The sequence below is a fragment of the Gekko japonicus genome, unplaced genomic scaffold (genome assembly GCF_001447785.1).
Source record: "Gekko japonicus isolate JY-2015 unplaced genomic scaffold, Gekko_japonicus_V1.1 scaffold365, whole genome shotgun sequence".
In the NCBI taxonomy this organism is placed as follows: Eukaryota; Metazoa; Chordata; class Lepidosauria; order Squamata; family Gekkonidae; genus Gekko; species Gekko japonicus.
In genome coordinates, this window is record NW_015162488.1 from 322,480 (window position 1) to 394,394 (window position 71,915).

Consider the following 71,915-nt stretch of genomic DNA (forward strand, 5'->3'; position numbering starts at 1 on the left):
AAATTTTGAACTTCAAGTCTGTGTCTGATGTTCTCTTTTAGTAATTTGACTAAGTGCCATGTTTTCAGTGCAATAAGTTAAAACTGTTACTTGTTTAAGCAGATTATAAATAATAAAACACACTTGGCGAAATTGTTGTCATTTAAAAGTATATCCGGCATGAAGAGATAAATCGTGTAAGATATGGTATACCCAAGAAATGCGATTACAGTAGTTCAAATGCCACAAAACTAAACACATTTACTTGAAGGTAAATAGCACTGAAATTTACATCCACGTTAATAGTGCTTAGAATGATTGTTTAAGGCAATATTCCTTTCATTTCATTGAGACTTTGGAGTAGATAGCTTGATGAATGTACTATAAATTATATACCCCAGACAGAAAGGAACTGTGAATGATAACGCAAGGAAGGAATTGTTACCACAAAGCCTAGTTTGTAGTCTTAAAAGGAGATCTGATTTACAGTATTTTCAGGGTTTGAAGATAAATTCCAGAAACAAATGGCATTGGTTTATAAAATTTCTATCAGGTATTGTGATTTTCCTTCTCTATATGATGTTACAAGTTTTCTAAATTTTTTGCATCTTGCATGTTGTAATAACATTTAAATAAATGTTTTAAAATATCTTTATTTTTGAGCAATGTGTCTGATTTCTCATTTAGATTTTATTAGTGTTCATATGGTCCAATGGTCATGGTGTGTTCAGAATACTACTTGGGCCCGAAAGTGTTCTTAGGATTGCATAGTTACATTAAGCAAGTAAAGGCTTCTGAGAATGAATTCACTTCTTACTGCATTTCTTTCCAGGTTCCCCTGTCCATCTATGGGTGCGTTCAGATGGGGCATTTATGCCGGTATAGATGCCGGTTGGAATCGGTGTACCTACGGGCGATCACACAGCAAACATCTGCCTTCCATCCCTAACCGTTACAAACAGCTTTAAACCGTTGTATTCTGCTACTAGGTCCCCAAGTGCTGGTATCCTGAGTGCACCGGTTCCAACCGCAGTATCCCTGTCTGATCGCTCTCTGCTGGTGTCTAGCCACTTCCGTTCAGAAGCCTGAGGCTTCCGCTTTTCTGCCACCGTTTTTTTTAAGTCTCCTCGATGTGCGCTTGGGCGAAGCTTCGCCCCGGCATTTGTAAAACAAAAAAGGGGGGCCTAGTGTAAGGCTTTAGATGAGTCCGGGACCCCATGGAGGCCAGTTTCGGACATCTTCGCTTCAAGGCATGCTTTCCGGGTTGGGTTCTGCGCCTGCGCAAAGCCTGCCTATGCGCATGTGCAAACTGTGTAAAAATAAAATTTAAAAACTGCTGAGCACCTAAAGTGTGGACAGGCATACTGTAGCGGGAATTCTGACAGACCACCAGAGATTCAGGAAGGAGAGTCAACAACAGTTGTTTATTATGCGCGCAGGTACAGCTAAAAGTACCTCGGGGCACTTTCAAAACAGAGCTGTACCCAGAATGCTGTACCCAGGACAGATACTTAAATAGATTTTCCATAGAATACAAAAAAAACATTTTTCCTGGTCATTTCTTAGAATTAAAATTTATCACAAAACATTGACCATGAGTGTGAAGCATTGTGTTCCTTTTCAAAACCACAAACATTCTTTGGCTGATCACATGTCAACAACAAGCAAGGTCAGTACTTCCCTAGTAACGGCCTAGCAACGTTTAATATGGTCATGCAAGCTTGTTTCCGCAAAAAGCTCTATTTCTTTCTCTTATTCTTTCTATTTGCAAAAGCAATGCGTGTTCCCTTAATGGCCTTATAATGCAAGCAAATTGCTGGTAAATGCTTTAATATCGCGATGTGCTGTGCAGTGAGGAGGTAAGCGCAATCCCGTTTCTTTCGGATCAAACTGCTCCGGTTCCAACATACACCCCACTAAAAATTCTACGGAATGAAACAGCCCTGCAGCTCCTAAAAAATTATAGATATGGTGCCTCCGTGATTTGAAAAGGTGACGATCAAAGCACTCTTGTAATATTCGTCAGTTTCTTCTCTACACCAAACGCAAGCAAGAAGCCTTTACAGCACTTTGAAAAAGCTAAACACACAAAAAACAAAACTGACTTCAAAGGAAGAATTCCTGCGTTTGTTTCTAGGGTTTTTTTCCGGGGCGTAATCGGTGACCACACGTTCTATCTAATAAGAACATAAGAGACACCAATGTTGGATCAGGCCAAAGGCCCATCCAGTCCAACACTCTGTGTCACACAGTGGCCAGAAATACCAGTGCCATCAGGAGGTCCAGCAGTGGGGCCAGGACACCAGAAGCCCTCCCACTGTTGACCCCCCCCCAAGCACCAAGAAGACAGAGCATCACTTGCCCCAGAGCCCCTAGCTATACCTTGTGGCTAATAGCCACTGATGGACCTCTGCTCCATATGCTTATCTAATTCCCTTTTGAAGCCATCCATGCTTGTAGCACCCACCACTTCCTGTGGCAGTGAATTCCAAGTGTTAATCACTCTTTGGGTGAAGAAGTACTTCCTTTTATCCATTCTAACCCGACCGCTCAGCAATTTCATGGAGTGCCCACGAGTTCTTGTATTGTGAGAAAGGGAGAAAAGTACCTCTTTCTTTACCTGCTCTTTCCCATGCATAATCTTATAAACCTCGATCATGTCACCCCTCAGTCGTCTTTTCTCCAAGCTAAAGAGCCCTAAGCGCTTTAACCTTTCCTCATAGGGAAAGTGTTCCAACCCTTTTATCATTCGAGTTGCCCTTTTCTGCACTTTTTCCAAAGCTATAATATCCTTTTTAAGGTGTGGTGCCCAGAACTGCACACAGTATTCCAAATGAGGTCTCACCATTGATTTATATAGGGGCATTATTATATTGGCTGATCTGTTTTCAGTACCCTTCCTAATAATCCCCAGCATAGCATTGGCCTTCTTTATTGCAGTCACACACTGTCTCGACATTTTCAGTGAGTTATCCACTACAACTCCAAGATCTCTCTCTTGCTCAGTCTCTGCCAGTTCAGACCCCATCAATGTGTATTTATATTTAGGATTTTTGGCTCCAATGTGCATCACCTTGCACTTGGCCACATTGAACCCCATTTGCCATGTTGACGCCCACTCGCCCATCCTTGACAGATCCCCTTGGAGTGCCTCACAATCCTCACTGGTTTTCACCACCCTGAACAACTTTGTATCATCCGCAAATTTAGCCACTTCACTGCTTACTCCCATCTCCAAATCATTAATGAACAAGTTAAAAAGCAGTGGACCAAGTACTGATCCCTGCGGTACCCCACTGCTTACCACCCTCCACTGAGAAAATTGCCCACCTACACTCACTCTCTGTTTTCTATGAACTAGCCAGTTTTTAATTACTGGAACGGCAGTGTCCATCGTCCCCTATGAGCCATTGGCCATCATGCCCTCTACCGATAAAAAGTCAAACATTACTAAACATTACTAGGAAATCCTGTTGCCAGGCAACTTCCAGTCCAGTAAAATTTGTTGATATGTCTATGTTCTTCAGCATAGAGATAAAAAAGGCTAAACTCACACGGCTTCATAGCCTTTATTGCGACTTCCGGATCAAAATCCAGCGCTAATCCTTTAATGGAGACTGAAATTTACACTAGGCAGAGAGAGAGAGAGAGAGAGAGGCATTGATATCACTGTTAGAAACACATATTACGATTCATTATGCTCATGTAACATTACTGGTTTTAAATTTTATAGGAAATTCAGACTGGGTACCGTTCAGCCGGCTTTCGAACTTTATGAAAGATTCGACCGAGGCGATCCATAGCACCACTTAGATTTAAAATAGCCTTCCCATCTCTATGATTATAGCGGAGTACTTTGGCGCATGCGCTTCTCCTATCGCCGCGTCTTCCTTTCATATCACGCATGCGCTCTTCCTTGCGGAGCCATCGAAGGGTTGGGGTGCTGAATGCCACGCCCACCCTGGATAGACATGGCGGTGGCGGGAGCCGTGAGGATGCTCTGGCGGAGGAACCTTACCCGTGGCCCGGCCGTAGATTTTCCTCATTTGTTAGGTAGGTAGGTACGGGTGACGTGAGGTGGCTCCGGGGCGGTTGTTGCCGCGTCCTTATCACCCCCCTGGTGCTGATCGTAGGTGGCCTAAGAGAAAACTGTAAGAGATTAAGGCGCCGCATTTAAAAAATAATAATATTATACTGTCATTCCAGAAGATAACAGGATGTGGAATTAAAGATTTATTTATTTATTTGCTTAATCACTGCATGTTTCTGGGAATATTTGTTATAAAGTAGACCAGCTGCCTGTTCTGTCTGTCATTGAGATTTATGGAATTTAAAATAATTCCGTTTCCTTATTAACAGCTGCAAGCAATTACAGTCTTTGTGCATTTGCTTGGGGAGCAAATTACATTACGTTCGTTAGGATTTATTTTTTATTGTTGACTAAGTATGCATAGGATTAGAGGATGGTCGTGTAAAATAATTGACCTTTGTTTGGGGCTCAATCACATGTTCTGAATCACATGGAGAAAAAAGTAGATGAGATCATGGCTATTCTACCCCTGTCCCTACCACCAAAAAAAAAATAATAATAATCCACTGTGGTAGTTTTCTTTAGAGTAAATGCTTTCTGTGTCAAAAGCTCTAAATGGGATGCTCCATTGAGCAGAAAGCAACTCAGAAGTTGGCAGCCCTGTGTGACCGTTTGAGTGCATAGAATTGATTGTGTGAGTGGGCAACAACATGATAGGCACACGAATGCAGAGTTTTCATTGGCACACAGCTTAGCCCAAGACTATGTAGGAATCCCATCTAATACTGTTCCAGAGCTGAAGTGAACTGTATGTTGGAACAACAATTAATTTTACTGCATGTTTAGCCCAGGCTAGCCTGATCTCATCAGGTCTTAGAAGCGAAGTAGGGTCAGCCCTGGTTAGTATTTGGATGGGCAACCATCAAGGAAAAGTTATGACACAGCGGCAAGGAATGGCAAACCATTTTTGAATGTCTCTTGCCTCGAAAACCCTACAGGGTTGCCATAAATCAGCTGCGACTGGATGGCACTTTGTTGTTCTTTAGTGCAACTGTATAAAAAGTGTAAAACTAGTATTTGGGCTACCTTAGAAAGTGTTACAGCTTCAAGTGCCCAGTATGGCACAGTTTGTAGAGCAGTCTTTTTTGCTTTCATGATTAATTATGAACTAAACTTGATTTAGTAAGAAATAACATTAATAAATTTGCATTCTTTGGGTGGTAAATTAATGGGAAATGCAGCCTTCCATATCCAAGTCTGTACCTCATGAGGCTGAGCATTTTTCATCTTATTTATTTTACTTTAGTGTCAGTTCAAAACTAAATTTAAAAAACCTTAGACCTTTCTTCTGTGCTGCTTGATTCTTTGAAGGATATACAAACTCATATTTATACATTCATGCTCTCAGGTAGAGTAGCATTTGTTAGATTAGATGGTATACTCAGTAGCTTACAGAATCTCACACTGATCTTCATGCTTAAGTGAAAAAGAGTTATGGTCTGAATGCTCTGATTTGTGCTTTGCTCTAGGGATTTTTTTTTAAGTTGTTCTGAAATGCTGGGTAATTGTACTTCTGGTTTTAATGGTCTGCTAGTGAAATACAGTTAATTGTGTTTCAAAATAAACATGCATGAGTAGGTGGGTTAAAAAAAGAAAATTCTGCAGGAAGTAACTTTGGTGTATTTATTTGCAAGGCTGCTTTACAAAAACTGATAGGGGTCTGAAACACTGGCTTAGCTAACCTTGTCAGATTTTATTTGGGCTCATCACCATTCCATACCCCGCCCTCAGATTTTCTGGCAATAGCTGCTGCAGGGTTTCCCAGTGTGGTGGTGCTCCTGGGCCCCATGGCACCCACCATTACTTCCTTTGGCACCTGCTGAGCTTTTCAGGAAGTCAGCAGGGTCATTGCAAGGCAGGGTATGCTATTAAGGACTCTTAGTCAAATAAAGGGTTTTCCGCCAGAGGATCGGGAGGGCAGGTAAGCACCTGCACTTTTTTTTGTCATTGTGTAATGCCATTCCCCCTTCAGGCTTTCCTTCGGGAGGTGTGAGAAGGGAGATATTCCTTTCAGCTATACCTCCTTTGGCGGTCATTTTGGGGGGACTCGCTACCCTTTCTCAAAATACTAAATGTACCCATGGGCTCAAAGCCAGAGACCCCGATCTACTGACACTTTCAAACTGCATTTTGAAGAATATATAATTTTGAATGTAATAAAAAAGAAATTAAAAAAATATATAGAAAATATCTAGGATTAGATTCTGGCTTTCCCCTGCCCCCCCCCTTTCACATATTCTAGAGAGGTAGCAGCAATAGTACATTGCAGCCAAAACAGTAGAGGCTTGTGGCCCCTTTAGGACTAACAAAGTATTTGGCATAAGCATTCATGTCTGACAAAGTGGGACCACAGTAAATTTGTCAGTCATCATGGTTTCACAAGGCTGTTTGTTTTTTCAGTTTCACATACCTACACAGGATTTATTATAGAAAGAAAACCACAGAAAGGGTCAAACAAAACAAATTTGCTGCAGTAGAACAAAGTTTGATTCCAGTGGCACCTTTAAGACCAACAGAGTTTTATTCAAGGTATGAGCTTTCATGTGCACACACTCTTCCTCAGATACAGTGAAATGGAACTTACCCACCCATACGTATAGGCAGAGGTTGAGCAGTAAATTAGCATACAACATAATGAAGATATTTATTAGAATCAGGAATAACAAGGTTGGTGTATATGGTTACCATTTAGAAGAAGAGAAGAGAGAAGAGATTGGATTTATACCCCGCCCTTCACTACCCAAAGGTGTCTCAGAGCGGCTTACAAACTCCTTTCCCTTCCCCTCCCCACAACAGACACCCTGTGAGGTAGGTGGGGCTGAGAGAGCTCTTGACAGAAACTGCTCTTTTCAAGAACAGCTCTTATCAGAACTACGGCTTGCCCAAGGTCATCCAGCCAGGTGCAAGTGGAGGAGTGGGGAATCAAACCTGGCTCTCCCAGATTAGAGTCCGCGCACTTAACCACTACGCCAAACTGGCTACACCAAAGATGTTTTAACAGATGCAAAAACCAAACAGAGATAACAGGTCCACAGGAAGTGTGCATGCACATGAAAGCTCATACCTTGAACAAAACTTTGTTGGTCCTTAAAGGTACCACTGGACTCAAACTTTGTTCTGCTGCTTCAGACCAACGTGGCTGTCCACCTGGATCAAACTTACTCCACGTAAGTTTATTCCTTGGGGATGTGGGACCTGCATAGAGTCCTGCCGCTACTGGGGCCAGGGCTTTTTTGGTGGCGGCTCCTACCTGGTGGAATGAGCTCCCAGAGGAGATCCAGGCCCTGCGGGACCTAGGGAAGTTCCGCAGGGCCTGCAAGACGGAGCTCTTCCACCAGGCATTTAAGTAGGAGCCGCCACTACTGTACCATCATCACCTGGCCCTGGAAGAAAGAACATCAGCACTACGCGGAGCAGACGACACTGAGTCGATGGAGCAGCAGCATACGTCATCTTGATAGAAGATTAATTGGAACATCTGGAGCACCTTATATCGTATTTTTGTAGAATTTTTTAAATGGTTTTAAATGTTTTAAGTGTTGGCTGGTGCCTGACTGTGAGCCGCCCTGAGCCCGCTTCGGTGGGGAGGGCGGCCTATAAATTAAATATATAAATAAATATAAATAAATAAATAGCCATGTTGGTTGAGAGGCTGTAGTGGGGAAAAGGAAGAGAGCAATCTCTCCCTTTTCCCTGTAACATCAGCAGGGCTGCAGAAATGGCAAGCTAGTGACTTCTTTTGCAGATCCATGGGGTTGGGAGCACAGCTCCTTAGCATGTGAGCTTGTATCATATATATACTGTCAGTGTGTACACACTACATGTGAGTGCAAAATGTAATAGTTACAAATAAATATGAAAAACGTAGCAGCAGTTCAAATCATGTCTGATTTGTGAAAGGATGTGTATGACATTAAAGCAGCACTGTATAGCAATTTTGGAGTTACAATGTACCCTTGAAAGGTTTCCTGGCGCTTCAGCTTTTTCCTTTTCAGAGTTGCTTACTTTATTTTATGGAGTTCCAATTATGCTAGCAATCTCAGAGTGCCTTGGGGTGCTTCACTTTGTTGTCTTATCTATAGGCTTTTGAGCTATTCCACTGAAGCATTTGAGGTAAAAAGGTTCCATTGGCATTCCCCACAGTAGAAAAATGCCTTTCACTGAGAGAATAATATTTTAATATAATGGCTAGAGTGCATTTGCTCTGTTTATATTTGCACTTTTTATCTGAGTGGTATGAGTTCAGAAAACTATTTCTCAAAATGAAAAATAGAACAGTGGTGTCAAGAACACAGACTGTTTTCTTTTACATAGCATTTTAGTTATGTATTCTGGAATGCTGAGCCCAGAGAAAATTCAGAATGGAGGGATTAAACTCTCTTATCTGAATGCTACATATGCTCAAACAAGATCTTGGTAATATCTTTCCAGTAAAATAGTTGTCCCACAAAAAATCTGACAAAATAATAAGTACCGACAAGATGAGACCAGTGTTCCCTCTAAGCTGAGTTAGTGTGAGCCAGCTCACAGTTTCTTAGTCTCCGGCTCACACATTTTTGCCTTAGCTCAGGAAGGAGAGCTCCAGAGCAGACTAATGTATGCAGGAGCCAAATCACTGGCTCACAACTTTAATGCCAGTAGCTCACAAAGGAGAATTTTTGATCACAAGACTCCACAGCTTACGGGGAACATTGTATGCGACCCAGGAAGGTGTAGTGGTTAGAGTATTAGACTAGGATCTGGGAATCCCAGGTTTAAGAACATAAGAACATAAGAGATGCCAATGTTGGATCAGGCCAAAGGCCCATCCAGTCCAACACTCTGTATCACACAGTGGCCAGAAATACCAGTGCCATCAGGAGGTCCACCAGTGGGGCCAGGACATTAGAAGCCCTCCCACTGTTGACCCCCCCCCAAGCACCAAGATGACAGAGCATCACTTGCCCCAGAGTCCCTATCTATACCTTGTGGCTAATAGCCACTGATGGACCTCTGCTCCATATGCTTATCTAATTCCCTTTTGAAGCCGTCCATGCTTGTAGCCACCGCCACTTCCTGTGGCAGTGAATTCCAAGTGTTAATCACTCTTTGGGTGAAGAAGTACTTCCTCTTATCCGTTCTAACCCGACCGCTCAGCAATTTCATGGAGTGCCCACGAGTTCTTGTATTGTGAGAAAGAGAGAAAAGTACCTCTTTCTCTACCTGCTCTTTCCCATGCATAATCTTATAAACCTCAATCATGTCACCCCTCAGTCGTTGTTTCACCAAGCTAAAGAGCCCTAAGCACCTTAACATTTCCTCATAGGGAAAGTGTTCCAACCCTTTTATCATTCGAGTTGCCCTTTTCTGCACTTTTCCAAAGCTATAATATCCTTTTTAAGGTGTGGTGACCAGAATCGCACACAATATTCCAAATGAGGTCGCACCATTGATTTATATAGGGGCGTTATGATATTGGCTGATCTGTTTTCAATACCCTTCCTAATAATCCCCAGCATAGCATTGGGCTTCTTTATTGCAGTTACACACTGTCTCGACATTTTCAGTGAGTTATCTACTACAACTCCAAGATCTCTCTCTTGATCAGTCTCTGCCAGTTCAGACCCCATCAACGTATATTTATTGTGTATTATTATTGTTTAAATCCCATCTGTGCCATTGAAGGCTGCTGGATGACCTTGGGCCAGGCCAACCTGCTTCTCAGGGTTGTTAGAATAAAATGGTGGAGAGTGCAGTGTTGTAAGCTGTTTTGGGTTGCCATCTGGGACACCAGTGGAATCTAAATGAACTTAATTAAAAAGGAGTAAAGCATCTTTCCCCAATAGTTGCTTCTGTATAATTTGGCAAAGGGACTAAGCAAGCAAATCAGCAAATATACTTCCATCACCAGAGTTGCAGAACTTATCAAATTAACTTATTATACCACCACCCAGGGCTAATAAACCCAAGTATTATTGTGAAACTGAGACAAGTAGTTGGGATATTAAACAAGCTAGCTTTTCCAAAGGATATGTTTTCTCTTTAGGTTGCAGACAGAAATCAACAGTGAGTTTCCTTAGCCGGCCCGATCGTCCAAAACTGGCTTATAATAAGCTGAAAGGCAAGAATCCTGGAGTTGTCTTCCTCTCAGGTCTTTATTCAAATATGAATGGTCGGAAGGCACTTGCACTCGAAGACTTCTGCAAGTCTATTGGTCATGCTTTTGTAAGGTATGTCTTGAGAGTCCAATAGTGCCTATGACATTACTGTTGTAAATTACTGGTTTTTCCTATTATTGGTCAGATCTGGTGATACTCAGTCCTACAAGTGATAGGGAACAAGACTGGATAAATTTGGTCCAAATGGGGAGCCACCTCCAAGAGTCTCAGTAACACAAAATTGGTTGATTCTCTTGAGCTGTTTTGAAATGAAATACACTCCAAAACCTCATGGATGACAGTAAGGAGACACTTGTTACACTTCTGTGTTGTATAAGAAGGATCACTCTCCATAATCTGCCCTCCATTCATTGCTGAAAAGTGTACTCCATTCATTCATCAGTAGATCGTCTTTTGCTGACGCCAAAGCCAAGAGACTGTTGATTCTATTTGTTAAAGATACATATGTTATCAACAGTGCAGGATAACTCAGAACCTACAGTTTTATTTATTTTTTTTATTATTAGATTTATAGCCCGCCCTCCTCGCAAGCGGGCTCTGGGCGGCTCACAGATAGGGCATATATGCCAATAGTTAAAACAGTTAAAAACAAGATAAAACAATCAATTAATTACAACAATACAAAGTGCTCAAGATGTTTCAGGTAAGTCTTCAGTAACAAGATAGCTTCCTGGAGATAGCAGTCCTAGTTCAGTGGTATCAGATCCACACAGCACTGTAGTTCATTTAACACAGGGCCATCTCACCCCCCGCTGTTACCCAACTCGGTGGTGGTAGTGGTAGAAGTAGTGGAAGTAGTAGTGGCTCTTACTCGAAAGCCTGGCGGAAGAGCTCTGCACAAGGTCCCACAGGGCCTGGATCTTCTCCGGGAGATCCTTCCACCAGGTAGGAGCCACCACCAAAAAAGCCCTGGCCCTGGTAGCAGCATATCTGGCATTTTTGGGGCCTTGAATTACCAGCAGATGTTGCGTCCCCGACCGTAGTGCCCTTGGGGGAACATGAGGAAAGGCGGTCCCTTAGGTATGTCGGACCCTGGCCATATAGGGCTTTAAAGGTAAGAACCAGCACTTTGAAGCAAATCTGGTACGTTATTGGCAGCCAGTGCAGCACTTTCAGCACAGGCCAGATGTGTTCCTGCCTAGGGAGACCCATCAAAAGCCTGGCTGCAGCATTCTGCACTAGCTGCAGCTTCCGGATTTGCAACAAAGGCAGCCCCTATGTAGAGAGCATTACAGTAGTCTAACCTCGAGGTGACCGTCGCATGGATCACTGTGGCCAGGTCATCACGGTCGAGGAAGGGAACCAACTGCCGGGCCAGCCAAAGATGGTAGAAGGCTGACTTGGCAGTGGCTGCCACCTGGGCCTCTATAGTTAACGAGGAGTCCAGGAGCACTCCCAAACTCCTAACCTCTGACGCTGGCACCAACGGCGCCCCATCGAAGGCCGGGAGAGGGAGCCCCAACCCCGAACCGGCCCAACTCAGGCCCAGGACCTCCGTCTTCACTGGCTTTAGTTTCAGCCGACTCAGTCTGAGCCAACCAGCCACAGCTTGCAACGCTTGGTGAAGATCTTCTGAGCTGGAGTTCGACTGGCTGCCAAGCATCAGATAGAGCTGGGTGTCATCAGCATACTGATGGCACCCAAGCCCATACCTCCAGACAATCTGGGCAGCGGGGCGCATATAGATGTTAAACAGCATCGGGACAGCACCGCCCCCTGAGGCACCCCACATTCTAGAGGATGTTTCCAGGACTGCTATACCCCTATTGCCACCCTTTGTCCCCGACCTTGGAGAAAAGAGGCAAGCCATTGAAGAGCGAGCCCCTGAATCCCCATGTCGGCGAGGCGGCGGGTCAGCAACTGGTGGTCAACCGTGTCAAACGTGGTGAACAGATCTAACAACAACAGTGCCACCACACCGCCTCGATCCAGATGCCTTCTGAGGTCGTCAGCAAGAGCGACCAGCACTGTCTATGTCCCATGTCCCGGGCGGAAACCGGACTGGAAAGGATCTAGGATAGAAGCATCATCCAGAAAGCCCTGTAACTGTAACGCCACCGCCCTCTCGATAAGTTTGCCCAAATAGGGCAAATTGGACACCAGCCGATAGTTGGCCAATTCGGCCGGGTCCAGAGATGGTTTTTTCAAGCGAGGGCGGACCATCACTTCCTTGAGTGCCCCCGGGAACCGCCCCTCATGACAGGCCATGAATATATAATGATTTAACAATCATGCACATGCATTTGTGGTAATTGGGGATTAGAAACAAGACATAATCCTCTAGCAGAGTCTGAAGAAAGTGCTAAATGTTGAAAAAGGACAAGTTGCACCAAAGAATTATAAGATGCCTCCTACATGACAAAAATAGGGACTATCCCTGATAAATAGGAACAAATGGTAGGTACAGTCTTTACTCAAATGCAAGACTAGGATTTTTCCAAGTATTCCATAAAAAGGGGGGGTCATTCTAAATCTGCATTCAAATTACAGTTATGTCCACTAATAAACTGTTTTTGCATAGCATTTTTAGGGGTGGTCATCTTAACATTCAGGGTCGTCTTCCTATCGAGTAAATATGACATTCCATTGGGGTTTGTTGTTTGTTCTGTATAGCCAGAGAGACTGTCTAATTGGGAAAGGAGAGCATGAGGGAAATAAGAGGTTTTTAGGTGAGAGAAGAAAAGAAAGCTTGTTTTTAATTGCACAGCTCCTCCTGACCTCAGCACTCAGAACTCTGAGTATATGCACCCTTGTATGAACCAAAACTGTAGTAGAGCAAGGCAATTCTGGTAAGGTATAGGCTAGTTTGGAGCCTGGTGCCACTTTCTTCTCTATTCATGCCTGTACTGGGAGTTGAGCAAAGGCTGCCTCCTTCCTCAGCTATTGTCAGGCACCCACCTGGCCAGCCATACCTTCTACCTGGAGCCCAGCCAGGTGCCACCTGCTCTTGGTCAGAGGCCAAAGGAAAAAGCAGCTGAGCACCATGACAGCATGGCTACTATCCGAAACAACATTATGGGTTGGGCTTTGTTCCTGTGTGCCTTCCTGTGGCTGTGACATTAGAAGCAATGTTTAGTTGCCCGGGCAGTTGGACCCCTTGAAGAAGTCTCACTTTTGTGGGGTATGAGAGGGGGAGTGCATCTTGCTTCTCATCAAGCTGGTATACCTTCCTAACTTCAGATGTCATTGGCTGTCCATGGAGAGGTGTAACATTTGATCAGGGAAAATGGAATGTGCGTAGATTCAGATTGCTCGGCTTTTCCGCCCCTTCACATAAAACACAGGACTGTGCAGTCTGCTTTTATGCACTTCGTATTTGCTGTACTAAATTGGTATGCTGTTCCAAGAATTGTTGCTGGCACTGAAGGTAGGGCATAGAAAAAAGAGATGTGCTGTCTCTGTCATCTTTTTACCTACCAAACATAAGATCTTGTTATATTGCCCTTTTAATTGTTAGTTTTGTTTGGGGATCCTTGGAACTTGAAGAAATATAATATGTATATTCACATAGACTAATATTTTGACTTGACTTCATAGGTTTGATTACACTGGTTGTGGAAGTTCAGAAGGCAATGTCAAAGAATCTACAGTGGGGAAGTGGCGGAAGGATGTTCTTTCGGTACTGGATGAACTCACAGATGGACCACAGGTTGTGAAGATTATTTTTAAACCCAGCATACAGTTTTCACAATACTTTATTGTGGCTCAAAATGGTTGGATATTTATTTATATACTTTATAATTTTATATATTTTCTAGCTGAAACTCAAGGTGGATTGCAAAATTTAGCAGGAATAGTATAAACTTGTTGTTGTTGTTCAGTCGCACAGTCGAGTCCGACTCTTTGCGACCCCATGGACCAGCTCCCGCCCGGCCTTCCGGTCTTCCGCCGTCCTCTGAAGTGTGCTCAATTTCATGTTCATTGCATCGATGACACTGTCTAACCATTTGATCTTTTTGCAGTCCAAGGGACTCTCAAGAGTCTTCTCCAGCACCATAGTTCAAAAGAATCTATTCTTCGGCGCTTGGCCTTCCTTATAGTCCAACTCTCGCAGCCATACATGACTACTGGGAATACCATTGCTTTGACCATGTGGACTTTTGTTGGCAGGGTGATGTCTCTACTTTTTATCATGCTGTTTAGGTTCGCCATCGCTTTCCTCCCAAGGAGCAGGCGTCTTTTAATTTCATGGCTGCTGTCACAGTCTGTGGTGATCTGGGATCCCAGGAACGTGAAGTCTGTCACTACTTCCACGACTTCCCCTTCTATTTGCCAAGGAGTGATGGGGCCGGATGCCATGATCTTAGTTTTTTTGATGTTGAGCTTCAAGCCCACTTTTGTGCTCTCCTCTTTTACTCTGAGCAAGAGGCTCTTTAGATCCTCTTCACTTTCTGCCATCAGAGTGGTATCGTCTGCATATCTGAGGTTGTTGATCTTTTCCATAGTATAAACTATGGTGCGAGAAATACAAAAACTGGATTACAGACATTTGAAAACAATACAGTATATACAGGGAGCGCATATGGTAAACAGTGCCATAAAGCACAGCCCTTGTTGCTTTGTAAAAGTGTCCTCAAGAACAGTTCCAATTTTACTACAGCCCTACAACTGTGGATGTGTTTCTGAAGAAGCAAAATTTCTATTGACCTGACAAATGTTTAGCAGGAATCAGACAGCTAGTATGATTATTTAGTGTGTAATGGTAAAATTGGAGGTGGTGGAGGGGGAGGCTACCTTAAGATCATAGTTAGGAAGCAGGAGATGAATAACATAAGTAGGAGTCTGTATAGTAGCAATAAATTCAAGAATATAAACTGTGTGGTAACTATGTTAGCTTGAAATACTACTAAAAGGCAGTAGAAGAAGAAGAAGAAGAAGAAGAAGAGATTGGATTTATACCCTGCCCTTCACTTGGAGTCTCAGAGCGGCTTACAAACTCCTTTCCCTTCCCCTCCCCACAACAGACACCCTGTGAGGTGGGTGGGGCTGAGAGAACTCTGACACAAACTGCTCTTTTTCAAGGACAGCTGTGCCATAGCTTGTGACTGACCCAAGGTCACATCGGGAGGTGCAAGTGGAGGAGTGGGGAATCAAACCGGGTTCTCCCAGATTACCTTCCGCACACTTAACCACTACACCAAACTGGCTCTCAGCCTCTGGGTTCCACTTGAGGTTAAAGACTGTCTAAAAATCAATTTGCAAAACTAATTCGCACTCACATTCTCTGTCATTCCTCACGCTGGTTTATACACCACATAGTGAATCCGTACAATGTCCTTCCTGTAATACAAAAACACTAATGCTTGTTGGTTTGTTTAAGATTTTAGTTGGTTCCAGTTTGGGCGGATGGCTGATGCTTCATGCAGCAATTGCCCGACCAGAAAAGGTGGTTGCTCTGGTTGGAATAGCTGCGGCTGCAGACGAGCTTGTAGCAACTTTTCAGCAACTTCCTTTAGAAGTAAGTAGATACATTGGCTTTTCTAGTCAGTCCTGTCTTTGAAATTTGTCTGGATTCTTTTGTGAAGTTGCAGTGCCACAAAGAGGATATCAGCTGGACAAAGGAGTGCTACAGGGAGCGCTACATCATCTGCTACCTGATCCTTTTAACTGAAGATGTCAAGGATTGAGTTTGGGACTTCACGCATACAAAGCAAATGCTGTACCTCTACACAAGGGGTCTTCCATGCTACATTATTGTCTTCCCCACTGTGGACTGTATTTTGCTTCTTACAAATGAATAGTAGACATCCCCAGTAATAGAAAAACAAAACATTGTTTGGGATTGGAGTCAGTAGGATTTTGTTTGTTTGTTTGTTTCCTGTGTTCTGAATGGTTATTTTTTTCTCATGGAGCACAATAGGAGCCATTAACAACTGGTGTATATGGCTGTTATATATAGTTTTGAAGAATACTATGCAAAACCAGCACTGTGCTTCTGAAACTACATGTGTGTCGCTGCATCGTTTTGATTACTTCTGGATTAAATATAATATTCTCTTGCATAAATTCAGTTGATGAGTATTGTATAAATTCAGTTGATGAAAATTGGTGAAGCCAGCAGTCTTTCTCCATCCACCAGTACTAAGTTATTTGAAGGTAGGAAAGTTTCTTTACTAATCATCATAATTTACATAGCAGTATAGGCTGTTCCAGGCAATTTACAAAGCTGTTGACATAGGTTAGTACTATTCTCTCTCTTGGATGAGGAGCTGAAGTGGACTAAAAGGTGTGAGGGCTGCATTCAGATATCACAAACAACTTGTGGTTTGTTTAGTATGAGCTTGATTTTCATTTCCATGCTTGCACATTCTGCCCCCTCTTGTGCAAAGCCAAGATTGAAGACTTCCAAAATCAGGAAGTATTCAGTCTAAATACATTTTATTGTGATGTCCAAATCTGGGTACTTCAACAACTTGGGGTTCCTTTATTTGCGCTCATGATAGGGGTTAGTAAACCAGAATTAAGCTGTGGTTTCTAAATCAAGCTTTTGATCTTAGTTTCAAATGAGAAGGAGAAGGAACAAAATATTAGAATATTAGAATAAACCAGGCATGAATGAATTAGAGTTTGTGATGTCTGAATATGGAATGGCTTGCCTAACGCTTCCTAGAGAGGTCGCAGCAGATACACAGTTCAAACTGTTATTCATAGCCACTGTGCATACCAGCTCGTGCCCGGAACAGTTGTCAAAATGCTGGACATACTGCAGGGTAGGTGCAGGTTATGCTGTTTAAATTTAATCTCTCTACTCACTGTGCAGATTTTAAACCCCTGGGTTTTGCTTCATGCTCTATATATGCTATCCATACTTGAGGTTGATGAAGGGCTTTATTTCCTGATTGGAATGGCTAGTGATCCAGGAATTTGCCTGATATGTCCCCTGGAGAGCATTGCACTCAAGTGACTAACATCTGTTGGAAGTCCCTGGCCCAAAGAGTGTCTGGGTGTCCTCATAGAGAGCCAGGGTCTTTTCGGCCTTGGTCCAACTTGGTGAAACTCTCTGCCAGTTAACATTAGGGCCCTGCAGGATTTAGTACAATTCCACAGGGCCTCCAAGGCAGAGATGTTCCTCCAAGCATACGGTTGAGGAGAACAATGGTTTCTTAACAGTTTAATAGTTCTTAAGAACTATTTGATTCACAATCTGCTTCTACCCCTCTTCCCCCATTGCTAATGTAAATTGGGAGGTCAGAATTGTATGAGGGCACTAAAAACGCTATATGCGGAGAACAAGGCCAAAGTAAGGGTGAATGGATATAGCTCTAACAATGTAACTCTCTCAAAAGGGACCAGACAGGGTTGCCCCTTATCCCCATTAAACTTCGCACTCGCAATAGAACACTTAGCCGAGGAATTAAGGAAGACTGAAACATTTAGTGGATTTAGGATAAGGGTCCAAGAACACAAGGTAAATTTGTATGCGGACGACCTCACCCTCTATATTTCTGATCCGATGCCCTCCGTCCAGGCTATACACCACATGCTCACATCTTTTGCAAGAGTTTCGGGATTGCAGATCAACCAAGCTAAGTCTGAAATATACCCTATCAAACTCAAAAAAACAACAGAAGCTAGGATAAAAAGTTCCTTCCAATTCAAATGGATTAAGGAGAGTTGGCGACACCGAGGGGTGAATATACCACTAAACCTAAAACACCTTCTGAAATACAACTATCATAAAACTCACAACAAACTAAAAACGGATATAGCAATGTGGAACACACTACAACTAACGTTAGCGGATAGACTGCATCTTATCAAAAGTTTTGCACTACCAAAATTCCTGTTCCTCTTCTGAACGCTACCAATCTCAATCACAAACAAAGATCTGCAGACCTGGCAAAACTCACTGATAAGATTCCTCTGGGAGGGGAAAAAATCGAGAATAAACCAAAATATATTACACCGACCCGCTAACCGAGGAGGTCTAGATCTCCCTCTACTAAGTGCATACCACCAAGCTACAATTCTATCACAGGTAGTGCGGATGCTACAACCAGACCATCAAACCCCGTGGATGCAAATAGAAGAAGTGTACACAAGCCCCTTCGCAATGCATGAAATTTTCTGGATCGTACCAAGCCAAAGACCAAAATCAGTAAAAAACAACACCCTCTTAAAGACAACGATCTATACGTGGGACCGGAAAAAGAAACTCTTACCAGAAGGAGTGTCACAGCTGTCAGTGTTTACCCACCAAACTTGGTTTCCGCCGGGTAAAACACAAGGGGCCTTTGAAACCTGGATAAAAGCGGGAATCAGGAGACCAATAGATCTAACGCATCAAGGCAAGATCATGGACAAACAATACTTTGACACAAAAATTGGGACCCAAACACAGTGGTATCAGTACCTCCAACTTAAGAACCTTATTGAATTTCTGACGAACCTGGGAACCTTCCAGAGGGAACTGACACCACTAGAAAGGACAATCAAAAACTACCCAAAATCACCAAAAGGAATTTTGTCAATAATATATAAAGCAACAATCATAGTAACAGAAAACCAAACCAAATTAAAACATAAACTTCGCTGGGAAGAAGAGTTGAACATACAGTGGCAAGACTCGGACTGGAACTTAATTTGGGCATCACCTGCATATAATTCGCCAGTACATAACATCCGCTTACAAACCTTTAAATTGATGTCGAGATGGTACTTGACTCCAAAACACCTACACAAGATGAATACAAACAATGATCCTAGATGTTGGAAGAAGTCCGGACAAGAAGGCACGTACCTACATTGCTGGTGGGATTGTCCACAAATTAAACATTTCTGGAAAGAAGTAACGGCCAAAATTAAGGAGATAACGTCTCAGGAACTCGCTTTTAAACCGGAAGTTATGCTCCTACATAAATGGAATGATTCGATAGCAGACAACACTAGGGAGACTATTTCGACATTACTAGCGACAGCCAAATTGACGATAGCTGCAGCATACCATGAGTGGTTACACCTGTGAGATATACTAAACAATAGGCTATACAAATAGGTTCACACTCTGCACTCATACTCAAAACAACTATTACTGCGACTTTAAATACTAACTTATGGAGGGGAATAGAGTGTCATTTGTTAACCATAGGTAGTACTGTACCGAGTAATGTCAAATGAAATATATATTATGTGTATATATACAGTTCTTAATATACTAATAAAAATATTTTTTTAAAAAAGAATTGTATGATGGCACCATACAGTTATTGGGCTTTAGAATTGTATTTTAAATTATTTAATAGATTTTATATGTTTTATATGTCTTTGATGTGAACCGCCCTGAGCCCGCTCACGGGGAGGACAGTGTATAACCCTAATATAATAAATAAACTGAAATGTGTGGCTTAATTCAGTTGTTAGCTCCTCCTTATGGCACATTAAAGTGATGCAAGTCAGGTCATAAGGGCATTACAGTAATGTACAGATGTGTGTGAACTTGCCTTGGGCTGAGTTGGATTCAAATGTTTTTTAGGTATCTTTAACTGTTGCATATGTTTTATTTCATAGGTGAAGAAAGAAATAGAAGAAAAAGGTGAATGGAAGTTGCCAACCAAGCACAATGAAGAAGGCTTTTACACTGTACCATATGAAGTCATTCAGGAGGCAGAAAATCACTGTGTATTGGGTACTCCTCTTCCCATAAAGTGTCCTGTGCGACTTCTCCATGGTATAAAAGATGAAGATGTTCCATGGCAGATTTCCTTGAAAATTGCTGAACGTGTGGTCAGCACAGATGTGGATATTATTCTCCGCAAAGCTGGGCAACATCGAATGAAAGAACAAGAAGATATTAAACTTATTGTGTACACTGTTGAAGACTTGATTGACAAGCTGACCACACTAACATGAATTTCAATACAGGCAGTAGCAGAAGAGGTTTGACCTTGACTCAGTGGTTCAGTTGGGGGGATTTTCAAACTGTGACTGGTCATCTGGAAGGTCCTGGAACTTTAGGGTTGTTTCTTCATCACTGTTTCTTTGGTAAATCGGTATTTTAATGCAGCATTTGCACAAATGACAGAAAATGCTGTTGTCTCAATCCTTGCTACCACAACCAAATCACCTTTTTTGCAATACCTATTTCCTATGCTTTTGTACCTGGATATATTTGTGCCAACGATTTTCACTTTGTTATAATATGTTGTGACTTTTTTCATCCTTTTTAAACCTTAAAATAAATATGCATTCTAATGTTCTTCCACTTGAGTTGAAAAATGCAACTTATGTATTCAAACTCAGAAGAAACCTGCCTGGAATACTTGCACACTATTTTTGGTTCCTACAAATACAGCTTAGTTTTGGGGGGACAGTAGTAAAAATGAATGGGAAAAATAAACATTTTTTATATTTAAAAATAATTTGAATTGCTCCTGTGTTGCTTACAAAAGAGTTAGAGGTTTCTGGAACTGTTCCTTGTAATTTTCTAACCCATGTTGTCACCACAGTAAAATCAAACGCAAGCCAATTGCCTAATATGCATCTATGCACTAAAGAAGAAATATATATAGTCAGACATTTGCTTACCTAAAGCCTGAACACATTACATGGAATCAGGTCCTTTCAGTGAGTTATTTCCAAGTAGTGTGTGCATGGCTAGGTATAAAGGGACTTATGCAGAGGGTACAATTAGATCATGAGCATGTTTTGCTTGTCTACAGGTTGTAGTCCATCATATTGCTAGTAATCATTTGCTTGCTTGTTTGCCAGAGAAGACAAAGTTCTGTTAAGCCTGCTCAGTTCAGCGATCTTGTGATTATAAATATTTTATTTGTATATTGTGAGTCCCCTGGGTTTTCCAATAAACAGGCATGATTTAGGGGAAAATATCTTCTGAAATTGCTGGTCAGTTAAGTGATATTACTTAATGTTTACAGTGGTTACTAGAACATATTCTGCATGTAGTCTTGAAGAAATGGTGACAGCATGGTGTTCTAAGGCTAGTTCAGTTTTCCTCGTTTTCTTAGGATGTAGGCTTGTTTGGGTGAGAAGAAAACCACTAATGCCTGGATGGAATAGGATGTTTTAACCAAAAAATATTAAGGAATATGTTGCTAATCTACAATGTGTTATAAGCTTAAAATCAAATCCAATATCTAATTCTGCTGGAAGAATGATACTGGTAGATCATGAAACTAAAGATTCAGAGTTGTGTGGCTTATTCTGCTATACTTCATGGCTACTGTCCTAAAGCCTGCTTTTTTGGGGGGGGGGTTTCTCTTTCCTGAGCACAGGGATTTCTTCAGAGGTCAATTTATTCTTACCACTGTGTGAAATGCAAGATTGTGTAAAAATTCAGAATTACAGGCCATGTTACTGTGCACCTTGAGGATGCATTTTTATTGTGGTTAACACAATCAGCTGTAAGTGCAGAAAAGTAATGATGTCAGTAAATGTTGTTCCCACTAAGACTCTTCAGCACTTGGAGTCCAGTAAAATGCCTTATGGATTCTCAGCATTTACTATTTAACGTTTGCCTTTAATTGTGAAGTTACAACAAACAAGACCACGGTGTATAGTAACTAGCAAAACAATAAATCACCGTGTATACATATACAATATAAGCAGATATTTATATATAATGCTTTTAGAAATCAATTGTCAGCAAAGTTACAACTATAACATTATAGAATGCGATCTTAGGCTTGGCAGTACATATGAAACACTGCAGTATATTCTCAGACAAACGACGGATTTCTAGTATAAGTCCGTTTACAAATCCTTCAGGTTTGTCGTCTGTATTCTTATCTTCAATGGAATAAAGTGCTGCAAGCTGCAATGGAGTGTAACATGCTTAATAATCCAACAAAAACATAACTTTTACTCTAATATGTAAAGGAGGATTTACAATTTATAAACTCACCATTATATCACGATGTAAATTCTTATACAGTTTTTTGTACGTTATCGTGTTTAATCTAAAGGAAAGCAGACAAGCACAATGAATATTCTACAGTCCATCAGTGACACATATACAAGAATAATTCTAAGTAAAACAACCATTCCAAAATTTACTAACCTGGTGACTGGGGAGCTCCTAATATGCTCTCATGTGACAGAGTCTACAGTATGTGATATTTGGCTCAGCTTCCCTCAGTGTGGCACAATGTCTCAATAGAAAATTTGTAGGATATAACAGGTGTGATGTTTTAAGATGGCATTTTTATCTTAAAGGTACCCTGACCATTTACAGAAAGGAACTCAAGTCGAGTTCCTTATTTAATCCTGATGGAGTCAGTGTATGTAGTCTGAAAATAAATTCAGCTTCTTTCTGTAATAAAACCCGGGATATGTCCACTTGATTGTAGGATTGTGATCTATAATGAAACAATACCATAAATTTAAAATCTTCTGGTTTGTGTGCTGCAGTTTTGAAATGGGCAACCATTGGAGCAGACTCCACCTGGTTCCTAATACGAGATAGATGTTCCTGTATACGAATTTTTATAGGTCTTGTACTGATTCCTATGTAGACCAATTTACACACACATACACAGGCATATACTACATTAGAGGTATTACAATTACTGAAGTGATTAATCTTCACTTGCTCTGTACTAGTAGGATGCTGAAAAACAGAGCCTACAATAGACAGTGGACACACATTACAGCTTTTCCCACATTTAAAGTGTCCCACTCTAACTGGAACTGTATTATAATGTCTACTAATATCAGAATGGACCAAAACATCTCCTAAATTTCTGGTTCTTCTAAAACCTATAACAGGAGTCAGGGAGCACCCTGGAACCTCACTAAGTAAATGCCAGTGAAGTGGCAAATGTAGTTCAGCACCTTTATGAAATATGACCCTACCCTTCTATACAAGCCTAAATGATTGGTGCATGAACCTACAGGATGCACAGATGAGGCCATTTTGACAATTAGATATATTGATAATCACTTTTTTTACATTTTTTTTGTTTTTAAGACAAGTAGATAATAGAAAATACAAAAGCTGAATAGTAATTATGTAATATAAAGAAAAAATGGAAAATGTTTTTCCCCAACACCCCCTTCATTATTTGATAAAAATAACTTTTGTTAGGATACATTTATTTTCAGCCTTAAACATTTAGAACTACTTCTCATTCTGCTTCAGTGCAGTACAATTATATACAAGGTTTTAAACTATTTCTCATTTTAGATTTGTCCCCTGCTTTCATACAAATAATACACACTCCATCTCCTCAAATTTTGTAACTGATTTGTTTCTCAAATAGGATGTCAGTTTTGATAATCACTTTTCTTTAACTCTTGGTATTTCACAGCTGTAAAATGGTGGTATTAATTGGCTGCCTATGGTTGGGTCTTTGTATAGCATGTTTAGATGTGATATTTGAATTTGATATATGTTCTAGTTCAACCATGAATTTGTACTTGACAGGCAGATACCCCAGCATATGGTTCTTCTTTATGTAGAACAGCAGGGCTGGAGCTTCATCATTTTGTAATTGCCTTGTCCCCCAGGGAAAAAAGCCTTTTTTTCAACTGGCTTCAGTTGGTGAACCCTGAAGTGCTGGGGTGTGTGTGTACTGAAGTTCGTCCACCTTTGTCTTAGGGAGTGGATGTGGAGCAATATGATGTGGCTCAATCTTGGAACCTATGCAGGTGTGGTACTCTGATGGGAGACTGCCAAAGAAGACTGCAGAGGAAGGCAATGGCAAACTGCCTCTGCTTCTTACTTGCCTTGAAAGTCCTTTGCTGGGGTCACCGTCAGTTGTGACTCGATGGCATATACATATGTATTTTAGGGAAATTACTGTCATCCACAGTACAGAGATAACCCTTTTATACTTTACCAGTATGCTTTAAAGTAATGTATATGGAGCACTTAAAGTGCTATATAAACTTAATTGTTATGGTCTTCTCAGTATTACCCAGAGGCAAACTTACAATGAAGCCAGGGGACAGCATGTTTCCTGCCTCCAACCTCCTCCATTTCAATGATGAAAAAACAAAAGAATTATCTAGGGAGGGATAATGTTTCCATTTCATATGTCCATTCCAGCTGCTTGATCTGGAGGTTTGTACCATACAACTTTGTTTTATGAAGTACTAGCCTGCTACCCATGCTTCGCTATGGTATTTAAGTTCCGTAAATCCAGTTATAATACTGATGATGTTAAGTTTGAAATGTGACATTTGTTGTAGGAATTGTAATAGAGAAGACTGTAGTGTAAGAAATGAAGTGAGACATATATACCTTTTTTTTTCTCTACCAAAGGACCTCTCTCTAGACCACATTGGTGGTTCTGCCCTCAGGTGCTAAGATGACCAGGCTGCTTGATGAGCTCACTCTGGAGCAGGCCACATAGAACTGTCCATTTAAGAAGCAGTCATCTGTTAAGTCCACTCCTGCTACCTTCCACGAAAGTGATGGCCTCTCTATTTGTGTTCCTGGATTGATTTGCTCATATGGAGACTGTTGTTCTGAGCACCTCAGGGTGATCTTGCTGGTATTTGGCCTGTGCAGTTCAGTGCACTGCAGGAGTCCTATGTGCAAATGTCTTTGCTGCATTCCTAAGTTGCCTCCTCCTTGTAGCATTGGTGTATCTGGATCAACGTTTGCCAGGAGCTTTCTTGGGGGCAGTAAGAGGTGTGAGGGGGAGTTGGTGTGAGGGAGTGGTGATGTGGTGGACATTTCTTCAAGTTCATGAGGGAGGCACACATCGAAATGGCTCCTAGAAATGTCCTTTACTATCTCCCCATAAACATTCATACTCTGGCCCTGCTCCTACACCTGACAAACACCGGCCTGTCTGGTGTTGGGGGGGGGGTTGTAGTTAAAGGCATTGGGGAGGCTGGGCCAGCAGCAGTGCTAAGGCAATCCTGCTGAGTGAACTTCCCCAGCGGCTGTAAGCATATCAGCTCCTCTCCTACACCTGACAGGCAGCTGCCTGTCCAGTGTAGGAGGGGGAGGAGTATTAGAAGTCACTGTGGAGGTGGAGCTGCACCTGACAGACAACCACCTGTTAGGTGTAGGAGGTCGGGGAAGTGTGTTGGAAGCCATCGGAGAGGCTGGGCCAGCAGCATTACTGAATTTCACAGGTGCTTGTTGGCCACTCCTGATTTCCTCAACTGTCATTAGCTGTCTGTAGTCCCCTGTAGCTGTTGGGGTTTTTTACCTCAAAACTCTGAGCTCTGCAGCTGACCAATGAGAGAGTGGGGGGTGTAGGAAGAGAGCTGCCTGGCAGTCACATAGGAATCAATGGGGGGAGCACATTTTCCCCCTTTTGACCCACTTAGGGGTCAAATTTCTAAAAATCCCTTCTTATCAAGCACCTATGCTGCAGTGGAAGCACTCTCCCCGAATATGGTGTCTCTAGGTCCAGCGGTTTGGCCTGGGCGTTGATTTTACGGTGAGGGGACTTTCTTTTATATATATAGATGGATTTGATTACAATTGAATATTTGATTTTAAAAAACCCTCCAAATCTAAGTACTGATAAAGGTGGGCAGCTGTGTCTTGTGCATTACAGCAGCTTCTTTGTAAATAAGGCAAGGCTGACTTTCAGGTTTCAATTAATTTGAATGCCTCTAACCTGTAGTGGGTTTGATTAGGTTCATAATGCTAAACTCTCTTTGTTCAATTCTTCCTACAGGTATATATGGGAAATAAAATAATCTCGGCTGTCAATACTGAAATAAGCTCTGGACACTTATAGTGAAATGACTGGTGTTTGACTGTGCTGCAATAGATATTTCATAGACACCTGGTATCTTTCAGCTCATTTTTCACTTTAGCTATTACACAACATCTGTTATGCTGTACAAATCACACTTGAGACTACTATCTTCTTATATGGTACTACTTACAACCAAAATTAATACACATAACAAATAATTTTGCCACCATGCATAAATGACAACTGCACCAGTTGAATAGTGACCTAATAATTCTTTTTTTTTTTAATAAAGGTTTTATTGGCTCCCCTAAAAAGGGGAGGTATTTCGCTTAAAAAAAAAAGGGAGGGGTAGACAGTGGGAGAAAGAGAAAGCTGAGTGATATATAAACTGGTAAATTAAACTGTTAGTAATGTCCAATTAATCTTCTTGGGCTTCTTCTGTGTGCTGTCAAACTTCTTTTCTTAGTCCTGTTACATGTATTCTCTGTTAGTATGTTAGTAATGTTCCTTTGAGATTCTGTTAATAAAAAGGGTCTCTTCTGTGCACATCCAGAACCGCTTCTTTGCGTGCTGGGTACTTTTACTATCGCTGACGTGGAGGAGCTTCCTCTGTTGTCTCTGTTGTCTTCTCCTTCCGGCTTGTTAGATCCTCCTTCGGGTTGTTGTTAATACGCTCAGTTCATGTACTATAAATCCTCTTCCTTTCATGCCCCGGAGGTCCCCATTTTCGAGAATGGTATCAATTTCATTTTCGCTTTTATATTCGCTCCCAGACTCTCTATGGGTCCTCCTCGCAATTGTTGACTTATAAGCGCTTATCAGGCACTTCTCGCTGTCACAATTCCAACTTATCTTTTTTGCAAAACTCCCGTCGGATTCACAGCCATAAACAGTCCAAACATTCAACAGCCGGCTCTTGCACACAAACAAACGCCCAGACGGAAGTCCCTCCCTCCTTCTCCGCTCGCTTTTGCCCAGCTCCGACATCTTTTCTTTTTTGTTTACTTTTAGAAAGTTCTTAAAATGTGCTCCAGAGAGACAAGCTTCTCGCTTTCAAATACATCAAAGGAAAACATCACTGTCCGCTCAATTCATCCCCCCCCCTCCTTTTCTTTTTCGCTTGTATAAATGGAGGATTAACCTCTTCGCCTTTTTCGCTGGGAGGGGGGGGAAACAATTTTCAGTTCTTTTTCTCTGCATTTTGACAACTCACAGTTAAGCCGATCTTTTCTTTTTCTTTTCAATTTTTCCGGATGGTCGCTTTATCACTCGGTGACGTCTGGTGGCTCCGCTAAACCCCGTTCGGGGTCGCTCACGCAGCAAGGTCCATTGGGGCAGGGCATGGCGGGAGCCTCGCTCTCCGACCTCTCGGCCGAAAGAGCGACTCCCCCCTAGTGCGCCCTAAAGCGCCCCGGATCCGAGCTCCTCTCTTCTGAGGGGCTCGTTCGGGTCTCCGCTCGCGCGGATTCCCTCCTCCACCGCGGGCGGGCGAGGCGCCCTCGGGAGCGACCCGAGGAAGCGTCCGCCATGCGCGGGAGCCAGACCGGAAGCCCGTGACCTAATAATTCTTGAAAGTACTCTCTTCAGATTGATGCGGTCACCGGCTCATCATGCAGAGAAGAGTTTCCAGAAGAAAGCATGCAGTAGACAGCATAAGCTCAAGACTAGCTGTAGTGTGAATCAAAGGAGCGGCAACGGCATGCCTAGGTTGCTTTGCTGTTTCTTAGGGCTTCATCAGGCTGCTTTTCTTAGTGATGGAGCTTAATCCAGCTCTGGCAAAATTCAAAATGACATGAAGGGTGTGTTCAGACAGGCCGTTTCGGCCCACCTCAGAAATGGATTTTATCTGCGCAATCACACGGTCAACATCTGCCTCCCGTCCCCAGTTGTTGCTTTTCGACTCAAAACAGCTTTAAGCCGGAGTATTTTGATACCAGGCCCCCAAGTGGTGTTTTCCTGATTCTCTGGTTCCAGATGCTTTTTCCCCCTGTGTGATCGCTCCTCCAGTGTTGAGCCACTTCTGGTTTAAACCCCCTCCCCGCTTGAAAGCTGCCCAAGGCTTCCGCTTTTCGCCCGCCATTTTAAAAAAAGCATGGGCGGTGTGCGCATAGGCGGAGGTCCGCCACAGGGTTATTAAAAACAATGCTTAAATGGTGCCTAGTTTTAGCCTTTAGACGAGTTCGGGATCTCAGGGAAGCCATTTTTGGCGGTAAACGTTTAAAGGGAAGTGTTCTTTTAAAGTTTAAAGGGAAGTGTTACAGCAGTTGGGTTGAAGAGGAAATTGCTGTTCTACAAATAGCTGCCTGTGTGCATGCCCAAACAGAGAGAGAAAAACAACACTGACGCGTGTAGACAGCGGGAAGCAATGTGGCTGCGCAGCAATCTGGAGCAAGGAGGTGAGTGTGATCGCGATTCTCCAGGTTAAAAAAAAACACGCATGGAGCTGGAGCAGTTTAACCCACTCCTAGACGCTGTCTGACTGCACCCAAAGTCTACCAGTATGTTCCAAGTAGGACTATTAGGCCACTATTCAGCTGGTGCAGTTGTCATTTATGCATGGTGGCAAACTTATTTATGTGTATTAATTTTGGTTGTAAGTAGAACTGTATAAGAAGACAGTAGTCTCAAGTGTGATTTGTACAGCATGACAGATTATTCTATTTGTATAACTGCATTTGCTGTATTTCCATTTTTGTGTGTTTATTACACAACATCTAGCTATAATTTTTATAGTACTTTTATTCTTCATAGAGCAATCCTTTACAGCAAATCACATGAGGCTTACCCCACCAAGGAAAATGTTCTGCTATACAGCAATCTAATCTAAGCTAAATCCATCAAATGCCAAAACTACCCTGGAGAGGCTCTGCCTCTCCCCCTAACAGAAGCCAGACTTGAAGGCTGGCAATACCAGGGCTATTTTTGGGTAGGAACGCACAGGAACGGAGTTCTGTCTGGCTTCAGAATTGGCCATGCCTACTATAGCCAAAACCTCTGCATGCGTGGCTACAGAGGGAAGACCTGGAGAGCGCCCCCCTGATGACTCTGGGGTGGGCAGGGCAGGGGGGCTGGAAGGATCAGGGAGGCATTTAAATGCCTCCCCATGCCTTCCCCGGCCTGTCCAAGGGCCAGCTTGGCACCCGGGCAAGCCAAGGGAAGGCATGGGGTGTGTGGCCTAATATGCTAATGAGTTTCTGCTGTTGGGTGTGGCCTATTATGCTAATGAATTCTTGCTGGGCTTTTTCTACAAAAAAAGCCATGGGCAATACAATTGTGATTGCCTAGCAGTGCCCACTGGGTGCATTTGTTCCTAAAACCTACATACACTGCTTACGGGGGTGGAGGTTAAAAAAACACACCATGCATTAAAAAAAAATATTTTCCTGCAACTGTGGGGTGTTTTTAGTTTTTAGAAAGATCTGTCTTAGCTGTCCATGGCTCCAGTCTCTGGATTTATGCTCCAAAAGATTTGGCCATTTTATATATATATATTGATTCTTTAATAGTTCATTCTTCTCTCCTCTGTCCTTATCCATACACCTTCATTCATAGAAATATCAGATTTGTTTTTTTTAAAAGAACAGTACCTATCTAATTCAGATGGTACCCGTTGGTGGGGTTTATAAGCATACTTCCAAACTAGCACTGAAAAATGTATATTTATGTTCTCGATTTACAACATACAAAATACTTTGGAGAGGGTTTGTGGAACATCTGCTTTGCATACAGAAAGTCACAGTTTCAATCCCTAGCATCTCCAGTTTTTAAAAGATCCTACTAGTATTAATGGGGATCTAATATCCTTTTATTGCCATGCTATAGCATTCAATACACAAACCACTATAAATTAAAAGTCTATTTTGTTTTGAGTATCATACATATTCCAGAATGATACAACTGGAATATGCATATACAAGAATTATACAAATGTGCTGTACTCCCTCTTACATACAACATGTTTAAGGCAGTGATTAAATAAATGGACTTGTTCAGGTACTTTGTTTATCTAGCTTCATCTGTATACAATGCGATGAGTTCTAGGAAAGCTGGATTATAGAACAAAGTATTGTAGCCTTTAAAAAATACTAGTACATAATACCAAGAGCCTGCAGACAAATGAGGTCACCTATTGAATATTTCATGAATTCAAGCACAGAAGATGCTGAGAATTATATAAGTTCTTGTATCCATGACTCCAGAATTTGGCAGACGAGAGAATCTGCAGAGATTAGGTTTGGTTGTACAAAGCCAAATATATATGACGTGGAAAGCATTTCAATGCTACTTAGTCAGTGCAGAAAATTGTATGCACATTTTGATGAAAAGATGCCTTTAAGACTGGGAATTTGGCTTTGTCATTGGGGAGCATTCCTCAGGGAACAGGAAACATGATCACCATGTTTGAGTGAGGACTATGCTGCTGGACCATACCACTTTAGAGAGCAGGCAGGGGTGTCAATGTTTAATTATATTTTTAAGGAAGGGCTCCCCCTGTACTTGATATCAGTGTTTGATAGTTCTTGTAATTAAGAGTCCCTTGTCCACCTCAAGATGTGCCAGCAATGCAGCCAGTGGCAAAGGAAGGCCCTATGTAATTATCCATGGAGAGATGAAGATCACTGAAAAAGTGACCACTTTCACGTCCCAAGCCAATGTAGTATAGTGGTTGGTGTATGGGACTAGGATCTGGGAGAACCAGGTTCCAATCCCCACTCTGCCATGAAAGCTTGCCAGGTGGACTTGGGCCAGCCACACACACTCACTCAGCCTAACCTACCCCCAAGAGTTGTGGTAAGGATAAAATGAAGAAGAGGAGCATGATATAAGCTGCTCTGGGATCCCACTGGGGAGAAAAATTGTGTATAAATGAAGTCAATAAAGATTGACATGTTTTGCCCACCTCAGCATTTGAGGCCTCTACTATGGCCTGTGCCTCAAGAATGTGAAATATGCTGTTCAGCTCTCCCATGCAGGTCGAGTGCGTGGGAATTGGGGGGAATAAATCCTATCCAAACTTCATGATGCTCCTTTTTAAAAAAACAAACAAACCCTGTATTTCAATTCTGTTAAAATTATCCTTGTCACCTTGTTTGAAAACAGTCTGTAAAGCCCTTGAAAACAGCACTGCTTACGGTTTGCCCAGATTTAAGTCCCCCCCCCATTTTAAAGAAAAATAGACAACAGCTATTCATCCTGAGAGTGTTTTAAACTGCCATCTTCTTGGGCACTATGACAACGGCTGCAGCATAAGAACAGAAGCGCAGCCTGGAAGGCCGGGATTGACAGCAGTGGAAGCCTGTGCAGAGGAGCAGGCTGCAGCAGAGCGAGATGAATAGGACTCCCTCGCCGGCTGTGACAGAGTAGGAGGAGGGCCTCTTTAATAGCTCTTAGCAACGCCCCTGCTTTGACCCTCCTCATCTGTGAGGAAAATCAAATCAATACACCCTCCTTCAAATCAGGATGCTTTTACAGCAGCAGTACCAAGAGCAGCAGCACATTGCAGCAGCCTTGATCTTGCCTTAAATTTTAACCAACATCTCTTGCTTCGATGGTCCTTGCGCCTCCAGACCTAGATCACTGCTGAGAGAAGCTCACTGCATCACTGAAAGGATCGCTTAAATCCTCCTGTATAGGGTTTTTTTTGTTCTTTAAACCCACCAAAATTACACTTCTGGATTTTGCTGGAAGATGCAATGTTAACCTGAAATGCTTACATCTCTTCCTGGCAACTGTAGGAACATCACTTGCAACCTCTGCTAAACTTCAATCGTTTTCTATATATAATCTTAAAATATTCGACATCACATTAAAAGACATAATCTGATTTTTTTTTACACTTGCGACATTTTTTTTTGAGCAGCTTTGGGAAGCTTTAGAATCTTTTTCCAGAGTGTTCTGCTCCTTACAAATTAAACAAAGTAGTTTTTCTTCCTCCTAGAGATGGCCAACAGGGGACCCAGCTATGGCTTAAGCCGAGAAGTCCAGGAGAAGATTGAACAGAAATATGACCCAGAATTGGAAAGTCGGTTGGTGGACTGGATTATTGTACAGTGTGGTGAAAATACAGAGCAGCCCCCTCCTGGAAGGCAACATTTTCAGAAATGGCTAATGGATGGAACAGTAAGTAACAGTCTGACGTTACAAATGCTTCTAATAGTAATGTTTGCATACAGTAATACTTGGTCCTTAACTTTTCCCATCTTTATTTACACTGGGTAAAGTTAATCAATTACCTCAGGTATTGTGCTTCTAAACATATTGCTTGGAAGTAAGAGATATTAACAGAGCAGTTCTAAAAAGAGTTACACCTTTCTAAGCTCATTCATTGTAATGGGTTTAAACTGTGGTACCCCACTTAAGATTGCACTATAAATCATGTTTTTTAGGAAGGAGGTATAAGATCACGTACTGTATTATTGTGAATTTAGTAATTCAGTTTCTTAACCTTGTATCTCTTATGAGGACTCCAGGCAGATAACAAAACATTTAAAACTATGATTATCATGATCTGGAGACCTTCACAAGAACAGTGAACATATGCTTGCAGAGACAGATGGATGGATGATTATGTAATATGGTAACTACAGATTACCATTTCTCTGACAATTAGGGCAGATTTTTTTAAAACCAAGCTTTTTAATACTAAGCTTATCTTCTTTAGAAACCAATTAATGCTATTTATCTAAAAAAAAAGATCAGAAATTTGTATGTGTACCATAATCCTGATCCAATTTTGGAGAGAACAATCACTATAAAGGCTTTAAATGATAGTTCATCTGTTTGCCAAACAAATACAAATATGCCAAGATTTATACAAAAGACTATTCCCTTGTGTTTTTTAACAGCAAACCAATTGGTGGTACTTAAGTTGGGCTCAGGCTAATTTTTACTCTCCCATGCAACTGTCAATTGTTATGTAATCTTTAGCAAATTATTTGATTTTGTACGCTCAAGTACATCCATGCATGTTTTGTCCAGCTGTGGATATGAAAGCTTGGGCTAGTTTTTAACATACTTACTGGAATTATTCTCAGTTGTATACATTTCTGGTTTTTTATTATTTTAATTAAAATTTACTGCTACTAATAGCATCAGAGTGACCATCTAGCATAAATTAAATAACATATATATTGGGTCTTCTGTCAACTGGAACTAATTTATTGTTTTCCCCTTTCAATTCTCCTTCTATCTTCAATGTCCCAGCTGCTGTGCAAGTTAATAAACAGTTTACATCCAAGGGGGAAGGAACCCATTCCCAAGATCTCAGAATCAAAGATGGCTTTCAAACAAATGGAGCAAATTTCTCAGTTCTTGAAAGCTGCAGAAATTTATGGAGTAAGAACAACAGATATTTTCCAGACAGTGGATTTATGGGAAGGTACATTTCTTTGTATATGTGAGCAATCACTGATGTGACAGTTGCATTCTTTGTTTTATGCTGCACAGATGGGTGTTAATCATGCATTTCTCTAAGGGGAAAAATCCCTAATGTCATTATCTTTCTCTCTTGTTTGCGTTGCCTCACTACCATGTTTTTCTAAGTGATTTGTTATCTTCTCTGAAGTATTTCTATTTTTTCCAGTACTTAATGGAATCTTTTGTGCTAAGTCATGATTAAATTAGATCACTCTGACAGGAATACACAAAAACCAAGAAGATGGCTGCAATAACCAAAATAGTTGCTTTGGCATAAACACCAAAATGTGATAATATGAAAAGTCTGTTTCCAAGGCTAAAACTTCTCCTGTGCTCAAGTGGGGCCAGTTTATGCCCCATAGTTAGGGAAGGAAAAATGGGAATCCATGCACCATTGTTTACATTCCTTCAGGGTTTAGTGCCAACTCTATTTGGCCTTATTCCACCTTTTGGGCCTGCATCACAGTCTGATGATAATAGTATTTCCTGGTTGGAGTGGGGGAATACCCTTGGTCCACCTTGGGTTTTAAAAAGGGGACTGAGGCTTTTGCTCGTGTTGTTTTTACACTGCTTTGTTACTGTTTGCTGTCACAACTGATGCTTTGTTTTGGGTAGGGACCCACCTGTGTCATGCCTCTGTTGCCAATTATTCCTCGCACACTTATGCAGCAGATGAACTGTGGTGGTATGCAAGCTGCCCTGCCGCTGTTGAGTTCAGCAGATTAGGCCTGAGCTCCAGCTACGGTAAAACATGCCAACTGGAAATATGGTCAATATGGCCTGCTTATTTACACAGTTCTCTGTGTTGGCTCTCTTATTTCTTCCACCATTTCCAAAGTGGTGGGCACCAAAATGTTATGTCAGTTTAAGGACAACTGGCCTGTTCAAATACTGGCTTCCATCTGTGTATTCATTCCATGTTTTAGAAAACATTTTTGCTAACTCTCTGCCAGTGTCCACAAGCCTATTTCTAGCAAAACTGATAGGCGACCATACTTTAGATCCTGGAACCTTATTTATACTTTAAACAGTCCTAATGGATTCTGTATGTGAATGCTGTACTTAAGATAGAGTCTTTGATGCCTGAATCAGTAGTTGCCAAATTTTACATCTCCAACTAACTTTTCCAGATCAACCCAAAACAGCCCGTGGTTTGTAGAGAATTTCCTGGCAATGGGCCTAGCTCATACTTTTTATGTAGTGCAATGTCCTTGCTGTTTTACTTTACCATTGCACCATGTGAAGTAAGAATATTTCCCAGAACATATCTGACATAACTCCTGTGGCTATACATTGCAGGGAAATATTAATAGTAGTAAGCAAACAGTCCTCCACAAGCTCATCTGCCATTATAGAGCTTCTCAATGAGTAACTTGTGATAAGCTTTCAAACATTAGCTTCCCCAATGGATATATGTCCAGTTTTCCTGAAAACCTCCAAGAAAAGTCAACCTAGAACCTCCCTTCTCAGCTTATTGCATTGTTGACCTGCTTTTAGATTGGTAAGTTTTCCTGATACATACATCAGTTTCTATATAGTTTAAATCCACTGCTTGCCCTATAACTGAGTTCTGGAATAAACATAAGAACATAAGAGATGCCAATGTTGGATCAGGCCAAAGGCCCATCCAGTCCAACACTCTGTATCACACAGTGGCCAGAAATACCAGTGCCATCAGGAGGTCCACCAGTGCGGCCAGGACATTAGAATCCGTCCCACTGTTGACCCACCCAAGCACCAAGATGACAGAGCATCTCTTGCCCCAGAGTCCCTATCTATACCTTGTGGCTAATAGCCACTGATGGACCTCTGCTCCATATGCTTATCTAATTCCCTTTTGAAGCCGTCCATGCTTGTAGCCGCTACCACTTCCTGTGGCAGTGAATTCCAAGTGTTAATCACTCTTTGGGTGAAGAAGTACTTTCTTTTATCCGTTCTAACCTGACCGCTCAGCAATTTCATGGAGTGCCCACGAGTTCTTGTATTGTGAGAAAGGGAGAAAAGTGCCTCTTTCTCTACCTGCTCTTTCCCATGCATAATCTTATAAACCTCAATCATGTCACCCCTCAGTCGTCGTTTCTCCAAGCTAAAGAGCCCTAAGCGCCTTAACCTTTCCTCATAGGGAAAGTGTTCCAACCCTTTTATCATTCGAGTTGCCCTTCTCTGCAATTCTCCAGAATAATTCTCCAGAATAATTTTTCCCCACAGTGCTAAACTTAATGTGTTTCTTTAGCCTTTCCTCATAGAATTTGCCTTCAGTACATTTTATTATTTTGCTACTCTGCAGTACTTTCAGCTTATCCATATATTTCTGAAATAAGGAATATCCATTTATTTATGTGTCTGGGTTATGGCATGGAATGAAGCAGATTCCATGAAGGAATGCTTGTAGGGACATCTGGTAACCTTGAATGGAAGCCACAAGTATCCACATTGGAAATACCATCTATCAAAATAAAGGTCTTCTTTCAACATCTTATGGATGGGCCACTTAGCTCTATTCCTAGCATTAGTTAACTCATATTATTTAAGTCCAGTATGTTATGGAGGTTGACAGTGTCTATCCAATAACTGTTCACATTATAATTCAGAGATTCATAGCCAAATTGGACATAATAGAGGAATCCAAATATTTATTAGTGAGTCTATTTGTTCATGTATGCAATAGGGGTTGGTAGTGTTTTGTTCAATTAAAATGGTGCCATCATGTAAGGAAAACTGAATTCAACCCATTCCCCTCTTCACTTTATCAGTGCAAATATAAGCAGAGTTAACTGTTTTATGCCCATTGGCTTCAATAAATGCGGAAGGGTATAACTCTACTTAACATCGCATTAATGTTTTCGTTTAAAACATTTTTCTCCCAACTTGTCTCTACCACTGTGAGTGAAGTTTGATGAAATTGCCTAAAGCAACAGAGTGCAACTAAGGAGGGACTGAAGAATGGGTTTGTTTCCCTTACCTGCATGCTTCATTTTCTGTTAAAAAACAGACAGCAACCCTGATTTATACATGAATAGACAGACATATAATAAATATATACCCTCATGCCATAATTAAGAACATAAGAGAAGCCATGTTGGATCAGGCCAATGGCCCATCCAGTCCAACACTGTGTCAACACAATGGCCAAAAACCAGGTGCCATCAGGAGGTCCACCAGTGGGGCCAGACTCCAGAAGACCTCACACTGTTGCCCCCCAAGCACCAATAATACTTGTTGCTAGGGTTGCCAGCTCCGGGTTGGGAAATACCTGGAGATTTTGGGGGTGGAGCCTGGGGAGGGCAGGGTTTGGGGAGGGGAGAGACCCCACTGGTATATACTGCCATATAGTCCATCTTTCAAAGCAGCCATTTGCTCCAAGGGGAACTGAGGTCTCTCTCCTGGGGATCAGTTGTAATAGCAGGAGACATCCAGGCAGCACCTGGAGGCTGGCAACCCTACTTGGTGCTTGCGGGGCACCAAGACTTAGTGTTCCATTTACACCTTACAGCTAAAAGCCACTGATGGACCTCTGCTCCACATCTCTATATCTAATTTTCAACAGTCCCCTCTGTGTGCAGATACTTATTTCCACAGATAGGGGGCACTCAGGGGGCTCTGTGGGTCTGAAGAAAAATCCAAAAAGTTTTTTTAAAAAACTCGGAGGGTTGAATCTCCCCCCAATACCTTTGGAAATGGCCACTGCAGGGATCTACTCCAGGCCCTGCTGCATCGACAGTGAGAGATAAACTGGCTGATAGCCAGAGTGAGGGGAGGAAGGAAAAGGCAGAATGAGCTTGGATTGGGGAGGATTCCTCCCGCAGTATGAATGGCTAAATAGCAGGAGATTAGGAGCCAGGCCTGGGACTAGGATTGCTTGTTCCAAATTGGGAAATTCCTGACAATTCTGTGGTGAAGTCTGAGAAGTGCAGAGTTGTGGGAAGGGAGAGGCCTCAGCTGGATATAATCCCACAGAGTCCATGTATTTTCTCTGGGGGGGATAGATCTCTGTTGTCTGGAGTTCAGTTGTAATTCTGGTGAATCTCCAGGTCCCACCTGGAGGCTAGCAAACCTAGGCCTAGCAGTACCCTCTGGGTGACTTGATACCACCTGACTTGCATGATTCAACTAGGCCTGACTGCTTGCTGCTGTTCAACAGCAGCCACCATATGAAAGTCAGTGTAGTATCATGGCCAGAGCTTCTTCAGAGTAGGGTTTTTGAGACACAGGTTTAGATCCCCATCTTGCTGTGGAAACTCACTGGGTGCCTTTGGACCAATCACATACTTTCAGCCTAACCTACCTCATAGGGTTGTTGTGTGGATAAAAAGGAGGAGAGAATAATGTAAACTGCTTTAGTCTCCACTGTGGAGAAAGACCATAGTTTTCCTCAGTAGAAACTGCAGGAGGAAAGGAGACAGAAAGCTGAAGACAGAGGGGCAGATAAAGGTAGGTTGGCTGTTGGGTGGGAAGGAGATAGGGATGCCAACTCCAGGTTGGGAAAGTCCTGGCTATTTGAGGGGTGGAGCCTGGAGATGGTGGGTATTGAGGTGGGGAGGGACTTCAGGTAGATCTAATACCATAGACTCCACCCTCCAAAACAGTCATTTCCTCCAGGGGAACGACTGTTGCCAACTTCCAGGACAGGGCTGGAGATCTCCTGGAATTACAACTGATCAGTTCCCCCGGGGAAAAATGGCTGCTTTGAAGGGTAGAGTTTATGGTATAGCCTGTTGAGGTCACTCCCAAGCTCAAACCTCATCCTCCCAAGGCTCCAGCCCCAAATCTCCAGGAATTTCCCAATATGGAGTTGGCAACCCTTAGAGGAACTGACCTCTGTATTTGGACAATCCATTCTGATTCCTGGAGAGTGGCTGCTGCCACTGCTGCTGTGCGAGAGGAGTAGATGGGAGGCCGGGAGAGTGATAGGCAGAAAGAGTGATGGGGTGGGGGCACAAAGGAAGTAATAGGCATGGAGGGGGAGAGAGAGAGTGAGGGTAATAAAAGGGGTGGCAGAAAGGCAAAAGAATATGAGAAAAGTAGGGGGGAGAGGAGAAGACGTAGAGGTGTGGGGAATGGGATAGCTGCTCCCACAAGTTTCTTGCAGGCCCCCACTTGTGTTTATCTAATCCCCACTTGAAGCTGTCTGTGCTTGTAGCAGCCACCACTTCCTGCGGCACTGAATCCCATGTGTTAATCCCATGTGCTTGTAGCAGCCACCACTTCCTGCGGCACTGAATCCCATGTGTTAATTACTCTTTGCGTGAAGAAGTACTTCCTTTTATCTGTTCTAAACCTACTGTTCATTAATTTCGTTGAGTGCCCACGTGTTCTTGTATTGTGAGAAAGGGAGAAAAGTACTTCTTTCTCTGCCTTCTCTATCCCATGCATAATTTTGTAACCCTCTTATCATGTCACTCCTCAGTCGTCATTTCTCCAAGCTAAAGAACCCAAACATCTTTATCTTTCTCCATAGGAAAAGTGTTTCATCCCCTTAATCATTTTATTTGCCCTTTTCTGCCCTTTTTCCAATGCTGTAATATCTTTTTTGAGGTGCAGTGACCAGAACTGTAGACAGTATTCCAAATGAGGCCAACACCATTGATTTATACACGGGCATTATGATACTGGCTGATTTGTTTTCAATTCCGTTCCTAATAATCCCCAGCATAGCATTTGCCTTCTTTATTGCCGTTGCACACTGGGTGGACATTTTAGGTGAGTTATCTACCATGATTCCAAGATCTCTTTCCTGGTCAGTCTCTGCCAGTTCGAACCCCATAAATGTGTATTTATAGTTAGGATTTTTGGCTCCAACGTGCATTACTTTGCACTTGCCTACATTGAACCTCATTTGCCATGTTGATTCCCACTTGCCCAGCCTCAACAGATCTTTCTGGAGCGCCTCACAATCCTTCCTAGTTCTCACTGTCCTGAACAACTTCATGTCATCTGCATACTTAGCCACTTCACCGCTTACTCCCAACTCCAGATCATTAATGAACAAATTAAAAAGCACTGGACGCAGTACTGAGCCCTACGGTACCCCACTGTTTACCACCCTCCACTGTGAAAACTGCCCATTTATACTCACTCTCTGTTTCCTAATTAATCAGTTTTTTATCCACAAGAGGACTTGTCACCTTACCCCATGACTACTTAGTTTACTTAGGAGCTTTGATGAGGAACTTTATCAAAAACTTTCTGGAAGTCTAGGTAAACAACAGCTATTGGGTCACCCTTGTCCACATGTTTGTTTACACCCTCAAAGAATTCTAAAAGGTTAGTGAGACAAGATCTTCCCTTACAGAATTCATGCTGATTCTTCCTCAGTGGCTGTTGTTCATCAATGTGCCTCTAATTCTATCTTTAATAACAGATTCTATCATCTTTTCTGGTATCGACATTAGACTGACCAGCCTGTAATTCTCCCTCTGAGGTGGAGGCCATCTTGTGGGTGATTCTCATCCCTCATCAGGGAGGCAGGACTAAGTTCAACTTCTTCCTGTTTCCTTTGGTGGTAGTCACCCTAGGCTCAGTTCTTTTCTTGCCTCAGTAGGGAGAGCACTATCTATTTTCTTCTCTTACTCTCTCTAATCTTGACTGTATACAAAACCCCCCCACCTCTCTCTCCCCCTCTTCCATTCTTCTGCCTCCCACTTAGGCAAGGGGGCATTTTCTGCAGCGGTCTCCTCCTCAGGAAGGCTCAGCCTACTCTTTCAGCGTGGTTCACAAAGCTGACAGTGACAGATTCCTCTCCACTCCGTGGATGGAAGCGGGTGGGCTCCAAGAAGACAGGCACGATTGTGCCTCACACAAAAGAGCCATGGCAGAGTCGGCAGCGCTCATAGAGGGACAGAGCGATGACGGCACCTTAAAGTGCGCCGAAACTTCTTCCCATGCTCAAATGGAGCTTGTGCCGGTAGCAGCGGCCATCTTGGATACAACTCGCCACATTACTCACAAAGACGGGGATGACATTCGGTGCCCAAACCCGCAACTTGAGCCCCCCAGGATCTCTGGTCAGAGCGGGGTTGTGCTGAATCGGCTCACTCAGTACAGCTTCACCCAGGGAGTCGGTGGCCTTCAGAGCAGTAATGTTGACCACGCCCCCCCCATATCCCCGGGCGCAATGGCTTTTTTTAGACCGGCAACGAGGGAGGAAATAGCCCATTTCTACAGGTCAAAGGGTCGCAGTTCTCGCCACTCCAGGTCGTCTTTGTCTCCCTCCCCCTCTCCCCCTCCTCCCAAGAGACGGAGGAATTCGGGCAGCTAGCCAACTAAGGCTGCTCAGAAAGAGTTTCCTACAGAGCACTCCCTGCATGATCTGCACCTTGATGAAGGGGATGATCTTTCTCAGCCAGGCAGTGAGAAAGAGGAAGGGGAGTTCTCCTCAAACCCAGAGGATGAGGGGGAGGGCATCCCTAAGGAAACTGTTAAGGAACAGTCCTTTTGATTTTTTAAGCCTGAGGATTTCTCCTACTTGCTGGCAAAAACCTTATCAACGCTTAAAATTCAGGCTTTACAGAAGGCTGGGAATAAATCCCTTAAGCTGCAAGAGCCAAATGAAGGTTCAGAGATCACTGATGAGTTCTTTCCTCCTGAGGATCATGCTGAAACAGCCTTTTCCTTTCTAGATTTCTATATGACGAAGATTAAGGCAAAGTGGGCAAAGCCTTTAACAAGCAAGCCAATCCCTGGGCATACTAGAAAACTGTACCCTTTAATATCCTCTGCCTCATCTATTTCAGGTTGATGCTCTGGTAGCGGCTCTTCAGTCTTCTGGCCTCCTTTCAGAGGATGGGTATGGCACCCTGAAAAATAACCAGGATAGGCTGACTTTGCCTTGAGAAAGTTTCACAAAAATGCCTTGGCTATTAAGGCCTCTGTGGCTTCCACTGTCTCTAGGGTGACCATTGTATGGATGCAGAAGTTAATACAGATGTTACCCAAAAATAACTACAGGTTGTTGGAAGGGGCCAATAGAATACTTAAAGCCATTTCTTATACTGCGGATGCTATGTTAGATACCACGGTCCTTGCTTCCAGAGCAATGGCCTCAGCTGCAGCGGCCCAGCACATAGTTTGGCTGAGAGCTTGGCCTGCAGATTACCAATCTAAAACTATTGTCTCCACCTACCCCTTTCAGGGAGACAAGTTGTTTGGGGACTCCCTAGGTAAAATACAGTGGAGACTTGTGATAAGAAAAAAGCCTTACCTAAGTCAGTGAATCTTGGGGACAGGAGAACGGCTACCTCCTCCTCCTCATCCTTTCGCCCTTAGTACATCCAGGTTCAGACCAGACAATAGGCAGCCTTCTTTGGGGAACAACAAGCATTCTTTTCACCGTGGAGGGTTCAGTGGCAACAGATACTCCAGGCTGACTGGGAACAGACAAGACAAAGGGGGAGACCCCAAAAACCCTAAGGCATGACTGTCTGACCCATCCTGTGGGGGGCGTCTCCTCTCTTTCAGACAGGAGTGGTTTGCCTCCCATCCAGACACGTGGACCAAAGACATCGTTAAAGAAGGCTACAAAACAGAGTTTCTTTCAATTCTGCCTCAACGTTTCGTTGTCTCCCCAGTTCACAGAAATCCAGTGAAGAAGACCAGAACCCGGTCAGCGATAGATCACTTATTACACATTCGAGCCATAGAACCTGTTCCCACAGGAGAATGTCAGGCTGGGGTCTACTCCATCTTCTTTACGGTCCCCAAGAAGAACGGGGACTGGAGGGTGATCCTAGATCTGAAATACCTCAACAGGTATGTAAATGTCAAACACTTTTGCATGGAATCCTTAAGATCCATAGCAGAGTCCCTGTTACCTGGGGAGTTCCTCTCTTCCATCGATTTGATGGAAGCATATCTACACAGCCCGATTTCCCCTCAGCATCGGAGGTTCCCACGTTTTTGTGGGGGGGAGGAACACCTGCAATTCTGGGCACTACCCTTCGGCCTATTGTCAGCTCCACATGTGTTCACGAAAACTCTGGTCCATCCTATTGTTTGTCTCTGGGAACAGGGCATCCATGTCCATCCATATTTCGACGACATTCTGATCTGCTCCCCATCGAGGGCGCAGTCCCAGGAGGACACAACCACGACTATTCAATGCCTACAAGACTTTGGCTTTCTTGTCAACATGCAAAAGAGTTTCCTGACTCCCTCTCAATGTCTGGAGCATTTGGGAGTGATAATGGACACTCACACAACAAAACTATATCTCCCCATGGAGAAGGCGAAGAAGATCAAAGCGTTCACAACGCAGATCATCCAGGTGAGGTCCTTGTCCCTATACACTCTGACCAGGATGATGGGCCTCATGGTAGCTGCCTTCGATTCCTTACAGTGGGGGAGATTTCACTCCCAGCAACTGCAGAAGTTCCTACGTCCATACCAGAACTCCATTGCCCTGAAAATGGAATTCTTCTTGAAAGTACCACTTCAGGTGAAGGCAAGTTTCGCTAGTGGACCAAGATGTCCAACCTATCTCAGGGTAACCTTTTGGATACAGAACCAGGTCCAGATCTTCATGGATGCCAGTCTGTCCAGATGGGGGGCCACGCTTCACCATCAACCAGTTCAGGGCAAATGGTCCTAGGCAGAGAAGGCCCTTCCAATCAACCTCTTGGAACTTCAAGCCATCCAGCTGGCACTCCAGCATTTTACGTGTCAAATCCAGGGGTCCTACGTCCTTATCCAAACCAACAACATATCTGCCAAAGCCTACTTGAACAAACAGGGGGACTTCAGGTCCCGGGCCCTACACCGGGAAGCGACCCTCTTGCTGCATTTGCAAGAGAACAAGTTGGCCTCAATCAGGGCAGAACACATAAAGGGCACTGTCAACAGAAGATCCAGGAAGGTGAGTGGTCCCTACACAAGAACACTTTCCGTCTGATTCTGTCCAGGTTGGGAACCCCCCAAGTGGACCTCTTTGCTTTCCCAGAAAACAAGCAACTGGACAGATTCTATACCAGGTTCTATCATCCTTTAACAGGGGAGATGGATGCTCTTCTGTCTCCCTGGCCTGCGGGACTACTCTATGTGTTCCCTCCACTGCCGGTACTTCCCAGGCTTCATCGAAAAATAAAAGTGTTGAAGGCAGAAGTCATAGTAGTGGCACCATATTGGCCTCTTCGACCATGGTTCACATCGCTTCAGGAGATGGCGGTGGCTCCTCCCTTCGTTCTTCCAGTGTAAGAAGACATGCTACTCCAAGGCCCAATTCACCACCCCGATCCAGGGTGGTTCTGCTTGATCGCATGGAAGTTGAAAGGGACAAGCTCCTGAGTCTAGGTTACAGTGTGCCAGTTGTTGAAATGATGATGGCCTCCAGAAAACCGTCCATGTCTTGAATCTACAATGTTACATGGAAGGCCTTTGTCGGTTGGTCCCGCAGGAAGAAGATTGATCCGCTACATCCCAAGATTCGATCCGTCTTGGAGTTTCTCCAGGAGGGCTGCTCCAGTTGTCTTCGAGCTACAACCCTCAGATGACAGATGGCGGCCTTGGCTTCGGTACTACCCAGGTACAAGGGTTTGCCTATATCTCAGCACCCCCACGTCTGCCATTTTTTGAAAGGGGCATCATTTAGGGATCCTCCACAGAAACACAGGTTCCCCACATGGAGGCTTAATACCATACTTTCAGCACTGACAAAGGGACCCTTTGAGCCACTGAAAGATATTTCCCTAAAGTTCCTGAGGATGAAGACCTTGTTCTTAGTGGCCATTACTTCGGCCAGAAGGATCTCAGAGTTGGGTGCCTTGTCCATTCAGAAGGATCTCTGCGTTTTCCATAGAGATAAGGTAGTCATAAGAATGAATCCTTCCTTCTGCCCTAAAGTGAACACTGTTTCATAGATCTCAGGAAATATGCCTTCCTTCCTTCTCACCAAATCCCATGCATCCCAAAGAAAAGATGTGGCATACGTGAGAAGGGCACTCAAATGCTACATTCTGAGAACAGCATTCATTAGACGAACAGAAGCTAATTTCATCAATATTTCTCCTCCCCATACAGGAAAAAAGATGTCTATATCAGCTATAAGTTCCACTATTAGAGCTTGCATCACCGAGACCTACAAGAGCCTGAACATGAGAGTTCCTGAGGGCATCATGACCCACTCGTTACACAGTGCAGCTACTAATGCGGCTTTCTCAAATAGAGCTTCAGTGGAAGAAGTCTGCAAAGTGGCAACGTGGTCTTCCCTGTCCACCTTCATTAGACACTATAAAGTCAATGTGTACAATTTCACAGATGCAGTGTTTGGTCGCCGAATACTGCAGTCGGTGTTGTCTGCGGTTGATGACCCCCCCCCCCAGTTTTTAGGGACATTGCTCTGGGAGGTCCTACAAGATGGCCTCCACCTCAGAGGGAGAATGACCATTGGTACTCACCGTGAAAGGTCCTTCTCCTCTGAGATCTGGAGGACATCTTGGCCCTCCTGGGTCATCACCTTACCGCAAACCTTCTGGTGGCAGTCTGGCAACCGAAACAGAGAGAGAGAGAAAATGTGGAATTCAGATCTATATGTTGAAAAGAGAGAGTTCTTACCTTGGTTTTTCTTCCTGTTCCAGTTAATGTTATACTTATTGTTCAAGTTATTCCCTTCTTCAGCATGGTTACCCCAGTATATAGCTTTTGGAGCAGCAGAACTGAGCCTAGGGTGACTCCCACCAAAGGAAACAGGAAGAAGTTGAACTTAGTCCTGCCTCCCTGATGATGGATGTGAATCACCCACAAGATGTCCTCCAGACCTCAGAGAAGAAGGAACCTTCACGGTGAGTACCAATGGTCGTTTCCTGGATCTCCTCTGGAACCCTTTTTAAAGATGGGGGTTACATTAGCTACCTTCCAGTTCTCAGGAATAGAGGCAGATTTTAATGATAGATTGCATATTCTTGTCAGGAGATCTACAAGTTCACATTTGAGTTCTTTCAGAACTCTTGGATGTATGCCATCTGGGCCTGGTGATTTGTCAGTTTTTAATTTGTCCATCAGTTGAAGGACCTCTTCTCTCATCGTCTCAATCTGACTCAGGTCTTTCAACACCCCTCCTGAAATCAGCGGTTCTGGAGTGCGCAAGCACCTTCCATCTTTGTCAGTGAAGTCAGAGGCAAAAAATGTGTTCAGCTTCTCTGCCATTTCCCTATCATCCTTTAGTAATTTTTTTACCCCTTGGTCATCCAAGGGCCCCACTGCCTCCCTGGCTAGTTTTCTGCCACTAATGTATTTGAAGAATTTTTTTATTGTTGGTCTTTATGTTTTTTTGCAATATATTCTTCATAGTCCCTTTTTGCCTGTCTGATCAACAACTTGCATTTTATTTGTCACTGCCTGTGCTCCTTTTTATTTACCTCACTCAGCCTAGCCTTCCACAGCTTAAAGGAATCTTTCTTACCTTTTACTGCTTCCATTACTTTGTTTGTTAACCATACCTATTTGTACCTTTACTAACCTGCGGTATACATTTTATCTGAGCTTCTAGGACTGTAGTTTTAAATAGTCTCCAGGCTTCCTGAAGGGATTGGACCCTCCTTACTTTTCCTTTCAGTTTATTCTTCACAAGCACTCTCATTTCTAAAATTAAAAGTGGTTGTGTTTGTCTTTTTGGGCAACCCCCTATTTACATAAATGTTGAACTTAATAACATCATGGTCACTGTTCCCAACCAGTGCTATCTCATTAACATTTCTCATCAGGTCTTGGGCATTACTTAGGACCAATGTTCCCTCTAAGCTATGGAGTCTTGTGAGCAAAAATTCTACTTTGTGAGCTACTGGCATTAAAGTTGTGAGCAAGCGATTCGGTGACTGTGTAAATTAGTTTGCTCTGGAGCCGTCCTTCCTGAGCTAAGAGAAAAATCTGTGAGCCAGAGGCTAAAAAACTGTGAGCTAGCTCACACTAACTCAGCTTAGAGGGAACACTGTTTAGGACTAAGTCCAGGATTGCCTCTCCCCTGGTAGGTTCTGTGACCATCTCCTCCATGGCACAGTCACTGAGAATATCTAGAAACCCAATCTCTTTCTCCTGTCTTTAACACATATTGACCCAATCAATGTGTGGGTAGTTCAATCACCTATTACGACTCAGTTATTTCACCTAGCTGCTTTCCTTAATTCTTTTGCTATTTTTTAAATAATCCTCTAATGTTTGATCTGGTGGGCGATAAACTCCTAGAGTTAAATGTCCTTTTGGGCACACTGTTTTCACCCATAGCATTTCTGTGAGTGAATCTGTTTCTCTTACATTCTCAGTCTTACTGGACAGTATACCCTCTCTGACATACAGAGCTACTCTACCTCCGATCCTTCCCTCCCTATCCTTCTGTTTTAATTTATATCCAGAAATCACTGTATCCCATTGATTATCCTCATCCCACCAAGTTTCGGAATGCCCACAATGTCTATGTTCTCTTCTGACACTAGGCATTCCAGCTCCCCCATTTTACTCAGATACTTCTAGCGTCTAACTTGGCTCTCAGGGAGGGTTAAAGGACAGAACTTGTATGTGGCCTTGTTCTATTCTTTAGGAAGCATTCTTGAACATGTAGTTTAGCTGTCAAAAAATCTTGTGGGAGATCTCTGATCAATATCTCAACATGTTAAACATTAAAAAGCATCTGCAAAATACATTTGGCTTATGGTCATGGCACAAGAAGGGCAATTAAATCCTATATTATGTGTACCATCTCCCAGGGTTGCTACCTTCCAGGTAGCACCTGGAGATCTTCCACTATTTAGTGTAGTGGTTAAGTGCCAGTTTGGTGTAGTGGTTAAGTGCGCAGACTCTAATCTGGGAGAACCGGGTTTGATTCCCCACTCCTCCACTTGCAGCTGCTGGATGACCTTGGGCAAGCCATAGTTCTGTCAGAGCTGTCCTTGAAAGAGCAGTTCTCTCAGAGTTCTCTCAGCCCCACCTACCTCACAGGTTGTCTGTTATGGGGAGGGGAAGGGACAGGAGTTTGTAAGCTGCTCTGAGACTCCGAGTGAAGGGTGGGGTATAAATCCAATCTCCTCCTCCTCCTCCTCCTCCTCCTCCTCCTCTTCTTCTATTTCAATTGATCTCCAGACAACCAAGATCAGTTCCCCTGGATAAAATTGCTGCTTTGAAGGGTGGACTCTGTGGCATTATACACTGCTGAGGTCCCTGCTTTCCCAAACCCCACCCTTCCCAGGCTGCACCCCCAAAATCTCCTGGTATTTCCCAACCCAGAGCTGTTAACCTACTTTTAACTGATATAATTACTTCTTGGAACTATTAGAAAAGACTGAGAACACAACTACCCGCAATAAGATCGGGGTAGTTACTTCTATTGAGAAAGTGATGTCAACTTCATGACCCTATCTAAACTAGTCTCCCTCCTGGTGACCGCTTTTTAATGTTAAAGAAAATGCGAGGATGTCCAAATATAGATTCTCCTGCATAACTTGATGTTTGGCCATTTGGTTTGAGTGGGGCTATTGTTCAGTGGAAGAGCATCTGCTTCACAAGATTCAGTCCCCAGCATCTGCAGCTGAAAGGATTAGGTGATGCGGGTGATGTGAAAGGCCTCTGCTTAAGATGCTGGAGATCTACTGCCAGTCAGAGCAGATAATGCTGCCCTTTGATAGACCAATAGTCTGACATAGTATAAGGTAGCTATATGGGTGTGGTAAAAGGCTGAACTGAGGGAAGACTAAACATTCAGGGTATTTTATATTTGTTGGTATTTCTTCTTGTTCGGTTTTCTGAATGCTGGTCTGAAGCATCTTTCATTTTCAATCATTTGGAGAATCAGCTAGCTAATACTGGCTCTCACTTTATCCTTAATTTGGTTTTCTACATAGGCCTTTTCCCTCCCTTCAGCACCATGTAGGGTCAAATTACATAATCATTGTAATCCATTGCATGGTGAATTGTTTCAAATACCATGTAGTGAATAGTTATGAACATCTTCCAGAAAAGTAGCCACATTAAGGCCTACTTCATGCATGACATTTTTCTCACATGGAGCTAATCTCCGTGTATAGGAAAAGCATGTGCACAGCAGCTGTCTAATCTGTGTGCTTGAGTCAGGATAAACTCTTGTTCCCCACCAGAAGGAAAAACAAACACAAGCTCTTATAGCCAATGCAAGCCCTCTTTCTTATTTGAGATTATTGTCTATCACTTTTCCTGTTTATTTTGTGTTTTAAATTAGACTGTCAGCCCAATGAGTTTGTCTGCTCATTTATCTACAATGCCTTGTACAATTTAGTCACTTTTGTAGATACTAAATTATGATGGGCAGGGAGAAGTGAGACACCTCTAGCTAAAGGCACCGCCTCAGGAGGTATGAAGCAACCTCTGTGTCCTCACAGAAACAATTTCTGCTTTGCCCTCATGGAGTGGCTGAGGCAGAAGAGTAATCAATAATCATTAGGGAAACAAGAAATGCTGCTCAATAACTGTTCTATGGAGGAAATGTTTCAGTGCAAAAGAACAAGCATGATTTTTTTAAACCATCGCACTTATGGAATGGTATTTTAATAGAAACAGGAGGATGTTTGATATACTGATTTATCTTCATTTGATCAGGAAGCTTGAGTTTGTGGATTAGAATGAAACAAACAGCATTGATAGCCATTTTCAACTGTCAGAGATGGTTGTATGATATACAAAAGAACTGGAAAAGTAGCAATTATCTTTGCCTGTGACCTTGACTAGCAACTCTCCAACATAAACAGTACTGGACCCAGGCCTGTAGCTACAGTGGGGCATTTTGGGGCTCTACCCCCTCAAATGTGAGGCATGCCCCACAACAGCTGCTGCCCCTCTCCCCCCTCCCTCCCCTCCTGTGACATTAAAAGGGCCCTCCAGCTGATTGGTGGAGCATGTGACCCACTGATCAGCTAGAGGGCCATTAAGTCGTGCAGCTGCCTCTCTCTCTCCCCTCCTCCAAGATTTAAAGGGCCCTCCAGCTGATCAGCAGGCCCTTTAAATCTTGCAGGAGGGGAGGGAGAGGGGCAGCTGTCAGCTGCACGCCTTCCCTGAATTCCAAGCAGTGAATTTACTGCTTGGAGTTCAGGAAAGGTGTGCGGCCGCTGCCCCTCCTCCCCTGCTGCCCCACAAAATTTTCCTATGCCCCACCAACCCAAAATTTCTGGCTACGGGGCTGACTGGCCCCAATTTACCCAATATAGGTGAAAGTTTTGTCAATATTAGGGAGAACTCTAAGGGGTGCTCTGAAATCAGGAAAACAGCATCAAGGAAAAGTAGGGTTGCCAAGTCTGGGTTGGAAAATACCTGGAGACTTTGGGGGTGGATCCAGGGAGGGGAGGGGCCTCAGCATGGTACAGTGCCATAGAGTCCACCCTTCAGAGCAGCCATTTTCTCCAGGGGAGCTGATCTCTGTCAGCTGGAGATCAGTTGTAAAAGTGGGAGATCCCCAGGCCCCACCTGGAGGCTGGCAACCCTATGGAAAAGAGATAAACCATTCTCATCTCCATGTCATATTTCGGATCCAAACTGACTCCCTGTGGAAGCTATTTAGCTATAAAAATGCTGGTGAATGCCAGTCGGAGATCTAATGTCTTCTGTACTTTGACTCTAAGCCTAACTATATGTCACATTTTTCCCAGGTCCATGTATTGTATTATCCATCAGGGAAACCTAGATCATCAATGCAAGTGGAGCCACCAATGGGGCTAATAGCTCCCTGTTATCATTTCAAGCTGGCAAAACAGCACAGGGAAGAAGACATAAGCAACCTCTCCCTGTGCACCATGGTCCCAATCCAAATTGAACCAGTGGATTTAATTTCCTAGCATGGAACTTGGAGTACTTCAGCAGAATTTTGCATAGATTAGAATTTGTACTGTGGTAGCTAATAAAAATTACTTTGCTATGTACGAAATAATAGAGAACCTGATCTTATAACCTGATCCGAGAGCCAGCTTGGTGTACTGGTTAAGAGTATGGACTTTAATCTGGGAGAACCGGGTTTGATTCCCCACTCCTCCACATGCAGCTGCTGGTGTGACCTTGGATCAGTCACAAGTTCTCTCAAAAGAGCTCTTTCAGCCCCACCTACCTCATCCTGGGGAGAGGAAGTGAAAGGAGATTGTAAGCTGCTCTGAGACTCCAAGTGAAGGGCAGGGTATAAATCCAATCTCTTCTTCTTCTTCTAGGTGGAACAAAGTAGCATGCAGTCTTAGAGATCTTACAGGTAGTGGAAGAGCAACGTATATTGCTCCTGAAGCAGGAGGCAGGAGCACCCCTTTACTATGTTTATTTCCGCTACTAGTTTTACTGGTTGCTGTTTCAAAATGTTGAGGATGTATTTTATGGCTGATGGTTTGAATGATTTTAATTGTTGTGTGTTTTATTTTAAAGTTGTATTATTATTGTCTTAACTAATGCTGCTAACCACCTTGAACAGATTTTGGACAATATGGATATGCAGGGATGGCTAAGGTGTCCCTGGACTTACCAGCAGGCATTGGAAAATGGCTGACTGGAGCCCCATGGCAAAGGTTGGCACAGCTCTCTGCTGCCATCTCGCACACAGCAGCAGAAGCAATAGGAGATACAGGCAGGGGACATTCATGCCTGCCACCTGTGTTGGCCTGGTCCTTTAAGGAGCCACATTTGTCTCTGATGCCAACTGGAGAATGGGCCATCCAGCCCACATTTGGCCTCTCGCAGGGGCTGCTCTCTACTGTGAGAAGCAGGCAAGCCCTACTGGGCAGGTATGTGTACTTGGCTGGCATTGTAGGAGGCCAGCAGGAGGAGGGAAGGCTAAGCCCTGCAAATCTCCGAGGGAGAGTCTAGAGAGAAGGAAGTGGCAGTCAAGGATGAGTGATAACCTCCATTCCTCTTTACACTCTGAGGCCAGCTGAAGGCCTAAGGTAAGAGAACGGTGCTGAAGGGCATCCTGGCCCAGATTCCCAGTGCAGACTGAGGCCCGATGCCCTCACAACAGAATAAACAATTTACAACAAAATAAATACAATTGAGACAGGTTTCAGTGGACAGAGCCAAGGAGATGAGGCAAATGGTTTCGTTTCCCAGATGCCCTGTCACTCTTCACTTTGCCAGCTTCAAGGACATGATGTGACTCCATGTGAACAATGGAGCACTTTGCCAGGTGGAGGTGGGAAATGTGGCTGTAAGCCACAGGCCTCCTCCTGATATAGTGCCTCAAGACACAGAAAATAGTGAAGTGAAAAGCTTTGGTATCTATGGTTCTGCTGAATAATTTTGAAGTGAAAAATGTATTTTCTGCATTTGTAGGAAAAGACATGGCAGCTGTGCAAAGAACTTTAATGGCTTTGGGCAGTGAGGCTGTCACAAGGGATGATGGGTGTTATAGAGGGGATCCATCCTTGTTTCACAGGTAAGGATCATACTTCATCATTCCCTGATAACAGTGTTAGGACACATGTTAAAGGTGTTATTTTCAACAAACCATTTTCAACCTTATGGCACATGTGGATTTAGGGCATTTTGTGGGGGATATTTTCAGATTTATTTTTTTTTTTGGCATCCTAGATGCTCTATTCAAAACAGATTTAAAGGTTTGTTCCTAGATATTTTCAAAAATAAAATTTGGAAAATCACAAACCAGTCTATTTTGAAAGCATTTGGCCTATTTATTTTTGTGTTTAATCACCTTTTAAAAAACAAACCACTCACCTTTATTTATAAAAAAAAAGTATTGAAAAGATTTGTGCCAAATGTTTATCTACTCCTCTACCTCCTTTAGTATCACCTATGCTTTCCATTTGCTCTATAGCAGCAGACAGTCTCCCACCCCACCCTTGATAATTTGAGGAGCAGGATTTAAAATGTGGGGAAGATATGGTCAATGGTGATGCTCTAGGAATTTACCCAATCTCTGTGGTAAAGATAATAGAGATTGAGGAGATTTCTAGAAAATCGCCCAGAATTGATGTCACATCAATCTGGAAGTGATGTCACATCCTCCACGCCACTCTAGGAATTCCTCCAATCTCTATTGTAAAGACCATAGGAATTGGGGAAATTCCTTGAGCATCACCTAGAAATTACATCACATTCCCCTGAAACTCCACTTCCCCCAGGCTCTGCCCCCCAAATCTCCAAGCATTTGTTGGTGAAGGGCTAGCATGCCTAGTATCACTCTGATTTCCTGTAGTATATCCTGAGCCTGTATGCCTTTGTGACTAGGCTTTTAATACCAACCAGTGCATTCTTTTGTCATTTAAACTACAGTGGGAAGCATCAGTCTTGAGGACAAATCAGTCGTTTGAACTGGCAGAGAATGATTATGAATCAAAGCAACTTAGCTAGCTACTTAGAGTCTATAGAGTTACTTAGCACACTCTGTATCTCACGTGGAAAGGAAATTCTAGGCAATGGGAAGATTTATGATTTTGTTCTCCTTTAAACATTTTAATATGTGTGAAACCTTTAATGATGTGGGCATGAATATTTACTAGGCTTGTTTCAAAGGGCCGGTCAAAGTATTTCCCTCCACACTTAAGCCTTTGCACAATAATAGCAATTTCTTTTTATGGGAAAACAAGGAATGAGAAGGAAGGATCCGTGACAGAGTACATGTTTTCTTGCAGAAGTTCCCATGTTACCTTCCTCGTGCCTTTTTTATTGCCATTGAGGCAAGCAGCAGTAGTTATTGTGGCCACTGTTTATTAAGGAAGTGTGCTGGAGATCCAGTCAGGTTTTTTCCCCCTATCATCTTGCCTGTTTTGACCCATATTCCGCTATGATTTCAAAGTTTCAAGGGGTTCAGGATTTTTATGACAAGACAAAGTTTTTCAAAGGATGAGGAAAAAATTGGAAATTGGAATATGTGATCAGTGCATGGTACCAATAGGCCTTGTGCCTTTGGCCCAAAATAAAGCAACAGCCACTAACCGTCAGATGGAACCATTCCTGAAAGAGATCAGAATGTTATTATAATGTCTGGGAAGTTTCACTTGTCCTTGCATTTGGGTAAAGTGGAAATAACCATGACCACAGAACTATAAATGATCTAGTTGAAGCCCAGTACTTATGCAATTGCATAGCAGGTTGTTTCCCCCCAAAATTCTCAAGTTTGTCAGGGTGAGGGAGTATATCATCTGAAAATGGTCAGCAACCTTTTTGTGACTAAAAGAGGTACCTTGCTTTCTTTAATTTTTATTTCATTTTAGTTGCTTGTACAACTTACCTAAGCACTCAAAGCAATGCACAAAGACAATAAGTAATCCTGTACATGTGACCTGTACAACCCATCTTTACAGGAAAGCACAGAAGAACCGGCGAGGGTTTTCAGAGGAGCAACTTCGTCAAGGACAGAATGTCATTGGCCTGCAAATGGGAAGCAACAAGGGCGCCTCCCAGTCTGGGATGACGGGATATGGCATGCCAAGACAGATCATATAACTCAATCTTCCCCTTTAAAACACAGACACGCACACAGACACACTACAGCATGGCTTGACTGGGGGGAAAATAGCTAGTTACTGTTCATGCTAAAATCTGCTTCTAAATTTCCCTTTTTGAGATTTTTGGATATATTTTTTCAGCTGCAACCTTTGGGTCTAAACTGTGGATCTGTGTTTGTTGTGTGCCAAGTCACACAACACGCTGGTGCCACATGATGTTCAGTTTTGAACTATGCAAAGACACTGTTCTTCTGTATTTATTTGCAATTTTGTTACCTTCTGTATTTGTGTCTTATTAAACTTGCTCTTGCCTCCTCAGTTATCTTGTTCTCCATTCTAATTATGATATCTGTTCTTCTAAAAATAAATATCACACAAAGGTGTGTTCCATACACAATCCCTGCTGTGCAGTGCAAGCATACTCTGAATAAGTTTTTCTGTAAGAGATGATTGAATAAAAAGAACACACCTCACAATACTTGAGAGAGGATTTAATCCTGTACCTTGGATAGTTGATGCTGATCAAGATGGTCCTACTAATTGCTAGTCTCCCACCCACTCTGAAGATGATTGTGCCTAGAAGAAATTAATCAACAAATCCCATCACAGTAAAAGGTGAGTTTAGTATAAACTGGTAGTCAAGAGCATAGTTAAAGATATGCAAAGAACTCTTCCAAAATGAAGCACTGGAAAATCAGTTTCCCAAAAGGGAATAGGCATATCAAAGGATCTGCTCAATTACTCAAAATGAAATTGGAAGGAAAATCCATTTAAATATATATTTCTTATTGGTTCCTTACATAGCTAGTATGTTGGGTTTAGCCAGGAAACTAGCATCCTATGGGAAATTGAGAAGTTAAATAGCTGTGGATCATCTTCTAGTTGAGTAACTGCTTCTAACTGTGTAGTCAACCCCTGTTTTTTGGATGTAATGTAGTACTAATCCTCAGAAGCACGTTTCCCTGTGGAATATTATAGCATTTTGCCCATCCAAGGCCAAATTTGGAGACAGAATTTTAATCTTCACCACCAGCAGAAATCCATTCATTACCTACCTGTCCACAAAAACGAAGCAAGAGTATATGTAAAAAGATTTAAATCATGTGAATTGTGTCTTTCAGAGTCCACTCAATGCTATCTAGAGTTATGGCACAATAATTCATATAAGCATTCCACTAATATGTCTAACTGCCCTTGACTTCGCCAATCCAATGGATTGAGACTGCATTCCCAAGTTTATTTATTGCATTAGATTTTAAACTGCCCTCCCCCTGCCAGGACAGGGCTCAGGGCGGTATACAACATAATGAATTCCTATCATACATAGTTAAAACAATAAAAACACAGTGATTTGCCTAAATGATGGTGCTAAAAGTTCCAATAGTGCCATTGCCTCACGGGGGGGGGGGGGGAGTGCCAGGAGAATGGAACCATCACTGTCCTCAACCAAATGCCTGGCAGAACATCTCTGCCTTAATGGGAACTGCATCAAGTCCCGCAGGGCACGGATGTTGTTCGGCCGAGAATTCCACCAGGTTGGAGCCAGGGCAGAAAACGCCTTGTCTCTGGTCAAGGACAGCCAGATATCTATTGGGGCTGGAACCACCAATAGGTTCTGATCTACTGGACGCAATGTTCTTCTGCGGGTATACCAGAAGAGGTGTTCCTAAAGATATGTGGGTCCTAGACAGTTAAGGGCTTTAAAGGTCAACACCAGAACCTTGAACCTGATCCAGTACTCCACTGGAAGCCGGTGCAGCTGACGCAGCACCGGATGGATGTGTGCTGTACATGGCGTCCCCATAAGGATCCGCACCACTGCATTCTGTAGTAGTTGGAGTTTCCAGGTTAGTCTCAAGGTAAACCTAAACTCTTAATATTCCAATGATTGTAATGGAGCTTATTTCTGAGTAAACATGCCTAGGGTTGCCCGGTCCCAGCGGGGGTTCTCCACTTTTGGGGGCTTCTGCCCACCACTGGCCAGCTGGCTGGTAGGGAAAACCCTGCCCCCATACAGCCACGTCAAGACACAATGCCCCTGATGTGATGATATCACCTGGAAGTGACATCTTCACATCGGGGACATTGCACATCCTGCTCTGGTTTGAGGGCAAAACTGTATGGTAATTTTGCCCTTAAGCCAGAGTGTTGCTGTGCTACATCGCTGACACAATGACATCACTTTCGAGTGAGATCATCACATCAGTGATGTCCTAGAATGCCCCCCAAATCCCCTCATCAATGTTGCAAAAGGACCTGGCAACCCTAGATTGCACCCATATAATTGTCTCATATTAAAGATGGGTTGGAGACCACTATATTTTTTAGAATCAACCAAATGAGGCAAAATATAGTAAAGTTCTTAACTGTCCTGAGTGCTTGTATAGAGATTGACTGGCTATTTTCAATCTAAATGAATTTGAAATACACAGAATCACAACATATGGAAATCAGAGAAGTACCAAGATTTGTGAACTGTACTAGCTTTTTCTTCACTGTCATTTTGAGAGTTGTTACATAATTAATTTTAGCTAATATTCTTAATTTAAGTAGCACACCCATTGGGTTATATCCTATTACTATTTACCTAAGGGAGTATGGGTGATCTCTCCCACTTCTCTCTGCAGACCACAAACCTGCATGACTTTTTGTCTGTTGAGGGTCCCCCTTCTCCCAATAATGCCTATTCCAGAGTCATAAAGGATAAAGTTTTATTTATGGCCGAAGCCAGCAGTTATTCCAGAGTCACAGGAAGCTGTCAGGGTGAAAAAGGAAGACAAGAAAGGAACCACTTCTGCCTGCAGAAATTGGGTTGCCAGTTGCCTGGAAAAGATGTACTGTTCTTTTAATAGTGGTTTAATGGGATATTATTTACCATGTCTATGCCATGAAAAGCTTTAGTTGCCCATTTCTATGCATTAAGCTTCTATTAAAGAGAGTGGGCATTTATTTTTCATGTTCGTTGGCAACTCTAACATGAGCGTTTCTAGAGAGCAATCTTAAACAGGTCTGCTCAGAATCCTACTCAGGTGTATTTATTGGGGCTTACTCCCAATGTTCTTAAGATAGCACTGCTAGTCTTGATAAAATGTGAACATCCAAACAAGCACAAACTAAGAGAGAGACTGAATGAAATGTCATCTGCTCTCTCTCTCACACACACACATTGCAGTCTCCTGCGATGAGGTAGAAAAAGAAAGCCATCATTAAGCCATATCTGAAGAGAGCTGGGAGGGAACCATACACCAAACAATGTCTCAAGAGAGTGAGGGAAGGGAACCACACACCAAACCAGGAGAGACCAGGATGCCCTCTGAATAGCCTTTCTCATTCCCTGCAGTCTCCTGGGATCAGTACAGAGAGAATACTGTCATTATGCTGTATCTCAAGAGAGCTGGGAGGGAATCAGACTTGCATTTGAAAGTGAGAGGCCTAATTGGAAGATATGATTAACTTTCAAAGGGAATAACAGTTTCCTAAATGCTCCTGCTTGTAGATTTATTGCCATGTTCCAATCTAGAGAATTCTTGTCTCTCATTCAAATCCTAGCAACCATGAAGAAAAAAGGCATTTTCCGGTTGTAAGTATCCATCCCTACCAGATAAAAAGGCTATAGCCAGAACTTCGTATCCAATTACATTTTTGTTTACTCCTTGCATCTTGTGAATGTAGGGGTTTACATTAAAACTGTTATCTGTAATTTCTATATCGGTTATAGTTTCCTGATCTGCTATGCATAGTTATCCACAGGTAAGCTCCCCTAAATTCAAATAGTACTTACTCCTAAGTAAATTATATAGGATTGCCAGCACATTGCTATTATTTCATGTTTATTTCCATTGATCTGTGAGGCCAGTTAGTGTGAAAGAACAGTGATTTGCCCTAGGGCGAAGCGTAGGAGTGATCTGAATATAGGCTCCATATCTATACCCCATATTCCAGGGGTGTCAAACATGCAGCCTGGGGGCCGAATCAGGCCCCCGGAGGGCTTCCATCAGGCCCGCAGTGGAACTGGCCATCTTCTGCTTCCAGTTCTGCTGCTGCTGCTACATCATAACTTGCTTTGCCAGACTCTCTTAATCACTCAGCCATTTCATGTTTTAACCTGGGTCCTAGACTCAGAACTCTGAGCATGAGATTTTTGTGATGAATGTCAATAAAACAAAAGTAGGTTTGCAGCTTACAGAGCTAATGTTTTAAGCATGATTTTGTTTTAATTTAAAAATATTTGTTTTTGTGTCCTTTATAAAATGTATATGTCCGCTACCTGGCATTACATTTTATGACACACATGACCCGGCCCAACAAGGTCTCATTTATGTCAAACCTGGCCCTCATAACAAATGAGCTCGACACCCCTGCCATATTCTGTATTTTAGACCATATTTGATCTAACCTGGTAAGAGTCCATACTTCTTGCAAGCACTGCTATGGTTGCCATAATTAGAAGTACAGAGGAAAGCTGAAAAGTTTAGCTAGAAGTGGTGTATTATGTGCATGCTAAATGTACATTTCAGTATGTTCCTCACTGATCACTTATAAATTAATACACAGGATATCCTACACAGAAAGTCACATATTGCCCAGTGACAGTAGCTCTGTAATTTAGCTATGGTAAGAGGGCATTCTCCACCAAGAACAAACACTGACAATGCTTTTCTTTGACTTCATTTAGCTTGGGCTGCTGAATGCATTAGCCCAAGTTTAACTCTTCTAATAGCAGGAAATATAATAAACAAATTCAGGGTATCCATTTTAGTCATCACAATTGAATTAGTGTTCAGGGGCATTAGGCTAATACACTATAACAAGCTTTAAGTGCAAACAAGGTGAACATGCTCCACACAGCAGGAGCTGGTCATTAGCAAATGTGGCTGTTTGGTTGTGAAACTCAGTTGTTCCTATCACTACTATTAAAGAAGTGAGAAGTAAGTGTTAAAACTAACATCTCCAGACATATATCATTCCCTGCAGAGCACCTCTTCCCCTTACCTCTCCATCCAATCCTTTAATTTCACAGGTACATTTTATCCTGATAGCTAAGAAACCTTCCCAGATTTCAGACTTTCATTCAAGATTCAAAGACAGAAGTGTGTTGCTGATGCCAAGGAGCTGATAGTTCAGAGTTCTGTTGTGTCATCCATTATCCTTTTATAGGGATGTGTCATACACTCTGCTCAACTAAATGCAGAGCTTTCCTTTGGCGGAAAGTGTTTTCCTCCAGAGGAAGAGCCTCTGTTCTGCCAAAGGAAGATTCTGCGCATAAATGGAACAGAGTTGTTGTATAGTACTCATTATCCATTTTTTCTGTTGCTTCAGTGTATAGTTTCATTGAATTGTAACCCACCTTGGTCCAACACATAGCGAATGATGGGTTAAAATGAAATCAATATCTGATGGGGGGGGGGGTTCCAATGAAAACATAATAGTGTGTTAGCCAAATTGCCTTATTTCTTAATAAAGAGTGGGGAATTAAAATATTAAATGGCAATGGCTTATATAAAGGGACCAGTAACCTATGTGTACTGGGGTCCAATTAACCAGATCCCCAGAAATAGACAGGGAGACTAGATCTTAAATAAAATACAATAAAACAATCATACACTCAAACAATACAGAGCTAGGAATTTAGATAGAAAGGTACAGAAATTGTTGCATTAGCAGGAAAATATCGAGATGTTATACTTTACCAGCCTGACGCGGTGAATTGATTCTGCAGCAAAAAAAAGGGGAAATAGTAGGAAATGGGTCGTGTGTTGGCCAGCAGCACACATAGTAGACTCTAGACAGTGCTAGGACTAGAGTCAGCAAGGTAGGGTGAGATCAGGTAGGTAGAAGGCAAGAGAGAGAACAATGGGTAGATGCTCTTCTAATATACCCTAGAAGTTGCTTGGGGCATATGCCACCAAGTCACATGGTCCCTAGGAAGGTGCTAGAAGCTTTCAGTTCCTTAATGGGTCGTAAGAATGGAATTAAGTGCTGGGCAATTGATATAATGTTTACTAACAATGACAGCTCTCAGAGTAAGGGGCTGAAGACAAAGGGAAAGAAAAGACAGTCATTCAAGGTGCTTGGCCAGTCAACGACCTGATGATCTGCAGCTGCGTTATCTTAATGGGTGGCGGGTGTGCTTGGCAGCTCAGTTAATCTCGTCATGGTCAAGTTCTATTGTTTTACTTGAGGATGAGTACATGTAGTTTTGAGTGATGCTGCTAGGAGAAGGTGTGGGGGGGAAATGCCTGCGTGATGGAGAAGAGGCTTGTCCATGACATTTGTGCAGAAATGTCCAGGCTGTCTCTGCAAAGCATGGCTTCTCTGGAAGTCTGGCTGCTGGCTCCATGTGGCTGTGATGTCAGGGAGGCTGGCATGCCGTCTACTGTGTTTGCAGTATCTTTGGAGATGCAGGGATGGATGGCATCGGGTGTTCCATGGGTCCAAATCTGGTTTAACATGCTACTTCAGTGTAAAGCTTCCCTTGGCTGGGCACATGTCCTCTGTCCAGTAAGTTGACTCCATCTCATGGTCACCATTCAGTCCATTTTTCCTGGCATACTCATTGTACAGTCCAGCTTAGAGTCATATTTCATGTCCATACTTGATAAGATGCTTGCAGGGCAACAAGTGTGCCTTTCAAATCTGCTTTATCCTATAGTAACACTAGAAGTATATCAACACCTAAGGTAGGATAACTATTTGCAGCCATCTTGGACCACAAATAAGCATGTAATCATGGGTAATATTCAAAATGGCAGCAGCCCTAGAAAACTTTAGACTGAGATGTTCATCAAGACTGGTGTGTAAATAAGAGTCTCCTTTTTCGCTAAACTGGAGATGAGATTTGATTTTTATGAGAATCCATCACATGTTTTTATTTAGAGAGTGGCAAAACAAATAATATATACTATCTACTAGCTTCTCAGTAAACAATTCCCATACTTATTTGAAGGATGTAAATAAATATTTCAGCATTTAAAGTCTAAATGATCTGAAAATATAAAATACTTTCACACCCATGTGCATATTTAAATAAGGCATTTTCTTTTACACTGTATATATTTATGCAAAAACGCATCAGTGGGAATTATTTATTTATTTATTTATACATTCAATTTATATACTGCTCTAACCTAACAGGTCTCTGAGCAGTTTACAGTTTCCAGATTCCCCTAACTAGGGCCACATTGTGTAGGGTAGTGTCTGCCTACCAGCACCCAGGGCTTGTTGTTTATCTGGCATCTTTTTTCAGCGGGCTTTTTTCCAGCGGGCTTCTGGTGTCGGCGTCCTTCTGGTGTCCCCTCCTTGGATCAGGTCTTTTTCTGGGCAGCTTCCTCCGGCAGGCCTCGCCCCGGCGCGCAGCCCCGTGTCGGCCGCAGCTCCGGCTAACGTCCTTGATGGTTCTGCCATGCCGCACGTCACCGCACTCTCCAAGCCTCTGCCTCTCCGGGCTCCACCTCCGACATCACTCCACTGGGATGCCAGGAACTGCTCGCCGACCACTCCGCCGTTTTGCTCCACCGCCGATGCCTCAACCCCACAAGGAGGAGGGTGCCCCCCGCCACCTAGGGGCAGGTACCCAATTTATCTACTTGCCATTTCTAGTGCTTTCGAACCACTGGGTGGGCGGGAGCTGGGACTAGGACCGGGAGCTCACCCCGACCGCGAATTGAGGGAATGAAGCCAGATATCTGTTATTCAAGGAAACTATGAGAAAAATACTAGTATAGCTTCTGAATTTCTAAAAAAGGCCCCAGATTCCCATGCTTTGGATAATTCTGGTCTCAGATTGTGGCCAGTCATAGCATGACTGGGGAGAAACATATGAACCATAGATATTTTTTCTAGACCCACTCCAGTTGGTAAACAGGAAAGACAGTTTTAAAAGGAAAACCAGCTAGTCTGTTCTGCTGTATAATTGGCAATACTAAAAATTTTAGAACATCTCTGTTTTTTGATGCTCTTTTCTGTTATTCCCACTGTAGCTGTTTGGTGTTGTGGCCTCTCTCTTTGTAAATATAACATATGTAGTTGAAGGTTGACGAGTTCAAAGAACGACACACACAAGCAGCTCTGTAGAAATCTGTCTGCCTCCAACCTGGAGCAGAAGGGCTTTATTAGATTATCCTCCCCCCTCCCCCCTCCCCCCGCAGCTCTTCGCAGATATTTCCCAGCTCTTTGCACATAGTTGCCAATCTCCCTGCGGGAGCAGTGAATTCCGGGCATGCCTCACAGAGATTCACTGTCCCTACATGTAGCCTGAAATAAAATTATAAAATAAAGACCTAATGCTGTGGCAGAGGAGCAGGAATAAATATAGCTGCAGTTATAATGAATGCAATAGTCTGTGCTGGTGGTTACATGACCTTTATTTCTGATGAGATTTCTTGAAATGAATCCCTTGAAATAATTTCTCTCTCATTGCTGTATGATGTATAAGTAACAGGTGAGACCAGTCCAGTCAGAATTTCAGCCTAAGAGAGGACTCTGAAATAGATAGCAATCCCTTATTTTGTTACAGTTTCAAATTTGTTTGCATGGCTAATCAAAGGCTGCTTTGCGTGGGCAGGAAAAGTCACCCTGCAGGAACAAGCCGGGTGGAGGATTGTGGGGGTGGTGTCCCCAAGCCCCATTCTCCTACTGCTTGCTGCTGTCGTTGCTCCTTCCCTGCATTGGTGCAGGAGTGCCTGCCCACACAAGAAGAATTTACCAGTCCTGCTCATAGTCTGAGGATGCCAGTCACAGCTACTGGCGAAACGTCAGGTTCTACAATGCCAAGACTACGGCCACACAACCCAGAAAATCTACAGCAACTAATAAATTGTAAAATTCACTGAGAATTTACAGATAAGGGATATGACAATCTATTGCTATGCTTTTATGCATTTTTTCACTGGCAGAGTAAACTATAAACAAATTAGTGTATAGGGCATTTTCTAAAAGCCACTTGCTCAGATCTTTAAACCTTCTGTTGCTGATGAGTTTGTTCAGTGAAGTGTGAAATGCCATTAAATGTGATGGCTTTGCACATGGATGTTTTGCACTGATAGTTCAAGTTAAATGTGCAGGCACAAATAGATAAATGCTAATTTGATTTGTGTTTACATCCAAGCCTTTGGAGGTTGTTAGACTACAGGTAGGCCAACAATTATTTTAAATACTTTGATACAGTTAGCGACAAGTGACATAATTGAAGAATAATTTTTCTCAGTGCTGCTCAGGCTAGTTTCTTAATATTGAGCATCAGAAAACCTTGGTTCTCACATGTATAGTTGTGCATTCTGGCTGTGCACCAGTTCATTCAGTGTTGCTACCTAGCTGATAGCCTGTTAAATTTGACCTTTTGGAAGAATGTTTTAGTAGGAGGGCTCAATTTCTTTACTTTTACATCCCAGTGAATCTGCTCATCCTATTCCCAGGAATCACTTCCAGGCACCTCCTGCTCCATGATCCCAAGCATGGGAAGTACTAGGGGATTGGAATAAGTACATTTTATTTGGGCCTAAGGGTTCAGGAGTGACTGGCCTCACCTGCAAATGTTTGTGTGTAATTTATCATTATATTTTGAGTTCCCAGAGAAGCAGGCAGTCATGTGATTTGCTTTCATATTATATTTAGATTGGGTTTGGGTGGTGCTGATTCAGAGGCACTTTTTCTCTAGGTGATTCTCGGTGCCCTTTGTTGACAGGGATTTTCCAGATATGACAGTGTCATTATTTAGAAGGATTCCTAACCTGGCCTGCTTACAGCCAATGAGAACCCACACTCTAGAGAAGAGCAATGATGGATAAAAAGGTATCTCTGTGCCCTCTATGTGCAGAGTGGCATTACTTATCAGAACATTATCAGTTCCCTCATTTCCATCATGCTGAAGCTCAGGAATGGTTCTTGGGCACATTTGACTCACCAGAAAGAAGACAGTTTGGTATGAAAAGGTTACAATATTGAGAGAACACAGATGATGTCACATTTGCTCATGCAAGAATTAAGATGGCTTGAAGCAAAGGGGTAGAGTTTTGTGAGACTGCAGATGCTTTGTGAAAAGGTTAGACATAAAGTATGTGTATAACTGTCCATTCATGTGAGTAAATTTCTTAAAAGAATGAAGGAATCTGAAAGGACTGCCAGAATTTTTAGATCAAGGTTTGGAAGTAACCAAATGGCAATATTCAACCTGAATTCCAGGTTGGGTTTTTCTTTGAATGTTGACGGCAAGCTTGGCTGAAACACCTGAAGGATATGATCTCTATGAAATGCTGAGCTAGTAGCTTTCTGACTTAAAATATTAGGCATTTCTGCAGGGATACATTAAGAATTAGATTAAGCATGTTAAATGGATGTGGTTGCCAACTTCTTTGGCATCCTCATGCCTGGAATGGTTCAGCTGCTGAATTTCTGCTGGCTGTGCAGCTGTTAAAGGCACAGGAGCCCTGCCAAAAAAACCCAAAGTGGCCAGCTCAAATGAGTGATGTCCCTGCCAAACTAGAGATCCCCAGTGTGAAGACTATGCATTGTCTTCTGCCTGAGAAAGAAGCCCTTTAAACCTAAGCTTACTCTGAATTCCTATTATCTTAGCAACAAAACACAGGCAATTTGTGGGCAAGTTTAAGTAAAGTCTTCCAAAAGAAAACTGAATATTGTAGACACAGAAGTAAGGATAGTTACACAGGCAATACTAGAGAGGTCTACCTCAAGGACATAATTGTCCCCATATCTCACCAAAACTCTTCTAGAGGTACTACTGGTGCATAATCATGTGTGTTTTTTAAAAGATAGAGATACCCTTTTCCCTGGTGTTGTGACAAAAATATATGACTGCTGTGAGAGGAAATACTGTTAAATATCCTGTTAAATGCTGTCACTAGATAGTTTTGGTTCTCATGACTGCTTAAAAAGTGTGAATGTCTTTTAAAGAGCCCCTCCCAAGAGCTGAGGGAGCCAGAATGACCTCTCACATGTGATGTCTGAGTGGCATCACCTCGAGAGGTGGAATTTGCCCCAACGAGTCCAAGGCCACCACCCTGGGGCTCAGGGAGGCAGGACAACGTTTTGCCCACCCCCCCTCCCGCCGGCATTGCAGCTGCTACCGAGAACAGCGGCAGCGGCCATAAGTTTTTAAAGAGCCCCTAAGGAGAGCTGAGGGAGCCAGAATGACCTCTTGCACGAGAGGTGGAATTTGCCTCTACGAGTCCAAGGCCACCACCCCGGGGCTCAGGGAGGCGGGGGAACATTTCACCCCCCCCACCGTGTCCCAACTGATGGCTGGTAGGAGCAGGCGGCGGGGCTTATGTGCCCGCCCCGTGGGCTCCTGACTGGCAGAGCAGTGCTCCTGTGCACTCCAGCAGGAACCGAGGCCTGCATGTAATCATTCATTTGGCACAAGAGATGTATCTTAAATGGACTCTTGTACATATGATCCATAACAAGCATGAATTCTGACAGAAAGTTCAGAAGAAAAAAATTGGTCTGTATGCCATTGTAAAGTTGCAGGGTTACTCCTGTAAGCGTCACAGGCCCTTCTCCTTCACAAAAGGCTGTGGTGTGAGAGCCACTTCGGTGTAAGATGAGGAGTACTTTAAGAATCTGATTCCACAGTTTTTTGTACCATGAGCTCTCACAGGAATAGAGTTGTGCAGACAAATTAGATGACTGGATGCAGAAAAAAAGTGCATTTTATTAAAGGAATGAGAGCTCCAGTTTGCTGTGACTGAATAAAAGCTGTTATAGACATTCATATTGCTGAAATTGCTGAAATTTTCTCCACAGTTAGTTAAATCCATTTTGCAGATTTGGCAAGCTGCTTTCATGGGTTTACAGGATTTTTCCACGGAATGTATTTTCCTAGATTCTGAAATGATTATTCCACTTTATATGTATCAGAGGGCTGGTTTTGGTGTTGTGACAATGACATGGGTTCAGATCCCTTCTTTGCTCCCCATAAAGGCCTGGTGACATTTTAAAAAGCAATGCTACCGTAAATGGATGTTTGCAATAGCTGACTATGCCAATATAAAGCAACTTACTCATGTGTACATTTCATATATATGAAAGGACCTGAAAGGTCTTTCAATAAGGTGAAAACAAATGTCACATCCATCATCAAGTGCAGAAAACATGCATGTTTAAATCAGTTTCCTCCACCGGAAAGGTAGATTAGGCTAAGAAAAAGTGTGACTGGTCCAACATTACCCATAAAGCTTCATGGCAAAGTGGGAATTTGAACCTGGGCCTGCTAGAATGACTCTCTAACTACTACACCACATGGGCTCTTTTTTCCTTACTGCAGCATGACTGGAATGACTTGCAGAGACCGTGATCATTCCAGTCTTGTTCCACCTACACTGGCTCCTAATTTGCTTCCAGTCCAATTCAGGGTGGTAGTATTGACTTTTAAAGCCCTGTACAGTTTGGGGATGGCATATCTGAAAGGTGGCCTATTCCGATATGAAACTCTGTATCCAGAAAAATATAGATTGTGGGGTGTGTGGAGAAGTAAAATATCAGGAATTAGACAATTTTAATGGGAATCAGATAATTGTGTTTACTTCTACATCTAAAAATAACCCATTGAACTGATGACTAAGCTTTCTTTAAAGACTCTCTTCCAAGAGGCTTAATCACCTGACATTTTTTCTTGAGTGAGGATGAAATTATTGATTCAGTGAAGAGGCTGAGGACACCATATTTAGCTCATCTTTGCCCCCCTGAGACTGATGTATGAACTTGATTTCCATTGCATAAGGGACCTATGCAGAGAATAATTTGAGTAGATTTTCTCTAAAATAAAAATAATTGAATAAAATGAAGTGTCTCTTAAAGTATATATATATATATATATTTCAGTGCTATCCTAAGAATACTTTCCTGAGTAAGCCCTGTGAAACAGACTTGAGCAGGATTCTGAGTAGACCAGTTTAGGATTGCTCTTTTAAAAGACTCAGACCAACGACAACATCTCTCACTTAGGCTGTGGTCACGTGGCAAGCCTATAGCGATTTTTTCCCACTATATTTTTGATTGGGATATTTTTTTGCAGGTTGGGATGATCACACATCCCTCCCCAAACCGCTTGTATCGTGCGTCGAGGCTTCAGGCACCGTCCAGATAGCAATTGTTAGCTATGAACACTCAGTGGAGCTTCCATAGACAGAGGCAGTATAACTGATTATTCAATGACAAGGGGGGTCACAGTAAAGTCACCAAGCTTGTGAGTGTCTCCCCCACGGCCAGTCTGCTTCGGAAGAGCCAGTGCTGGGGGCTCTGGGCTTGGCCAGGCATGTCTACTCCAGCCCAGGCAAGGTGAAGAGGGAACATGCAGCGCCCGGGAGCGAGGGAAGAGAACCCGGATGAAAGCGCCTGCCCACCCGCCTTCAGGACGCTCCTCTAATGGAGGCATTGTGTCCCCCCACTTTGCTGTAAGCCCACTGTGGAAGGGGAGCGGCTGTCCTGCAGTGGTCGACCAGGCATCTGCGGGGCAGATTTCTAGGTGGGGGTTCTTTCATAGGGCGGGATGGATCAGACCTGGCAGAGAAGGAAGCCAGGTGGCAAGAGGAGCCTTGCTGGAAACCTCTGAAAGAAAGAAATCCAGGGACCAATTGGGGGGGCAGGAGAGAGGAGAGGAAGAAGTCTATGTGCACTTGAACATTCATGCAATGAATATATTCAGTGAAGGATTGCTCATGTGCACAATGGCAGAAGCTGGGGGGGAAATACATCATGAGAAGGATGTTCAGATGACCTAATCGTGATCATTGTGAGAGATGGCTGTCCAGATTGGCAAAATCGCGGATTCAAGATGCAAATATCCAGTATGTACTTGATTTTCCAGGTGATGGAAAACTCGCTAGGGAACCGGGAGGATTATGTGAGTGAGCCCACTTTGGTGCGGGAGACGTATGTGGGTGTCTGATCAGCAAATTTAAATGCGAGAGGGAACAGTGGTGAAACCTGATCAAAATGACTGTGTGACCACGGCCTCATTGTTTGTTCTTAGCATCAGGTATTCCAAGGAATATTGTTTCTGAATATGGATATTCCATTAAGGTTGCAGCCCTGCTTTTGTGAATAGGTCCATTGGTAGAACATTCATGAATGATCTAATTGCCATGTAGTGGTCATCATCACATCCAGAGAATTATAGAATCAGAGTTGGAAGGGGCCATACAGGCCATCTAGTCCAACCCCCTGCTCAATGCAGGATCAGCCCAGAGCATCCCTGCCAAATGTTTGTCCAGCCGGTGCTTAAAGACTGCCAGTGAGGGGGAGCTCACCACCTCTCTAGGCAGCTGATTCCACTGTAGTAAGTTTCATGTTATACATGTGTTGTATGAGGAAACCACTTCTTTCTCACAACTCTGAATTTACATCAATTCATGGTGACCTTAAGCCCTATCTTTTACCATAGAAGGTAAAACATTTTTCTCTTCCCATTGGCTAAGGTTACCAACAGGCCTGGGGGGGGGGGGGAGGACCATTCCTTTAATAGAAGGTTAAAGTGTATAAATGGGCAGCTGAAGCTTTTCATGATCTGGGGGAAGATAACATTGCCTGGTAAATAACATCCCATTATGCCTCTGTTAAAGAGACAAGGTCTTGACCCGGATGGCCCAACCTAGCCCAGTTTCATTAGATACTGGAAGCTAAGCAGGGTTGGCTCTGGTTAGTACTGGGAGATACCAAGGATGGGAGATACCAAGGGGCAAGCAATAGCAACCCACCTCTGTTCTCTGTTGCCTTGAAAACCCAACAGGGTTGCCATTAGTCAGCTGAGACTTGACAGTACTTTCCAACACAAAAAGGCACTTGTTCTGTAGGTTGTTGGCCATCTGATGTAGACTCCTCCTGTATTCAATCGCAGTTAAACATTAAATTCAGTTGCTTGTGATGTGCAGATGTAGTCACACAAGCTGTAATTAGTTGTGTCCCCCCCCCCCCCCCCAAAAAAGAAAATTAACTTGGGTTAATATGCAGAACAAAGTGTGATTCCAGTGGCACATTTAATACCAAATTCTGGGTATAAGCTTTCGTGTGCAGATCTGAAGAACAGTTATGAAAAATTGATGATAGTTGGAATGTCGATTAATGATAAGTTTGAGATGGGCAAATCCAATGCATTTTCTCTGACCAAAAAGCATGTCCTAGAAATCAATTATAGTAGTCTGATTCTGAGAGCCCTTTCTTTTCTAAGATCTTTACCCCCCTATATGTACTATCTTACCATCCCATGTTACTGTAGAGCTTTTTTTGTTTGCAAGATTGAATATTATTCCTACAATGGTTTTACAGGGGGATTTTTGCATAGGCCCTATTCTGACAGAATCTGCTCTGGTGGCCTTAATAGGATAGATACATCCTTCCATGCCCTGCTTGAATGCAGGTTCTTTGAGAATATAAGGGATCACTATATTAAGTCTTTAATCAACCAACCAGACACTACACTCTGGAAACCCTGGCTCTTTTGTTCAGTGATAAGGATCATAAGTTTACTCTAGTAACTGCAAAATTTGTCTCAGTCCTTTTAGCCCTTGCATCAAAAAAATAAGAAGCAACAATTATTGGAGCCAAATTCATGCAGAGATGGAGAAGATTTTGAAATATACCTTTAAAAAAGAACCAGAATAGTTACTTTTAGGTTTGAAAATGGAAGAAGTTAACGTAGATAAAAGAACTCTGATGTGGTACATGGTGACAACAGCTAGACTGATATACGCTCAATATTGGAAACAAGAAGAAGTACCAAGAATGGAAGACTGGATTAAGAAGCTGCTGTTTGCAGTAGAGATGGACAAAATGACAAGAAAATTGAATAATATGGAAGCAGAAGACTTTTATAATGACTGGAGAGATTTAAAAGAATATTTAGAAAAATATTGGGAAATAAAGGATACTTTATTTTGTTTTAATAATTATTAAACATAGAATTTTCTTTTAGAGCTTTTTAAAAACTAAGATGGGTAAAGAAATTAATGTTTTAAAAAGAAAAGTTACCTAGTGAAATATAAGAATAAGTATAATGGAAGAAGAGTGAAGAAGTGAATTTGCAGGAGGTTGAAGCACTGTGGGAAGCCATATATAAAGGGGGGGAAAGGGAGGTGGGTTAGGGTGTAACGAGGGAGAATACAGAAATTGTAAATTGTTGATCATGTATGTTTATATCCTAAATAAAAATTGTTATTAAAAAAATAATAAGAAGCAACTATCTTCTGCTGCTCAAGATCTGTGAATCAGGCTTCCAAGGGTATAAACGGAAATGAAAGGAAAAAAGGTTATACCCAGAGTTGATCTTGAAGGTGTCACTGGACTCAAACTTTGTTCTGCTGCTTCAGGCCAACACAGTTACTAAACTGAGGCCCCTGCCACACGGGGGGGGGGGGGCACCCGGGCAAAAGCGCGACTCGCAACAAAAGAGACATGCGGCGGCAGGATCACATAGATCCCCTGAGCCGCCACGCACTTCCTCCCCAGCACAATAAGATGCCGGGGGGGGGGAGCCACTGAAGAAAGAGTGCGGCAGCCGAACTGCGAATGTGTGCACATGTGCAGTTTGTCCGGGAGCCTGGATTGCTCCGGACGACGGGCGCGCCGGTGATCCCACAGCCGCGCTTGATGCGGCGTTCCAGGTAAGACCTCCACTGTAGGTAGTTCTTTTTTACAGCGGGTTTTCTGGCTTTAGGGACGGATCGGGGACGGGTGCGCGCCGCTTCCCAGATGTTGCAGTGAGATCCCACCTGTTTGCTGCGCCCCCGATCCGTCCCTCTCCCGGGCCAAAACCTTCCGTGTGACCGGGACCTGAATCTATCTTCTTGGGTTAATATGTGTAATTTGCATTTATACAGAGTTTAATTGTGATCCTCAGTTCAAAAATGTGTGAGAGCCAAGTGTTTGCATTCATGAGTCTGGCAAGAAACAAGGTTCTTTCACATTTCCCCTTATCTGTGAATAAATGTGATGTGTGATTTTATTTATTAAACTATTTAGATGCTTCCCTTTCTACTATCCACATACATTTCTAATGTATGTGGGGGAAATAGGACTTCTGTCAACTTTCCCATTCCATTTCTTTGTGGTCTTGAAGAAAAAAAATGACAGTATTTTTAGGCTTTCTCCCTGTCATTAGCGATTTGTTTAAGAATAATGTTCTAAAGTTTCATAACTATACTAAGGCAGAGGTCCAATTTAGCCCAGTCATTAATCCAGTATTTATATTTAGGTGTGTCTGTGAATGATTTTGAAGAGAGGCAGATGTGCACCTGGTCTATGTTTATGCATTGGATCCAGATTAAATTTTCCATTAATGAAAGGAACTTCATTCAACAGAATAGAATTCCCCCCCTCCCCCCTTCCACTGCTGTCCATTGATCTCCCTGAAATTATCTTGGGGGGGGGGGGAGACCATTTTACCATGGAGTTTTGGATGAGTCCTAGAGTGTTGCCTTGATGCAGTGTTGTCAGGTTTGTGGCAGAAGTGATGTTGTAGTATTGGTGCAACAGCAATCTCCCCCCTCCGATTTTGTTCCTATTGTTCCATGAAGCAGGAGCGGGAGGAGCCAAGTGACATGCTGAGCAGGGCCTAGCACTGCTAGCTTTTCCTTTGGCTACTGCTTACCTGGGACTAAATGTGTGGTCTTTCCAGCATTAAATAAACATTTATTCACACTATTTGGTGATTGGTTTTTCTTTTCCTTATTATGATGTCTGCTTTCAGTCAGCTGGTTTTATTATTACTATTTTGTAGGTCAAGCTTCTCTTGATGTTTTATTTGTGTATGCATAGTTTTTTTTAATGTTTTTACTACTGTGATTTTGATTATTTTTACTTATGATGTTAGCTAACAACTAATGTTATTGGAGGAATGGCAGGCTGCATTTGCTGAAGGGAAAGGGCTGAGAATGGTTGAGTCTGACCAAGCTGAATCATTTCCGATTTGCCAGGCAGTTATATTTTGTTTTTGTACATACGAGTTTGCTGCTAATCACATTAGTGGGAGGAAAAGCTGATGGGCGTATTAGTTGCTTGCTTTGATGAAAGGCTAATGAGGCAAAAATGTTAGCTAACAGAAATGGTTGCCTCTTTCTGTGTCCTTAAAATGTCACTGGGAAATGAATGGCTGATTAGCCAGGCTCTGTGCTCAGCTACCCTTTTTAATAAATAATAATGTAGAAATAGGCAAGCTACATTTTCCCATCTGCCTAAGATCAGGCTCTGTATCACATTGACTGAATTGAATTATGGAAACAATGCTGTCTTCCAGCAGGTCTGTTAATGACAATTATAT

General features: G+C 42.8%; 2 protein-coding genes and 1 long non-coding RNA gene across 4 annotated transcripts in view; 2 read left to right on the top strand and 1 right to left on the bottom strand.

Annotated features, from left to right (window-relative positions):
- The window catches only part of LOC107105914, a 12,198-nt gene extending 8,387 nt beyond the window's left edge, over positions 1-3,811 (bottom strand). Inside the window, exons 1-2 of the long non-coding RNA XR_001482356.1 lie at positions 3,731-3,811; positions 3,534-3,608 (exon numbers count right to left, since the gene is read on the bottom strand). This is a non-coding gene — a long non-coding RNA (uncharacterized LOC107105914). The remainder of the gene's footprint in view (positions 1-3,533; positions 3,609-3,730) is intronic.
- A 139-nt stretch (positions 3,812-3,950) lies between these two features.
- On the top strand, positions 3,951-21,021 carry ABHD10 (abhydrolase domain containing 10). Its single transcript, XM_015405958.1, has 5 exons — positions 3,951-4,032; positions 10,095-10,278; positions 13,765-13,876; positions 15,548-15,685; positions 19,735-21,021. The coding sequence occupies exons 1-5, from the start codon at positions 3,951-3,953 to the stop codon at positions 20,074-20,076; spliced, it is 858 nt and encodes a 285-aa protein (XP_015261444.1). The 3' UTR covers positions 20,077-21,021.
- A 10,112-nt stretch (positions 21,022-31,133) lies between these two features.
- On the top strand, positions 31,134-53,862 carry TAGLN3 (transgelin 3). 2 transcript variants are annotated; one of them, XM_015405957.1, is made up of 5 exons: positions 31,134-31,210; positions 31,789-31,970; positions 33,054-33,228; positions 51,513-51,615; positions 53,504-53,862. In XM_015405957.1, the coding sequence occupies exons 2-5, from the start codon at positions 31,791-31,793 to the stop codon at positions 53,643-53,645; spliced, it is 600 nt and encodes a 199-aa protein (XP_015261443.1). In that variant the 5' UTR covers positions 31,134-31,210; positions 31,789-31,790; the 3' UTR covers positions 53,646-53,862. The 2 variants fall into 2 exon arrangements, with proteins under 2 accessions (XP_015261443.1, XP_015261442.1); XM_015405956.1 differs by lacking the exon at positions 31,134-31,210 and having other exon boundaries at positions 31,306-31,970.
- Positions 53,863-71,915: the final 18,053 nt, after the last annotated feature.

Coding starts and splice junctions, on each gene's coding strand:
- TAGLN3 (XM_015405957.1), top strand. CDS start 31,791: ATGGCCAACAGGGGACCCAGCTATGGCTTAAGCCGAGAAGTCCAGGAG. Junction 31,971..33,053: donor AATGGCTAATGGATGGAACA/GTAAGTAACAGT, acceptor TCAATGTCCCAG/CTGCTGTGCAAGTTAATAAA. Junction 33,229..51,512: donor GACAGTGGATTTATGGGAAG/GTACATTTCTTT, acceptor CTGCATTTGTAG/GAAAAGACATGGCAGCTGTG.
- ABHD10 (XM_015405958.1), top strand. CDS start 3,951: ATGGCGGTGGCGGGAGCCGTGAGGATGCTCTGGCGGAGGAACCTTACC. Junction 4,033..10,094: donor AGATTTTCCTCATTTGTTAG/GTAGGTAGGTAC, acceptor TTTTCTCTTTAG/GTTGCAGACAGAAATCAACA. Junction 15,686..19,734: donor TTCAGCAACTTCCTTTAGAA/GTAAGTAGATAC, acceptor TTTATTTCATAG/GTGAAGAAAGAAATAGAAGA.